The 72089-nt window shown below is 38.7% G+C and overlaps 6 protein-coding genes across 6 annotated transcripts in view; 5 read left to right on the forward strand and 1 right to left on the reverse strand.

Moving 5' to 3' along the window:
* Positions 1-1209: 1209 nt before the first annotated feature.
* LOC144630763 (protein phosphatase 1 regulatory subunit 3D-like) lies at positions 1210-1827 on the forward strand. Its single transcript, XM_078489133.1, has one exon. The coding sequence runs from the start codon at positions 1210-1212 to the stop codon at positions 1825-1827; it is 618 nt and encodes a 205-aa protein (XP_078345259.1).
* Positions 1828-14243: 12416 nt separating this feature from the next.
* Positions 14244-14867, forward strand: LOC144630764 (protein phosphatase 1 regulatory subunit 3D-like). Its single transcript, XM_078489134.1, is given in 1 exon segment — positions 14244-14867. A coding segment is annotated over 1 exon segment (624 nt).
* A 15737-nt stretch (positions 14868-30604) lies between these two features.
* Positions 30605-31226, forward strand: LOC144629810 (glycogen-binding subunit 76A-like). Its single transcript, XM_078488020.1, has one exon. It carries the CDS (start codon positions 30605-30607, stop codon positions 31220-31222), a length of 618 nt encoding a protein of 205 aa, XP_078344146.1. The 3' UTR covers positions 31223-31226.
* A 10758-nt stretch (positions 31227-41984) lies between these two features.
* On the forward strand, positions 41985-42602 carry LOC144630765 (protein phosphatase 1 regulatory subunit 3D-like). Its single transcript, XM_078489135.1, has one exon. The coding sequence runs from the start codon at positions 41985-41987 to the stop codon at positions 42600-42602; it is 618 nt and encodes a 205-aa protein (XP_078345261.1).
* A 10581-nt stretch (positions 42603-53183) lies between these two features.
* On the forward strand, positions 53184-53807 carry LOC144630766 (protein phosphatase 1 regulatory subunit 3C-like). Its single transcript, XM_078489136.1, has one exon. The coding sequence runs from the start codon at positions 53184-53186 to the stop codon at positions 53805-53807; it is 624 nt and encodes a 207-aa protein (XP_078345262.1).
* Positions 53808-63328: 9521 nt separating this feature from the next.
* Positions 63329-72089, reverse strand: part of LOC144630767 (uncharacterized) — a 10143-nt gene continuing 1382 nt past the window's right edge. The window contains exons 3-5 of the mRNA XM_078489137.1: positions 65162-65521; positions 64044-64419; positions 63329-63437 (exon numbers count right to left, since the gene is read on the reverse strand). Coding sequence (XP_078345263.1) covers positions 64067-64419; positions 65162-65521 — 713 coding nt within the window. The 3' untranslated portion in view covers positions 63329-63437; positions 64044-64066. The remainder of the gene's footprint in view (positions 63438-64043; positions 64420-65161; positions 65522-72089) is intronic.

Here is a 72089-nt window from a genome sequence, read left to right on the forward strand (position 1 = left end):
GTTATGCGCAGTAGTAATGCGCAGTGAAAAACAGGGGAATCACCCTTAAACCTCACGTTCCTCACGTTCCTCACGTTCCTCAAGGCGTTTAATGCTAGTCGCGAGAGCATTGGGTTCCACATGGCTGTTTTTGAAGATATAAAATAAAAGAAAGGCCATGCCTCAGTCAAAACCCTTTTTCACAGTACTGACCGACCATGTTTCACGCACGATTTCAACATGTGACGTCATGGACTGGTGGCGGTGGCGGTGTGGTTGTCGTTTGCTTTTATCCATATTAACCTTATCTTCACGACTATTAAATTCAATTGCGCCGATTTAAACGAGCATTTATAGAAAGGATACGAAAGTCAAAGCTTCGAAGTCTAACTGCATGATTTTCCCGACAATTTATTTATAAGTCGTGGTTTTGTGGTCTTTTGTTCTTCATGAATTGATTCACGGTTTTAACCTCTCAGTCCTAAATTGAACACTTATAAAAACCCATGACACTACACATGAGCAAAGGGCATTTAATTTGCCGCGCATGATGTAAAGTGTTCGAAAAGCCCGTTTGGAGAATATCTAGTATCATGTAAAGGTGAAATTTTTTTTTATGTGTTAGCAATGGAAAAAGATTTGAAACAATCGTGAGTAATTTTGGTAAAACTCCATGCATCTTTCTTTAAAAAATATCGTTAAATATTTTATTCCGTTGTCTAACTCCCGGAATTTTTATGAAAATTGGTTGTATTTTTACGTATTAAGGATATGCATATAATTTAGTGACCTCTTAGAACGCATATTTTTTGGAAATTATTATATTTCTTCGCGACTTTAGTTGGATAATTAACATTTGCTTGGACTTACTGAGAAGCGCTTCATCGAGTAGGCTTCCTGTATAGCTATTGATTTTAATGATAATAAGATAAGTACTGTTGTCATATTTTATAAGATAAATATTGGCTTATTATAAACACTTCTTCTTTCGCTGTCGCAAATTGAGTTGTCTATAAGCAGGAAAAAACAACCAGTTTGCATTTGAAATTATCCTTCCAATTTCCTCCTTTGAAGTACTTTAAACCTGCAGAAACGCAAATCGTTTATTTCCGAAACTTTCGTTTCATTCTCCATCTCAGACTCCGAAGATGACGTCATCCGTCCGAACACGCCCGAACAGCAGCATAACAGGCCGAAAGATGTTGATCATTATCCGAGGAGCTTGCAACAATGAAAACGGACGGACAGACCAGCTGCGAGGACGCTGGGCCAACCATTCCAACGTCCGCAAAGAAAAAAGTTTCTTTTGCAGACTTGGTTGGCCTGAAGCTGGTATTCGTTAAAACCATTACTCCATGCAGCAGCGAAGACAACTTATCTGGCGTCGTCGACTCTTGGAAAGACCAATGTGATACCTCTGGAAATTTGCCAGAAAGGCTAGTAAAATGCCTCCTACCGTGCTTCATTCATCCTTTAGAATCAAAGGACCGTTTCATGAAGCGTGTCTACAGCCAGAATGTTTGCCTCGAGAACATTGTCTGCAAAAACTTTGTTGTCACTGGGCTTATCCGAGTGACAAATTTATCTTTCAGCAAAGAGGTGACCGTTAGATTTACACTCGATGGTTGGAAAACGTGTCGAGACATTTGGGCAGATTACATGTCCACATGCTCGGATGGAAAAACAGAGAAGTTTAGCTTTCGTATCACAGTGCCTCACGACTTTGAAGTGAATCAGTACATAGAGTTCGCAATCTGCTTTCGCGTTTGGAACCAAGAGTTTTGGGACAATAACAACAGAAATAATTACCACGTGCAGTGTTTGGAAGTTTTGTCTGAACAGTTTTAGAGAAGCAGGGGTCGTTCCACAAACAAAATAAACTAAATTAGAATGCTACTGAGCGAGTGAAAGTGCACTGCAAGCCCTTCTCCCTAGCTGAAGAGTTCAGTAGATGTTTTCGATTGATTTATGGCCGGAAGACATATGAAATTGATAATGGTCAGACAAGAGACAGTTTTCAAAGCCCTGTCTACTGTACTTCAAAAGTAATTTCGACTGACATAACTTTAAAGATTTCCCCTTAGACAAATGTTAAAATATATCCTACAACAAATTTTTATTGAGTTCATTTTGTATGGACTTATGGATGTAGAAAGAACTTTTGAAATAAACTGAAATATAGGTTTATTTTTTAAAAATGCGAATCAGAATACTTGTGTTATTAACATTATATTATCAAAGGAATTATTATCATGACACATCTTGTTTGCCCAACTTCTTCATTACTGTTACCTGTCGCCGCTACTGTAATTACCGCGGCCAGAAAACAGATTCTTCACAGTTTGCAAAATCAGATTATATTATGTCAGCAAGCTACACTTAATTTCTTGCTGTCCAAACTAGTACACTCTGCGCTAAGAAATAAATTTCACAATACTTTTTCAATACTTCGTATAACAAAATATTTCGCAGCTAGAAACTAGCAGGAAATTAACGGACTGATAGTAATTGTAGTGTTTGGCAGCTGGGGTTAGGGTTAGTTGCAGTGTCTCTGGATTAGTGATACTTGTAGTTGAAGGAGAAGTCATGAGGGTAGTGATAGCTAAGTGGATTATAGTGACAGTAGTTAAAGGTGGTGCTAGTGGAAATACACGGTGAACTCGAAGTTTCAGTAGTGGAGGTAGTGGAAGTGGAAAAAATGATAGTTGTTGTAATGGATGTCACCTGGAGAAGTGTTGGAGGTATAGAGAAGTGATGAAGGTAGTGGTAAGTGGAATTAGTGATAGCTAGTGGCAGCTGCAGTTTTCTGAGCTGCGATGGACCTCGTGACAGTAAAAGAAGTGATAGTTAAAGTTGTTTGGGAAGAGGTAGAGTTGTTGATTGTGGAATAAGTGATAGCAGGTGCAATGAAAGGCAGTTGGAGTTAGGATTGGTTGTACTGGATAAGGCTGATAATGGTGCAGTAGTTGTAGTTGCACTGGTGCAGTAAGTGGTAGTGGAATAAGTGATAGTTATTAAAAAGACAGTGAATTTTTTTGTATTTGGTATCTGATACTTTTGGTTGTAGGAAAAGTGTTAAAGGTAGTACTAGTGGAATTAGTGGCAGCTAGTGGAAGTTGTAGTGACACTGGTTAAGTTATTGGTAGAGGTTGATTATAGCTGAGATGGCTTGGTGACAGTGAATTAAGTGATAGTTATAGTGAGGAAACAGCTGATTGTGAAAATTGTGAAAATTGCTGATTGTGGAATAAGTGATAGTAGCTGTAACTGATGGCAGTTTAGATTAGTGGTAGTGGATTAGGCTGATAAAGTTTCAGTAGTTGTAGTGCCACTGGTGAAGTAAGGTGCTGGTGGAACAAGTGAAAGTTGTCGAAAAGGTAGCAAAGCTGTTAGTAGTGGATCCATGTTGTTTTTATTTGTAGGAGAAGTGATAAAGAAAGTGGTAGTGGAATAAGTGATAGCTACTGGAAGTTGTAGTGACACTTTTAAGGTCATTAGTAGTGGTTAGGAAAGCTGAGATAGACATCGTGCCAGTGAGATAAGTGATAGTTAAAGTTGTAAGAAAAGAGATAGAGTTGTTGATTGTGGAATAAGTGATAGTAGTTGTAATTGATGGCTGTTGGTGTTAGGATTAGTGGTAGTGGATTAGGCGGATAATGGTCCATTAGTTGTAGTGGCACTAGTGAAGTAAATGACAGTGAAATAAGTGATAGTTGTAGAAATGTTATTGAAGTTGTTGGTAGTGGGTAAGTGATTCTTTAAGTTGTAAGAGAAGTGAAGAAGATAGTGGTAGTGGAATTAGTGACAGCTAGTGGAAGTTGTCAGACCCTGGTTAAGTTACTGGTAGGGATTAGTTACAGCTGGGATGAACCGTGACACGAGTAGAAGAGGTGATAGTTATAGTTGTTAGAGAAGAGATAGAGTTGTTGATTGTAGAATGAAAGACAGTAGTTGTAATGGATGGCGGTATGGGTAAGGATTAGTACTAGTGGTGGTGGATTAGGCTGATAATGGTCCAGTAGTTGTAGTTGCACTTGTGAAGTAAGTGGTAGTGGAATTAATACGTGACATCTGTAGAAAAGGCAGTGGAATTGTTGGCAGTTGGTCAATGATACTCTTTATAATAGTTGTTGGAGAAATGTTCAAGGTAGTGGCAGTGGAATACGTGAAAGCTAGTGGAAGTTCAATTTAGTGACTCTGGTGAAGTTATTGATAGTTTGTCAGTGTTCTGAGCTGAGATGGACTTTGTGACAGTTGAATAAGTGCTAGTTGTAGTTGTTAAGGAAGAGGTAGATTTGGTGATTGTGGTATAAGTGACAGTTATAGAGAAGGTGGTGGAGTAAGTGACAGTGGGACATTACTGGTAGCTGTAGTTTTAGGAAGAGCAGGTAAGGGTTGTCAGACACTGGTGGAGTTGGTGGAGTTACTGGTAGGGATAAGTTACAGCTGAGATGGACCGTGACAGTGGAAGAGTTGATAGTTAGAGTTGTAAGAGAAGAGATAGAGTTGTTGATTTTAAAATAAGTGACAGTAGGTGTAATGGATGGCAGCTAGTATGGGTGAGGATTAGTACTAGTGGTGGTGGATTAGGCTGATAATGGTCCAGTAGTTGTAGTTGGACTTGTGAAATTAGTGGTAGTGGAATTAATACGTGATAGCTGTAGAAAAGCCAGTGAAGGTTTTTGGCAGTGAGTCCATGATACTTTTGGTTGTTAAAGAAGTGTTGAAGGTAGTGGTACTTGAATAAGTGATAAGTAGTGGAAGTTCAGTGTAGTGAAACTGGTGAAGTTATTGGTAGTTTGTCAGTTATCTGAGCTGAGATGGACTTTGCGACAGTGGAATCAGTGACTGAGTTATAGTTGTAAGGGAAGAGGTAGATTTGGTGATTGTGGAATAAGTGACATTTATAGAGGAAGTGGTGGAGAAAGTGACAGTAGGATTAATTGCAGTTGTAGGAAGAGCATTTATGGGGAAGTGGTCATATAATAGGTGATAGTTGTAGGGCAGGAAGTGGAGTTAGTGGCAGTGGAATTAATGACAACTGTGTAAAGAGTGTTAGTAGAATTGGAATGATTGATAGTTGTACCTGTAACGAAGGAGTTGAAGGTAATGGTAAAGGAATTAGAAGCAGCTGTGTGAAAAGCGGTGGAGTTAGTTCCAGTGGAATTTGTGACAGTTGAATAGAAAATGGTCGAGCTGTTGGCAGTGAAATAAGTGATAACTGAACTTGTAGTTATAGTTGTAGAAAGAGCAGGTGGAGATTATATAATAGGTGATTAAGTTGTAGGGGAGGTAGTGAATTTAGTGCCAGTGGAATTAATGGTAGTTGTATAAAATTTGGTGGTTTTAGTGGAAGAGGTGGAAGTAGTGGTAGTGGAATTAGTTACAGCTGTAGGATACGTGGTGGAGTTAGTTCCAGTAGAATTTGTGACAGTCCTATAGAAAGTGGTGAAGTTGGTGGTAGTGCAATAAGTGGTAATTGTTCTTGAAGAGGGAGTGGTGAAGTATTTAATGTCATAGTGGAATAAGTGAGATTGTGGTACTTGTAGGAGAAATCGTGGAGTTAGCGCCACTATAGCAGTAAGGTGGTAGTGTAATTTGTTATATCTGTAGCTGTAGGGTACTTGGTGGAGGTAGAGATACAGAGATTAGTGATTGCTGAGTTTTAGGACAATTGATAAAGAAAGTGGTAATGGAACTAATAATGAGTTATCTTTGTTAGTGGTAGTGATAGTATAAGTGACAGTGGAAGTTGCAGTAGCACATGTGAAGTTGGTAGTAGTGGAATTGTTACCACTAGCTCCATTACTTCTCCTACAACAGCAACACCAATTTTACTGCCACAGACGCAGTGGGAGATCCAAAACAAAGAAACGTTTGACTGGTTGAAGTTGTTTTGTTTTTATTGTCGCATTCTTTTGCCATTAATCACTAATTTGATTATCACTATCTCCTCTACTGCACCTTCGAAACTCACTTATTTTTTTTACCGCCAACTCAGCCACTACCACTTTTAACTATCCATGCAGTATCAGTTATTCCATTATCGGTGACTTTATTGCTTCCCCTGGATCTCAGCTATCACTCATCCCAGTACCACTATAATCTCCATGCACCTCTTCCCCTACAACTGCAACTATCACCAATTTAAATATCTCTTGCTCTTACCTGAGCTATTTCACATGTAATCGCTAATTCCAACAGTTGCTCTTACCCTTCAACTTTCTCCACAATTGCAATTGTCATCAATTTTACTAACACAAATTCTATTACCTCTCCCGCAACTATCATTATTACTAATTGTACTGGCATTAACGCTACCACTTCCTCTACAACTATCACTTACAACTATCAATAACTCTACCCTTTTCCTTTTATTACCCTTTTTCTAAAACAATTATCTATTATTCTACCAACACTAACTTCTCCACTGATTAACAATTAACTCCCGGGGGGGGGGGGTACTCCCATATATGGGCTATATAGGTATGTGCCGCCCGATAGGGTATGGTTTTTGAGGTTCTCGGTCCTTAAATAGGGTATCATTTTTGGTCCTTTTGGCATTTTGTTCCTGGTGTGATCCTTAGATAGGGTACCTATATTCTATCAGCTTTAATAAACGCCCAGATAAACGAAAAAAAGGTATCTTAAAACTGAAATACCCGTTCAAGTATTAGTAATGCGATTTTATAAAGATTTGTGTTTGGCCGTGCGCGGTTAGCCGCTATTTAGGTCGTCACGGAACGCTTCTCCTTCCCTTGAATAGGGTGTCATTTTTCGGTTTGGGGCCTTAAAATGGGTATCAATTTTCGCTTTCTTTATCCTTAAATAGGGTAAGGGTTTAAGAACCTTGGCGGCACACCCCTATCCGAAATTTATGGGAGTACCCCCCCCCCCCGGGAATTAACTACTACCACAAATTTCCACTACCACAAGCTCCATCATTTCTCCAGCAACAACAACAACAGCAACAGCAACATCAGCAATTCAACTACCACAGACTGAGTGGGACATCCACAACAAAGAAGGGTCAAACCAGGCTGCTGATCAGTTTTTCTTTTATTGACGCATTCTGTTCATTTGTTGTTGTTGTTTTTCAATTTCTTCTTTTTTCGCATTCTGTTCATATGCATCAATCACTAATTCTGGTAGCACTAACTACTTTACTTCGCCTACAAATATCATTATTCTTTATTTCATTTGCTCCAACTCAACTACAGCCTCTTACAGCTACCCAATATCACTTGTTCTGACTTTACCGCTTCCCCTAAAATTCTACCATTGCTAATTCCACTGAGTACGAAAAACGCCACAACTGTCCTCAAAACTGCACGTATCTCCGAATTTCAACAATTTTTCTCGTACAGCTGTAACTATTACTTGCACTAATTTCACTACCGATCACTAATTCCATTACAACTGTTCAAACTTCTTTAACATTTTCGTACAACCACTAATTCCACCTCTTCACTACTATTTATTCCGCTGTCACTTGCTTCACCAGTGCCACTACAACTAAGACTACAACTAATTACATTACCAGTAACTGCACCTCTTAATAGGGGAACCTGATCCAACGCATCATCTTGGTGAATATCTGTTTGGGGGCCAGCTGTTTTGCCCTCAGATTTTCTTTAGCGCAATGTCACTTCGAACTTTCGTATTATGGAAAATATAATGCCTGTTGTTTTTGGAGAGGTAAAAATTAATCTTGTTTTGGGTACGGAAAAACGCCAGCTACGATTTTCGGAAGTGTAATAACAGTTCGCAAATTCGGGTAATGAGATTTCGTTCCCTAAAAGTTTCTACCACTTAAATATTCAGCTAGAAAATCCAATAGATTAAACTGTGTTAGTTTACACAAATATTCCTTTAAAAGGCCCTATAAGGCACGGAAAAAACTAACAACGACATTCCAAGTTTTTTGATTGAATTTCCGATTTGGGTGCCCCTGTCTTAACACCATTAATTTACCTATTAATTCATCAGTGTAACCACTCTGACTCACTAGTAATTGACAATACCACTAACTTCGCCGCTTTCCCTGCAAATGCGGTCTTAACTTATTTCACTAGCATTTACGCCACCACTTTACAAACAACTATCACTTATTCCACCACAGCTACCTCCCCCAGTAACACAACCACGGTAACTCAACGTCTCTCTTTATCGCAATCTCTAATTCTAACCATAGAGGGTAGTTGTACCAAGGCGGTGGTGGAGTTGCTGATAACGAAACTAAGTTAGTTGTAGTGGAGGAGTAAGTGCTTAAGGAATAAGTGTTTGATGGCAAAATAATGCGGCAATGAAAAAACAAAGTGAGTCCAACCAGTCAGGCTTGCCATTGCTTAGTTGTTTTGTATGTCCCAGGAATACTGTGGTAGTAAACATGATTTGCTTTAGTTGCAGGTGAAGCCATCAAATAGGTAGTGTAATTAATGATAGATGTAGATGTAAATGGTAGAGCCATGACTAATACTAATAATGATTAGTTGTAGTAGGGGTATTGGACTTACTGGTAGTGGTTTAATTGATAATTTCAGTTGAAAAGGAAAGAGGTGGAGTAATTGGCAGAGGAGTAGGTGATAGTTGGGAAAGTGGTGGAATTAGTGAGAATTGTTTTTGTAGAGGACGATTGGAATAAGTGGCGGTGTGATTAGTAAAAGTGGTAGTAGAAGTGTCAGTGTTGGACTTCGTGATAGCGGAAGTTGTGATCAATTGCAATTGTAGATGTAGTGTTGATGGATGGATGGAAGTAGTGGATTCAGTTTCAGATAAAGTGATAGTGAAATAAGTGATAGTTGTAGTTTACTGAGCTGTGGTGGATATAGCTTTATTGTAATACTTTATGAAACATTTCAAATCTGCATTTAGTTCATAAATAAATCAAGAAAAAAATCATGAATAACCAAACCTGGCGTAACCAAACGTTTTTGTATGAAACACTTTATAAACACTCAAGTATTCGAGAGCGGCGGGCCGGTGTAATACTCTGTACTAGTTGTGTTGTTGAAGTTTTTCTTGAATATGGGACAATACATTAAAAAAAATTGTTGGCAATATTTTATATTCAGAGGAGGTTAACTGGGGAGTTCGCACACTTCCTCAGAAATTTTCAGACATGAATTGCATTTTGCTACAAAAAAAATTTAACTGCAATGGACAGCAGTCAACGGAAGCTACAGTTTTAATTTCAGTGTACTCTCGATCACATTAAGACCTATTATTTTTATGTCGTTAGTGGTCGGACGATGTTGTGCAAGAATGTTTCCCTAAGTGGAGAATTGACACAAAGCCTTGGAGTTATAGAGGGACGAGAATTATTGCCACAAGAGAAGTTTTAAAGGCTTTGCATCTTTCGTCAAGGGACTTTGCAAGAACTCCCAACTCTCACAACTCGTCTTCCCGGCAGTGAAAATGTATCACTACAATCGGGATTTTTGTTGACAACTTCAGAACTCAGGCTTCTATAGGGCGTTTGATACAGTTTTATATCGGTTCAGCATATTTATTTCCACAAAAACGACCTCATTTATCCTTGTTTTCTGGGCAAGCATTACAATCGGCTGCCATATTGGATGTCGCAATGTTATGCGCAGTAGTAATGCGCAGTGAAAAACAGGGGAATCACCCTTAAACCTCACGTTCCTATAGTTCAAGGCGTTGTATGTTTGCTTCGAGAGCATTGGGCTCCACATGGCTGTTTTTGAAGAGATAAAATTAATGGAGACGCTATACGTCAGTAAAAAGCTTTCTTCACAGTACCGACGGACAAGGCCGTATTACAGATATTGAGATATTTTCATCAGACTTTTGCTTTTATCCATATTTACCTTATCTATACGACTATGTTTATAGAAAGGATACGAAAGTCGAAGATTCGAAGTCCAACTGCATGATTTTCTCGACAATTTATTTATAAGTCGTGGTTTTGTTCTCCATGAATTGATCGAGTCACGGTTTTGACCTCTCAGTCCTAAATTAAACACTTATGAAAACTCATGACACTGCACTTGAGCAAAATGCATTTAATTTGTCACGCATGCTGTAAATAGTTCGAAGAGCCCGTTTGGAGAATACCTAGTATCATCTGCAGCTGGGAGAAAGGTTTCTTTCTAGGTATTAGCAATTGAGGAAAAACGTTTAAAACAATTGTGATTTCGGCCGTAAAACTTAATGTTTCTATAAAAAAAATAATCGAAAAACATATATTTATGTTATTTCATTAACACCCGAAACTTTATAAAAAATTGGTTGGATTATTACGTATTAAGGATATGCATTTACTTTTAGTGACTTCTAAGGACTTGCATGTTGTTTTGGAATTATTATTTTTCTTCGCGACTTGAGTTGGATAATTATCGTTTACTCGGACCTAATGAAATGTAAGCGCTTTGTCGAGTAGGCTCCTTGTATAAATATTGATGAATATTACAATTGAAAATGTTAGTTTCCTGTTCCGGATACATTATAGTTAAAAGGGGTTCTTATTTCCAAACTCGGAGCGCAAATAAAAATTTAAAAGCGTGAGATATTTCGTGTGATATCATCCAGACTTCATCAGTCAAGGAGGTGTTTTTTTTTCAAGATGAATGTTAAGAAGTCATTTCAATGCCTCGGGGAGTTAAGATTCTGTCATAAATTGGAGCTAATTCAAAACCATTGTCTTTATTTAACAAAGGTTTTCTGAAGCCGGGTAAAATGAGGTAAAAAGCCGGGTAAAAAGAGGCCATTGAGATAAAACTCAGAAAACCTTTGTTCACATAATACGAGTCAGTTTCGACAACGAATCAGGGTCAGGATATCGTTCATTCTCGATGACTCCAGGCTAGTGTTGATCCGGCAGTTTAGACTTTCTGGGTAACCTGCAGCCACAAGATGGCAAGATTTATTCGACGCACGTGGTCAAAAAGATTGGAATTTTTAAATTTCCCACATTGACTTTTGCACAAGGCACAGAGCAGTCAAGTTTGTCCGCACTTCAAAATTTTCACCGTGCAAAACGACCTTCTAAGCGATCTTGAAAGCGTGCGTGTTCCAAGGTCGTTTTGCACGGTAGAAATTTTGAAGTGTGGACAAAGTGGACTCCTCTGCGCCCTGTGACTTCTGTTCATATTTTTCGTGTCGAGATCAGAAAAGAAAGTTGTTTATCAAAAAACATGTGGGGGTCACCGACCATTTAAGAGAGTATTTTAATCGCCCATACACATCGATTGATATCGCCAATCGATAACAGTCGAACTCACAATATTTGAATTATCGATTGACTGCGCCTGGGAATTCTTCGAACCTCGTTCCCAGGGCTTTTCCCTTCTACTTCCTTTTTTCCGCTGGCGGCCGTTCCCCTATGAAGAAAGGAAAAGCCCTGGGAACGAGATTGGTTCAAAGGCAAAACTTAAGATATGTATAAATTTGAACTTTCTCAAGCTTTATTCACAGTTCCGATGGACCCTGTTTAAAGGAGAAGTTCACTCCAGAATGGCCATTTATTTTCTTTACGCCAGTAAAAAGTTTACACAAAGATATGTTATTCACCAAAATTTCAGCCTCCAACGTGCGCTTTAACCCTACGAAATCTTTCCCAAAATTTGACAACTGAACGCCGCCATCTTGGAGCTGGTAATGTATGCGTGACGTCAAAGAGCTCAGCTTGAAGTTTGGCGGGGAAATTTAAATACTCGAAACTCCTTGTTTCTTCGTAGCGGATTTTGTTTGTCAAAATGCCTGTTTGTGCAGCTCCATTTTTCTCAAACAGAGCTCAAAAAAATTCAAAAAACAAGGAGTTTTGACAATAAAAATTTCCCCGCCAAACTTCAGGCTGAGCTCTTTGACGTCACGCATACATTATCAGCTCCAAGATGGCGGCGTTCAGTTGTCGAGTTTTGGGAAAGATTTCGTAGAGTTATAGCGAACGTTGGAGGCTGAAATTTTGGCGAATAACATATCTTTGTGTAAAATTTTTATTGGCGTAAAGAAAATAAATGGCCATTCTGGAGTGAACTTCTCCTTTAACGCACGATTTAAACATGTGACGTCATGGGCTAGTGGTGCTGTTGTTGTCGTTTGAAAATTTGCATTCGACTTTTGCTTTTATCCATATTTGCCTTATATACACGACTATTAAATGCAATTGCACCTATTTTAACGAGTATTTACAGGAAAGAAAAGAAAGTCGAATCTCCGAACTCCCACTGCACTATTTTCCAGACGATGAGTCTAGAAAGTCGTTGTTTCGATCTTCATGAATTGAGTCACGGTTTTGACCTTTCAGTCCCGAATTAAACACTTATAAAAACCCGTGACACTCGAGCAAATCGCATTTCTTGCGCATGCTGCTTAGTCTTCGCAAGCGCGTTTGGAGAATACTACGCCACATACCAACTCTAATGGAAGAACTCGGACTTAAATTCCAAAAGTACCAATAATTCCGCATATGAAGCTCAAGATGCCACAGCAAATGATGTTTTAGGGAACAACACCTAAACCTTGGATGAATTATTTCAAATCAAATTACATCAGAAGGAAAGAAATTTGGCTCAATTATATTGGATACCTAAGCTTCAAAAGACACCATATAAGGCACGATCAATTGCAGGTTCATATTCATGCACCACTACTAAGCTCTCTAAATTAATCACTGACTGCCTTAACTAGTTAAAAACCATTGTACTGCTTACTGTGAAACAATTCTGGAAAGATCGGGTCTTAACAGCATGTAGATCATCAACAACTCATTGGATGTACTTTGCACACTGCAGGAAAAAGAACTTCCGCAAAACAAGTTGAGTACGTGGGACTTTTCAACCCTCTATGCAAGCCTACCACACGCAGGAAAATCTACAGGAAAGAGTTTTAACCACCAGAGGAAAGGGCTTTATTGCAACCAACGACTATCACACTTTCTGGACAAATGATAAAAAGTCTACGAAGTACACTCACTTTTCTTGCAGCGATCTTTTCCTCGCTATTGACATTATTATCGACAACATCTACGTCCTCAGTTTTTCGGCAAGTTATTGGTATACCAATGGGCACTAATAGTGCAGCCTTATTGGCTGATCTTTTTGTCTACACTTTCGAGTACGATTTCATGCTCAGAGCTATGAAACAAGAAATGTCAAAGGCCGACGTATTCAGCAACACCTTTCGTTATCGACGGTTTATTAAACCTTAAAACAACGAGAATTTTGAAACTTGTATCAGCGATATTCTTTCGTCAGAATTGGAACTGAAGGACACATCGAAAAATATGACGCTACAGCAAGGGAGTTAAGATCGGCAGTTTATGGTTGGAAACCATCGACGTATCCTTTGCTTGTTTGTAGTCTTTATAAACCCTCAGTTCATGCACTGCTTCCTTTTACTTGGATGCAGGTGCGCGCGCTGCTCTCATGTTATATGCGCCCGCTTTGCTTTATTTTATTGGCGTGCATGTGCGCTTTATCGGTTTACATATATTTTGCTTTTTTTCCTTTTTATCATGTTTTGTCTGAAACTGTGCTCACATCGTGGGTGGCTGCTTCCAAAATGCTGTACAATTGGTATAGGATTTAATGTAGCCGAAACCAGTTAAGGAATTGTATGTATTTTAGGCATCCCACTGATAAACGGTTACGGCAATTAGATATTTACTGGAGCAACGAATTGTACAAATCTTCGTTGTTTTCCCTTTAGAATTGCATTATCTGCAGCTAGAGGAAAGTTCTCTTTATTGGAGTTGGCAACTGAGAAATCAGATTTAAAACAATCGTTAGTAATTTCCGAAAAGCTCCTTTTTTTAAAAAAAATCGTAAAACATATTATTCCTTTCTTTAACTACCGAAACTCATTGTTACGTATATATTAAGGATATGTATATACGTTTTGGAATTATCATCTTGCTAGATCTTCGCAGCCTAAAATAGATAATTACTATTTGCTGGAACCTTCTGAAAAGCGCTTCGTCGAGTAGGCTCCCTTTTAACATGAACATAAATATTGTTCTTAACATCAATAAGATAAATGTTGTTCTCATAATTCATAAGATAAATATTGGCTTATTATTAACATTTTTTATTCCGCCGTCGCCAATTGAATTATCTACAGGCAAGGAAAAAACAATTAGATTGCACATGAAATTAAATCGTTTATTTCCGAATATTTCGTTTCATTCCCCATGTCAGCTTCCGAATGTGACGTCATCCGTCAGAACTCGCCTAACAACATCAACACACGTTGAAAGGCTTGAATAATCCTGTTGATCGTTATCCGAGGAGCATGCAGCAATGAAAAAGGACGAACAGGCCAGCTGCAAGGACTCTGGGCCAACCAGCCCTCCTTCTAGGGTGAAAAGAGTTTCTTTTGCGGATCTGGTTGGCCTGAAGCTCGAATTCGTTAAAACCATTACTCCATGCAGCAGTGTAGACAACTTATCTGGCGAAGACGACTCTTGGAAAGACCACTGTGATACCTCTGGAAATTTGCCAGAAAGGCGAGTAAAATGCCTCCTACCGTGCTCCCTTTATCCTTTCGAATCAAAGGACCGTTTCATGAAGCGTGTCTACAGCCAGAATGTTTGCCTCGAGAACATTGTCTGCAAAAACTTTGTTGTCACTGGGCTTATCCGAGTGACAAATTTATCTTTCAGCAAAGAGGTGACCGTTAGATTTACACTCGATGGTTGGAAAACGTGTCGAGACATTTGATCGTGAGCAGATTACATGTCCACATGCTCGGATGGAAAAACAGAGAAGTTTAGCTTTCGTATCACAGTGCCTCACGACTTTGAAGTGAATCAGTACATAGAGTTTGCAATCTGCTTTCGCGTTTGGAACCAAGAGTTTTGGGACAATAACAACAGAAATAATTACCACGTGCAGTGTTTGGAAGTCTTGTCTGAACAGTTTTAGAGAAGCAGGGGTCGTTCCAAAAACAAAATGAACTAAATTAGAATGCTACTGAGCGAGTGAAAGTGCACTGCAAGCCCTTCTCCCTAGCTGAAGAGTTCAGTAGATGTTTTCGATTGATTTATGGAAGACATATATATTGAAATTGATAATGGTCACACAAGAGACAGTTTTCAAAGCCCTGTCTACTGTACTTCAAAAGTAATTTCGACTGACATAACTTTAAAGATTTCCCCTTAGACAAATGTTAAAATATATCCTACAACAAATTTTTATTGAGTTCCTTTTGTATGGACTTATGGATGTAGAAAGAATGGTTGAAATTAACTGAAATATAAGATTATTTTTTAATAATTCGAATCAGAATACATGTGTTATTTACGTTACATTATCAAAGAAATCGTGCATGGTATCATGACACGTCTTATTTGCCCAACTTCTTCATTACTGTTGCCTGTTGCTCCTACTGTAATTGCCGTTTTCAATACACCGTGGCCATGAAGAGCGAGCTTTAATTTATTTGCATTAAATTCCCTGCTTTCTAAACTACACCCAGCGCTAAGAAATTAATTACATGACATTCGACTTCGAATTATAAAATATTTTGCAGTTAGAAACTAGCAGGAAATTAACCGACTGATAGAAATTGTAGTGCATGGCAGTTGGAGTAATTGTTAATCATAGTAGGTTAGTGATACTTGTAGTTGTAGAAAAAGTGATGAGGGTATTGGTAGTGGATTAAAGTGACAATGGTAGTTGTAGTGAAAGGCGGCGGTAGTGGAATCACACGGCAACGGTTGTAGTTGAAGTGGCAGTAGTGTAGTTAGTGTAAGTGGAATAAGTGATGGTACTTACAACGGATGTCACCTCTAGTTAGGATTAGTGGTAGTGGAGAAGTGTAGGTGATGTAGGAGAAGTGATGAAGGTAGTGGTAGTGGTGATAGCAAATGGCAGTTGCAGTTTTCTGAACTGCGATGGACCTCATGACAGTGGAATAGTTGATAGTTACAGTTGTTAAGAAAGAGGAAGAGTTGCTGATTGTGGAATAGGTAACAGCAGTTGCAATAGATAGTAGTTGGGGTAAGGATTTGTGGTACTGGATATAACGCTTAAAATGGTGCAGTAGTTGTAGTTGCACTGGTGCAGTAGGTGGTTGTGGAATAAGTGACAGTTATTAAAAAGGCAGTAAAGTTGTTGGTGGGTAGTGTTGAAGGTAGTGGTAATGGAATTAGTGACAGCTAGTAGAAGTTGTAGTAACACTGGTGAAGTTATTGGTATAAGGTTAGTTATAGCTGAGATGGCTTGGTGATAGTGGAATAGGTGATAGTTATAGTTGTAGTTGTAAGGAAAGAGACAGAGTTGTTGATTGTGGAAAAGAGATAGTAGTTGTTATTGATGGCAGTTGGTGTTAGGATTAGTGGTAGTGGATTAGGCTCATTAAATGGTTCAGTAGTTGTAGTGGCACTAGTGAAGTAAGTGGTAGTGTTATAAGTGACAGTTGTAGAACTGATTGTGAAGTTGTTGGTAGTTGGCTAATGATACTTTTTGTTGTATGGGAAGTGATGAATTAAAAGGTAGTGGTAGTGGAATTGGTGATAGCTAATGGAAGTTGTAGTGATATTGGCGAGGTTATTTGTAGAGGTTAGTTATAGATGAGATAGACAATGACAGTGGAATAACTGATAGTTACAGGTTAAAAGTAAGACATAGAGTTGTTGCCGGATTTTGGAAAAAGTGATTAATCGTTTTTATTGATGGCAGTTGTTGTTAGGATTAGTGGTAGTGGCATGGTAGTTGTAGTGGCAGTAGTGAATTGAGTATTAAAGGAACATGTGGTTGTTGTAGGAAATGTAGTCAAGTTGTTAGTAGTGGGTAAGTGGTACTTTTAGTTGTAGCAGAAGTGATAAAGGCAGTGGTAGTGGAATCTATAGCTAGCTTTAGAATTAGCTAGTAGAATTAGCTAGTGGAAGTTGTAGTGAGACTGTTATAGGTAATGATAATGGTTAGTTATAGCTGATATGGACTACGTGACATTGGAAAAAGTGATAGTTTAAGTTGTAACAGAAAAGGTAGAGTTGTTGATTGTGGAATAAGTGACTTGTAGTTGTTATTGATGGCAGGTGGTGGTAAGATTAGTAGCAAAAGAATTGGCTGATAGTGGTTCAGCAGGTGTAGTGGCACTAGTGAAGTAAGTGGAGTTGAAGTGGAAAAAGTGATAGTTGTAGAAAAGTTAATGAAGCTGATACTTTTAGTTGTGAGAGAAGTGATGAAGAATGTGGTAGTGGACTTAGTGACTGCAGCTAGTGGAAGTTGTAGTGACATTGGTGAAGTCATTGGAAGAGGTTAGTTATAGCTGAGATGGCTTGGGACAGTGGAATAGGTGATAGTTATAGCTGAAAGGGAATAAAGAGATGGAGTTGTTGATTGTGGACTAGGTGATGGTAGTTGTAATTGATGGCAGTTGGAGTGAGGATTGGTGGTAGTGGGTTAGGCTGACAGTAGTTCAGTAGTTGTAGTGGCAATGGTGAATTAAAGTGGTGGTGAAACAAGTGATAGTTATAGAAAAGGGAGTGAAACTGTTGGTAGTGGGCAGCGTGGGACCATGATCTTTATAGTTGTAGGAGAAGTGATGAAGATAGTGGTAGTGGTAGTGGAAAAAGTGAAAGCTACTGAAAGTTGTAGTGACACTTGTAAGGTTATAAGTAGTGGTTAGGTAAGCTGAAGTGTTAAGAGAATTTGAATGACTGATAGTTGTACCTGTAGCAGAAGAGGTGAAGGTAATTAGAAGCAGCTGTGTGATAAGTGGTGGAGTTAGTTCCAGTGGAATTTGTGACAGTTGTATAGAAATGGTGGTGTTCGAAGTAGTGGAATAAGTGAAAGTTGAACTTGTAGTTGTACTTATAGGAAGAGCAGGTTAAGGTAAGTCGTTAGATGATAAATGGTAGTTGTTGGGGAGGTAGTGCCAGTGGAATTAATGGTAGTTGTATATAAGTGGTGATAGTTTTAGTGGAAGAGGTGGAAGTATTGGTAGTGAAATAAGTTACAGCTGTAGGGTAGGTGGTGGAGTTAGCTTCAGTACAATTTGTGACAGTCGTATAGAAAGTGGGGGAGCTGGTGGTAGTGCATTAAGTGATAATTGTTCTTGTAGAGGGAGTGGTGAAGTATTTAATGTCATGGTAAAATAGTGAAATAAGTAATTGTGGTACTTGTACGTAGGAGAAATCGTGGAGTGAGTGTCACTATAGCAGTAGGGTGGTATTGTAGTAATTCGTCATACCACTAACTCCTCTACTGCACCTTCGAAACTCACTTATTAATATTTCTTTACCGCCAACCCAACCACTACCACTTTAAAAATGGCTTACCACTTTCAGTTGTTTCATTATCGCTGGCTTTATAACTTCCCCTGAATCTCAGCTATCACTAATCCCAGTACCACTATAAACTCCATGCAACTCTTCCCCTGCAGCTATCACCAATTTAAATAACACTTTCCCGTACCTCATCTATTTCACATGTAATCACTAATTCCAACCATTGCTCTTACTCTTCAACTTTCCCCACAACTGCAATTATCATCAATTTTACTAACACAAATTCTACAACTTCTCCCACAACTATCCCTATTACTAATTGCACTGGCACCAATGCTACCCCTTCCTTTACAACTATCACTTACAACTATCAATAACTCTACCCTTTTCCTTTTATTACCCTTTTTCTAAAACAATTATCTATTATTCTACCAACACTAACTTCTCCACTTCTCCGCCTTGAACTAGAGGAACGTGGGTAATGCATCCATGTTAGATCCACCAAGCGTCCCGAACATCTAATTTACATAACATTACTTGACAGACATGCGTGTTATCAATTACACCAGGTTACCCATGTTTTACCCTGTTTACCCACAATTACCCCAAGTTACCCATGATTTTCCCTGTTTACCCACAATTACCCCAAGTTACCCACGGTTTACCCTGTTTACCCACAATTACCCCAAGTTACTCATGTTTTACCCTGTTTACCCTCTTTTACCGCAAGTCACCCATGATTTTCCCTGTTTACCCTCATTTACTCCAAGTTACCCACGTTTTACCCTGTTTACCCTCATTTACCCCAAGTTACCCACGTTTTACCCTGTTTACCCTCATTTACCCCAATTTACCCATGTTTTACCCTGTTTACCCTCATTTACCCCAATTTGCCCACGCTTTACCCTGTTTACCCTCATTTACCCCAAGTTACCCATGTTTTACCCTGTTTACCCTCATTTACCCCAAGTTACCCATGTTTTACCCTGTTTACCCTCATTTACCCCAATTTACCCACATTTTACCCTATTTACCCTCATTTACCCCAAGGTACCCACATTTGACCCTGTTTACCCTCATTTACCCCAAGTTACCTACATTTCACCCTGTTTACCCTCATTTACCCCAAGTTACCCACGTTTTACTCTGTTTACCCTCATTTACCCCAAGTTACCCACGTTTTACCCTGTTCACCCTCATTTACCCCAAGTTACCCACGCCTTACCCTGTTTACCCTCATTTACCCCAAATTACCTGCATTTCACCCTGTTTACCCTCATTTACCCAAATTTACCCACATTTTACCCTGTTTACCCTCATTTACCCCAAGGTACGCACATTTGACCCTGTTTACCCTCATTTACCCCAAGTTACCTACATTTCACTCTGTTTACCCTCATTTACCCCAATTTACCCACGTTTTACCCTGTTTACCTTCGTTTACCTCAAGATACCCACGTTTCACCCTGTTTGCCCTCATTTAACCCAAGTTACCCACGTTTCACCCTGTTTACCCTCATTTACCCAAAGCTACCCACGTTTCACCCTGTTTACCCTCATTTACCCCAAGTTGCCCACGTCTTACCCTGTTTATCATCATTTACCCCAAGTTGCCCACGCTTTACCCTGTTTACCCTCATTTAACCCAAGTTACCCACGTTTCACCCTGTTTGCCCTCATTTACCCCAAGTTGCCCACGTCTTACCCTGTTTATCATCATTTACCCCAAGTTACCTGCGTTTCACCCTGTTTACCCTCATTTAACCCAAGTTACCCACGTTTCACCCTGTTTACCTTCATTTTCCCCATGTTACCCGCGTTTCACCCTGTTTACCCTCATTTAACCCAAGTTACCCACGTTCAACCCTGTTTACCCTCACTTACCCCAAGTTACCAACGTTTCACCCTGTTTATCCTCATTTTCCCCAAGTTACCCACGTTTCACCCTGTTTACCCTCATTTACTCCAAGCTACCAACGTTTCACCCTGTTTACTCTCATTTACTCCAAAGCTACAATTCAGGTACACAGGCCAGGTAATAATCGCCTTCTGATTGTGTCGTTATTTTTTTTTCTTCCTACGTGTCTGGTACGCTCACCGCCTTTTCCAGCTTTAGTCCGTTTAAAGATAACAAGTTTACTTAGCTCATTTTTTACGATCAGAGGTATCTTTAGTGTATCCCTTTTAAATAATATTCATTGTATTAAATGGAACTGATGACGTCTTGTAATCAAAGGGCCCTTGGTGCCAGCTTATTCGTGTAATGGCCAATTGTATTGTTTATTTCACTCCAAAACAAAGCTTTAGAAGCTTTTAGGCATTTATAAACACGAGTTTTTCCAGTTTAAGGTAACTTAAATTTTGCTTTAAAAATAAGCTAAAAAGATTATCGATTTATCAGGCACACTGGCAACCAGTCACGTAAGTCACGCAAATGCTGGAGCTTGCCGGTGATCCCTTTGCGTTTTAATAATTTCCCCGATTCCAAAAATAAACTCAAAACGCTTGAATGACAAGCAATAAATAATTCATTTCTCGTTAACAGTTAATAACTCCTGGAGGACATCAACAAAGTGAACGGCCAAAACTTGTTGCCATTTTCTTTGTTTTTCGGCCTATTGGGTGTGTATGCCTAAATGGCAGGATAAATGGCTAATGCCGCGGCCGGGGGGGGGGGGTGGGGGCGAACTTGGAAATTGATTTCGCGCTGTTTCAACCTTCGTGTCAAACATCGCTACTATCCTCCTTTTTCAACTTGTCCACTGTTTGCGACTTTTTTCTTAAGTTTATTTATAGACCATAGTATTCTACTTCAGAAAGGAAAAACGGTGACGGCAAACAAATGGAGAAAGGCGTGTCGCATGTGCATAGCCGTTTTTTTTTTTGCTTGTTGTGCCTTTGCCGTTGCTTAATGGGACGTACAAGGAATGAAAGTATTATAAGTGATAAATTTTTTGCACTAAAAATGACTAATATAATTGGGTTTCTCACGTTACCGCGTTGTAAAGTAGCTATTGTAAAAGAATATGCAAACCGCACTTATGGGAATCACATTTTATTGATCTGTTTTCAAATTATAATACATGTTGACGATGACTCCCTTTATTTCAAAACAGGAATGCCTTTCTCTAACACTAAAGGAAGAAATGTACTAAAAATTAAGCAATTAATTCAATGATGATGCCTCAGCGACAAGGCGATGACAAATCACGTACCCATTTTATGCACCTTGGGGTAATTGTGGGTAAACAGGGTAAAACATGGGTAACTTGGGGTAAATGAGGGTAAACAAGGTAAAACATGGGTAACTTGGGGTAAATGAGGGTAAACAGGGTAAAACATGGGTAACTTGGGGTAATTGTGGGTAAACAGGGTAAAACATGGGTAACCTGGTGTAAATGATAACACGCATGTCTGTCAATTAATGTTATGTAAATTAGATGTTCGGGACGCTTGGTGGATCTAACATGGATGCTTTACCGGAACGTGAGGTTTAAGGGTGATTCCCCTGTTTTTCACTGCGCATTACTACTGCGCATAACATTGCGACATCCAATATGGCAGCCGATTGTAAAGCTTGCCCAGAAAACAAGGATAAATGAGGTCGTTTTTGTGGAAATAAATATGCTGAACCGATATATACTAGTTATGCAACGCTTTCGAGTGGTATACTATGGAATATCCCACGAGAACCTTTTATTTTCTCGGTATACACACGAGCCTTTAGGCGAGTGTGTATACGAAGAAAATACAAGTGACAAGTGGGATATTCCATAGTATACCACGAGAAAGTGTTGTGTAACTATTTTATACCATGCCATAGAAAATACGCTTACTAAATTTCATCGAGAATAAGATCGCAGCGCACGATGGGAAGGTTGGGTTGAATACCGTCGAATATACAACGGCTTTCCTGTATTCTGATTGGCTGTATTTTCTATGGCATGGTATAAAAAACTGTATCAAACGCCCTATAGAAGCCTGAGTTCCGAAGTTGTTGACAAAAATCCCGATTGTAGCGATACATTTTCACTGCCGGGAAGATGAGTTGTGAGAGTTGGGAGTTCTTGCAAAGTCCCTTGACGAAAGATGCAAAGCCTTTAAAACTTCTCTTGTGGCAATAATTCTCGTCCCTCTCTTACTCCAAGGCTTTGTGTCAATTCTCCACTTAGGGAAACCTTCTTGCACAACATCGTCCGACCACTTACGACATAAAAATAATAGGTCTTAATGTGATCGAGAGTACACTGAAATTAAAACTGTAGCTTCCGTTGACTGCTGTCCATATTGCAGTTAAATTTTTTTTGTAGCAAAATGCAATTCATGTCTGAAAATTTCTGAGGAAGTGTGCGAACTCCCCAGTTAACCTCCTCTGAATATAAAATATTGCCAACAATTTTTTTTAATGTATTGTCCCATATTCAAGAAAAACTTCAACACACAACTAGTACAGAGTATTACCCCGACCCGCCGTTTCGCTCTCGAATACTTGAGTGTTTATAAAGTGTTTCATACAAAAACGTTTGGTTGCGCCAGGTTTGGTTATTGATGAGTTTTTTAATTGATTTATTTATAAACTTAATGCAGACTTAAAATGTTTCATAAAGTATTACAATAAAGCTATATCCACCACAGCTCAGTAAACTACAACTATCACTTATTTCACTACCACTAGATCTATAGACCTAATCCAGTTTGAGAAAGAGGCTTGTTTGATCAATTCCAAGGATTCTGACTTCATATATTTTTAATTCTCTTTTTACATTTCTTTTGCATTAATAGTTATATGTTTAGTTAGTGTATTATTTAATGGCAGGTCCACACCAGCCTTTATGGTTGCCTTACGAGACCTGCCTCAAAAAACTATGTATGTATGTATGTATGTATGTATGTATGCATGCATGCATGCATGCATGCATGCATGCATGCATGCATGTATGTATGTATGTATGTATGTATGTATGTATGTATGTATGTATGTATGTATGTATGTATGTATGTATGTATGTATGTATGTATGTATGTATGTATGTATGTATGTATGTATGTATGTATCTGAAACTGAATCCACTACCTCCATCCATCCATCAACACTACATCTACAATTGCAATTGATCACAAATTCCGCTATCACGAAGTCCAACACTGACACTTCTACTACCACTTTTACTAATCAAACCACCACTTATTCCAATCGTCCTCTACAAAAACAATTCTCACTAATTCCACCACTTTCCCAACTATCACCTACTCCTCTGCCAATTACTCCACCTCTTTCCTTTTCAACTGAAATTATCAATTTAACCACTACCAGTAAGTCCAATACCCCTACTACAACTAATCATTATTAGTATTAGTCATGGCTCTACCATTTACATCTACATCTATCATTAATTACACTACCTATTTGATGGCTTCACCTGCAACTAAAGCAAATCATGTTTACTACCACAGTATTCCTGGGACATACAAAACAACTAAGCAATGGCAAGCCTGACTGGTTGGACTCACTTTGTTTTTTCATTGCCGCATTCTTTTGCCATCAAACACTTATTCCTTAAGCACTTACTCCTCCACTACATCTAACTTAGTTTCGTTACCAGCAACTCCACCACCGCCTTGCTACAACTACCCTCTATGGTTAGAATTAGAGATTGCGATAAAGAGAGACGTTGAGTTACCGTGGTTGTGTTACTGGGGGAGGTAGCTGTGGTGGAATAAGTGATAGTTGTTTGTAAAGTGGTGGCGTAAATGCTAGTGAAATAAGTTAAGACCGCATTTGCAGGGAAAGCGGCGAAGTTAGTGGTATTGTCAATTACTAGTGAGTCAGAGTGGTTACACTGATGAATTGATAGGTAAATTAATGGTGTTAAGACAGGGGCACCCAAATCGGAAATTCAATCAAAAAACTTGGAATGTCGTTGTTAGTTTTTTCCGTGCCTTATAGGGCCTTTTAAAGGAATATTTGTGTAAACTAACACAGTTTAATCTTTTGGATTTTCTAGCTGAATATTTAAGTGGTAGAAACTTTTAGGGAACGAAATCTCACTACCCGAATTTGCGAGCTGTTATTACACTTTCGAAAATCGTAGCTGGCGTTTTTCCGTACCCAAAACAAGATTAATTTTTACCTCTCCAAAAACAACAGGCATTATATTTTCCATAATACGAAAGTTCGAAGTGACATTGCGCTAAAGAAAATCTGAGGGCAAAACAGCTGGCCCCCCGAACAGATATTCACCAAGATGATGCGTTGGATCAGGTGCCCCTATTAAGAGGTGCAGACTGCAACTAATTACATTACCGGTAACTCCACCGCTTAATAGGGGCACCCAACGCATCATTTCGGTGAATATCTATTAGGAAGGCCAGCTGTTATTCCTTAGATTTTCTTTAGCGCAAATTCACCTCGAACTTTTGTGATATGGAACATATACAGCCTTTTGTTTATAGAGAGGCAAAAATCTTGTTTTAGGTACGGGTAAACGCCAGCTACGATTTTCGGAAGGGTAATATATATAACAGCTAGCAAATTCGGGTAATGAGATTTCGTTCCCTAAAAGTTTCTACCACTTCAATATTCAGCTAGAAAAACGGAAAATATTTAACTGTGTTAGTTTACATAAATATTCCTTTAAAAGGCCCTAAAAGGCAAGGAAAACAGCACAACGACATTCCAAGACTTTTGACTGAATTTCCTCTTTGGGTGCCCCTGTTGAATTGAGTGATTAGTGAGAATTGTTGTTGTAGAGGAGGATTGGAGTAGGTGGTGGTGTGATTAGTAAAAGTGGTAGTAGAAGTGTCAGTGTTGGACTTCGTGATAGTGGAATTTGTGATCAATTGCAATTGTAGATGTAGTTTTGGTGGATGGATGGAAGTAGCGGATTAAGTTTCTTGATTAAGTGGTAGTGACATAAGTGATAGTTGTAGTTTGTTGAGCTCTGGTGGATATAGCTTTATTGTAATACTTCATGAAACATTTCAAATCTGCATTTAGTTCATAAATAAATCAAGAAAAAAATCATGAATAACCAAACCTGGCGTAACCAAACGTTTTTGTATGAAACACTTTACTAAACACTCAAGTATTAGAGAGCGAAACGGCAGGCCGGGGTAATATTCTGTACTAGGTGTGTGTTGAAATTTTTCTTGAATATGTGACAATGCATTGAAAGAAATTTTTTGCTAATATTGTATATTTAGAGGAGATTAACTGGGGAGCTTACCCACTTTCTCAGAATTTTTCTCACTTGAATTGCATTTTGCTACAAAAAAATTTAACTGCAATGGACAGCTGTCAACGGAAGCTACTGTTTTAGTTTCAGTGTACTGTCGATCATATCAAGGCCTATGTAATGTCGTTATTGGTCGGACGATGTTATGCAAGAAGATTTCCCTAAGTGGGCAATCGACACAAAGCAGTTGTGCAAGAAAGGGACGGGAATTATTGCCACAAGAGGAGTTTTAAAGGCTTTTCATCCTTTGTCAAGGATCTTCGCAATTAAGGACTCCCAACTCTCACAATTCGTCTTCCCGGCAGTGAAAATGTATCGCTACAATCGGGAATTTTGTCAACAACTTCGGATCTCAAGCTTCTTCTAGGCGTTTAATACAGTTTTACATCGGTTCAGCATTTATTTTTCCTCCAGAAACGACTTTGTTAATCCTGGTTTACTGGGCAAGCTATACAATCGGCTGCCATATTAGATGTCACAATGTTATGCGCAGTAGGAATGCGCAGTGCAAAACAGGGGAATCACCCTTAAACCTCACGTTCCTCTCGTTAAAGGCGTTTTATGCTAGTCGCGAGAGCATTGGGCTCCACATGGCTGTTTTTTAAGAGATAAAATAAATTAAAAGAAACGCCATACTTAGTAAAAGCTTTCTTCACAGTACCGTCGAACGAGGCCGTATTACAGATATTGATTTTGCCACGAGAGCATCCTATCATATAGTTTTTTTTTAGTTTTATTATGGTAATTGCAGAATTATCACAACGAAAGAATAAGCTATTTCAATAAGCATTTAAGGATGCCCTGGGGGCAAAATCAATATGGTTGCCGTATCTGTAATACGGCCTTTGTTTCACGCACGCTTTAACATGTGACGTCATGGACGGGTGTTGGTGTCGTTTCCGTTTGAAATCAGACTTTTGCTTGTATCGATATTTACCTTATCTAAACGACTATAAAATTCAGTTGCGCCAATTTTAACGGGTATTTATAAAAAGAATACCAAATTCGAAGCTTCGAAGTCCAATTGCATGATTTTCTCGACAATTTATTTAAGAGTCGTGGTTTTGTTCTCCATGAATTAAGTCACGGTTTTGACCTCTCAGTGCTAAATTAAGCACTTATGAAAACTCATGACACTGCACTTGAGCAAAAGGCATTTAACGATGCCCGATGAAATGATTATAATACCTAGAATCATCTGCAGCTGGGAGAAAGTTGTCTTTCTAGGAATTAGCAACTGAAGAAAAACATTTAAAACAACTGTGATTTCGGCCGTAAAGCTTAATGTTTCTTTAAAAAAATTCGAAAAACATATATTTATGTTATTTAATTAACACCCGAAACTTTATAAAAGTTGGCTGGATTATTACGTAATATATAGATTTAGGCAAGCCTAAAAGCGAAGCTCCCCTTTATTTATTTATTTATTTATTTATTTATTGTTTTGTTTGAGTAACAATGTTTTCATTTTGATAAATATGCGGTCAAAGCTTTAATGTATACGCTGGCCCATAGGTGCAAGATAAATATAAATCCATCATAATCTCGACAAAAACGCTTGAAAAATGTAAACACTGTAGACTGCTGTAGTTTTATACGTGACATATCGGTTGTGTCGCCGCGGAGAGCCGCGGATCGGAAAGCGCGCCAAAAACAGTCGTTTCGGTTTAAGACCTTTTAAAAATCCCGGATGACTATGGCCGCCATGTTGCACGACGTACGTCGTACGCGCCCGCGAACCGTGCCGCTAGCCATGATGACCATGAAAACTCAAATTCATGGTTCTGTTAATTTTCTATGGGTATGGGGCTCTGCTCTGCAGCCCTGCGGGCCGCTGGGAGCTCCGCTATTAAGGATATGCATTTACTTTTAGTGACTTCTAAGGACTTGCATGTTGTTTTGGAATTATTATTTTTCTTCGCGAGTTGAGTTGGATAATTATCGTTTTACTCGGACCTACTGAAAAGCGCTTTGTCGAGTAAGCTCCCTGTATAAATATCGTCCTTTATGTTAATAAGATGAATACTGTTCTCATAATTTATAAGATAAATATTGGCTTATAATTAACAATTTTTTATCTCGCCGTGGCTAATTGAATTGTCCTTAAGCAGTTATTCAGTTTTAAGAGTTTCAAGCTGTTCAAAATTTTCTTTGGAGGGAGAGTTACTACAGTTTTCCTCGCATGTCCAAAGCAGATTTTCTGTCTTTGAGATCTTCTCTCTTTTCTTGCGAGCTCTTGTTTACTGTATTGTAGAGAAAATTGCCTTATTCTATACTTAATTAAGTCCCACAGTACCCTTTTGTCGTTGACTGCGCTAAATTCATCCAGCCATTCTGGTACGCTTTCGGTCAATAATGTCACAAAATCTGCCTCCTCGGCTAGACTAGCGTTGAATTTCCAAAAGGAAGGTCCATACTTCTGTTTACCAATACTACTAAAGTGCAGCAATATCGCAGAATGGTCAGAGTTTATCGAGGAAATAATATCGGATTTTTCGATGTCCTCTTGACAGACATCGCTTATTAGCGAATAATCAAGTCTTCTTTGAATAATGGGTTTCTTCTGTCGCTAGGTGAACCGTTTGACTTCCGGGTTTCTTATTCGCCAAATATCTACTAAGTCGAAATCAAGACAAAGATCCTCTATATATTTGACTGATGCTTTCTTTGACGGATTACCTCCGGAACAGTCCCAGGCCGGATCTAATGTAACATTTAAGTCACCTCCTACGATTATTCTGTTTTTCTTAACAGTAGCTTTTTCTTCGATATTTTTGTTTAACTTTTCGTAAAAATAGCATTGGTCTTGGACACTATTTGGGGCATAGATGTTTACAAACAAAAACGAAGAGCCTTGAATCTCAGTTTCGATCATAACGAAACGCCCATCATCATCTGAACTAACAGAATTCAGATTAAAATCCAATTCATCTCTTACAAGGATCGCGACACCGCAACTGTGATTAGAACCATGTGAGAAGTAAAGTTCACCTTGCCACTGTGTCTTCCAGATAAGATTAATCGCTTACAGACATCGATTGACATCGCCAGTCGATAACAGTCGAACTCACAAAGATCTGAATAATCTATTGACTGCGTCTGGGAATTGTTCCAACCTCGTTCCCAGGGCTTTTCCCTTCTTCTTCCGTTGTCCGCTGGCGGCCGTCCCACTACGAAGAAGGGAAAAGCCCTGGTAACGAGGTTGGAATTGTTCAACGCTATACCTCAGTAAATGTATAAACTTGAACTTTCTAAAGCTTTAATCACAGTTCCGATGGACCCTGTTTAACGCACGATTTAAACATGTGACGTCATGGGCTGGTGGCGCTCTTGTTGTCGTTTGCCTTATCTACACGACTATTAAATGCAATTGCGCCGATTTTAACGAGTTTTTATTAAGGAAAGAAGAGAGAGTCGCAACTCCGAAGTCCCACTGCACTATTTTCCAGACGACGAAACAAGAAAGTCGTTGTTTCAATCTCCATGAATTGAGTCACGGATTTGACCTTTCAGTCCTGAATTAAACACTTATAAAAACCCGTGACACTCGAGCAAATCGCATTTCTTGCGCATGCTGCTTAGTGTTCGCCGAAGCGTGTTTGGAGAATACTACATACGAACTCTAATGGAAGAACTCAGACTTAAATTCTAAAAGTACCAATAATTCCGCATATGAAGCTCAAGATGCCACAGCAGATGAGGTTTTACGGAACAACGCCTCAACCTTGGATGAATCATTTCCAATCAAATTACATCAGAAGGAGAGAAATTTGCCTCAATTATATTGGATACCTAAGCTTCAGAAGACACCATATAAGGCACGATTTGTTGCAGGTTCATATTCATGCACCACTACTTAGCTCTCTTAATTCATCACTGACTGCCTTAACTAGTTAAAACCCATTGTACTGCTTACTGTAAAACAATTCTGGAATGAACGGGTCTTAACAGCATGTGAATCATCAACAACACATTGGATGTACTTCGCACATTACAGGAAAAACAACTTCCGCTAAACGAGTAAAGTACGTGGGACTTTTCAACCCTTTTAACAAGCCTAACACACGCCAAGCTAAAACTTCAACTGAATGTATGATCTACAGGAAAGAGTTTTTACCACCAAAAGACAGGGCTTCATTGCGACCAACATCTATCACACTTTCTGGACAAATGATAAGAAGGCGTTTATATGTCATAATTGGTGAAATATGCAAGGATTTGCACATCCAAGTTGGACTTCAATACACAGACTCCGAAGTCTTCCTTCGCAGCTTCAAAAGCAAGGCAAGGCAATAGGCTTCTTTTGACATATTAAAATTCAGGTTGGTAGCAAGGCCTAGAGGACACAAACAAAAGAAATGAATAAACGTGCTTGTAAAATTTCTCTTGTTTGTGTCCTCTAGGCCTCGCTACCAAGCTGAATTTTAATATATCGAAAAAAAGCTTAGTGGTATAGAATTTAATGTAGCCGAAACCAACTGTGGAATTGCATGCACTTTAGATATCCCAGTGATGAATGGCTTCCGCAATTAGATATTTACAGGAGCAACAATTGTGTTCGTGGTCCGTCCCGTTAGAATTGTATCATCTGTAGTTGGGGAAAAGTTTTCTTAATTGGAGTTGGCAACTGAGAAAACAGATTTGAAACATGCAATTGTAAGTAATTTCTGTAAAGCTTCATGTTTAACTGAAAAAAATCGTAAAACATATTATTCCGTTCTTTAACTGCCGAAACTTTATGAGAATTGTCAGACTGTTACGTATATATTAAGGATGGGCATATACGTTTTGGAATTATTATCCTTCTTCGCAGCCGGCTTAAAATAGATAATAACTATTTGCTGGGACCTACTGAAAAGCGCTTCGGCGAGTAGGCTCCCTTTAAACATGTATGTAAATAATGTTCTATAACATTAATAAGATAAATATTGTTCTCATAAGTTATAAGATAAATATTGGCTTATAATAAAAAAATTTTTATTCCGCCGTACCTAATCGAATTATCTATAAACCAAGGAAAAAACAATCAGTTTGCACTTGAAATTAAATCGTTTATTTCCGAATATTTCGTTTCATTCCCTATGTCAGCTTCCGAATGTGACGTCATCCGTCAGAACTCGCCTAAACAACATCAGCACAGGTTGAAAGGCTTCAGTAATCCTGTTGATCGTTATCCGAGAAGGATGCAGCAATGAAAAAAGATGGACAGGCCAGCTGCGAGGACTCTGGGCCAACCAGTCCTCCGTCCAGAGTGAAAAGAGTTTCTTTTGCGGACCTGGTTGGCCTGAAGCTCGAATTCGTTAAAACCATTACTCCATGCAGCAGTGAAGACAACTTATCTAGCGTCGTCGACTCTTGGAAAGATCACTATGATACCTTTGGAAATTTGCCAGAAAGGCGAGTAAAATGCCTCCTACCGTGCTTCATTCATCCTTTAGAATCAACAGACCATTTCATGAAGCGGGTGTACAGCCAGAATGTTTGCCTTGAGAACATTGTTTGCAAAAACTTTGTTGTCACTGGGCTTATCCGGGTGTCAAATTTATCTTACAGAAAGGAGGTGACCGTGAGATATACACTCGATGGTTGGAAGACGTGCCGGGACATTTGGGCGGACTACATGTCCACATGCTCGGATGGAAAAACAGAGAACTTTAGCTTTCGTATCACAGTGCCTCATGACTTTGAAGTGAATCAATACATAGAGTTTGCAATCCGCTTTCGCGTTTGGAACCAAGAGTTTTGGGACAATAACAACAGAAATAATTACCACGTGCAGTGTTTGGAAGTCTTGTCTGAACAGTTTTAGAGAAGCAGGGGTCGTTCCACAAACAAAATAAACTAAATTAGAATGCTACTGAGCGATTGAAAGTGCACTGCAAGCCCTTCTCCCTAGCTGAAGAGTTCAGTAGATGTTTTCGATTGTTTTATGGAAGACATATTGAAATTGATAATGGTCACACAAGAGACAGTTTTCAAAGCCCTGTCTACTGTACTTCAAAAGTAATTTCGACTGACATAACTTTAAAGATTTCCCCTTAGACAAATGTTAAAATATATCCTACAACAAATTTTTATTGAGTTCCTTTTGTATGGACTTATGGATGTAGAAAGAACGTTTGAAATAAACTGAAATATAAGATTATTTTTTAATAATTCGAATCAGAATACACGTGTTGTTTACGTTACATTATCAAAGAAATCGTGCATGGTATCATGACACATCTTATTTGCCCAACTTCTTCATTACTGTTGCCTGTTGCTTCTTCTGTAATTGCCGTTTTCAATACACCGTGGCCAAAAAAAACAGAGTCTTCACAGTTCACAAACTGAGATGAAATGAAGAGCGAGCTTTGCATAATTCCCTGCTTTCCAAACTACACCCTGCGCTAAGAAATTAATTACATGACATTCGACTTCGAATTATAAAATATTTTGCAGTTAAAAACTAGCAGGAAATTAACCGACTGATAGAAATTGTAGTGCATGGCAGTTGGAGTAATTGTTAATCATAGTAGGTTAGTGATACTTGTAGTTGTAGAAAAAGTGATGAGGGTATTGGTAGTGGATTAAAGTGACAGTGGTGGTTGTAGTGAAAGGCGGTGGTAGTGGAATCACACGGCAACAGTTGCGTAGTCGAAGTGGCAGTAGTGTAGTTAGTGTAAGTGGAATAAGTGATGGTACTTACAACGGATGTCACCTCTAGTAAGGATTAGTGGTAGTGGAGAAGTGTAGGTGATGTAGGAGAAGTGATGAAGGTAGTGGTAGTGGTGATAGCAAGTGGCAGCTGCAGTTTTCTGAACTGCGATGGACCTTATGACAGTGGAATAGTTGATAGTTACAGTTGTTAAGAAAGAGGAAGAGTTGCTGATTGTGGAATAGGTAACAGCAGTTGCAATAGATAGTAGTTGGGGTAAGGATTTGTGGTACTGGATATAAGGCTTAAAATGGTGCAGTAGTTGTAGTTGCACTGGTGCAGTAGGTGGTTGTGGAATAAGTGACAGTTATTAAAAAGGCAGTAAAGTTGTTGGTGGGTAGTGTTGAAGGTAGTGGTAATGGAATTAGTGACAGCTAGTAGAATTTGTAGTGACACTGGTGAAGTTATTGGTATAAGGTTAGTTATAGCTGAGATGGCTTGGTGATAGTGGAGTAGGTGATAGTTATAGTTGTGAGGTAAGAGATAGAGTTGTTGATTGTGGAAAAAGTGATAGTAGTTGTTATTGATGGCAGTTGGTGTTAGGATAAGTGGTAGTGGATTAGGCTCATTAAATGGTTCAGTAGTTGTAGTGGCACTAGTGAAGTAAGTGGTAGTGTTATAAGTGACAGTTGTAGAACAGATTGTGAAGTTGTTGGTAGTTGGTTAATGATACTTTTTGTTGTATGGGAAGTGATGAATAAAAAGGTATTGGTAGTGGAATTGGTGATAGCTAATGGAAGTTGTAGTGATATTGGTGAGGTTATTTGTAGAGGTTAGTTATAGATGAGATAGACAATGACAGTGGAATAACTGATAGTTACAGGTTAAAAGTAAGACATAGAGTTGTTGCCGGATTTTGGAAAAAGTGATTAATCGTTTTTATTGATGGCAGTTGTTGTTAGGATTAGTGGTAGTGGCATGGTAGTTGTAGTGGCACTAGTGAATTAAATATTAATGGAACATGTGGTTGTTGTAGGAAAGCTAGTCCAGTTGTTAGTTGTAGGTAAGTGGTACTTTTAGTTGTAGCAGAAGTGATAAAGGCAGTGGTAGTGGAATCTATAGCTATCTTTAGAATTAGCTAGTAGAATTAGCTAGTGGAAGTTGTAGTGAGACTGTTATAGGTAATGATAATGGTTAGTTATAGCTGATATGGACTACGTGACATTGGAAAAAGTGATAGTTTAAGTTGTAACAGAAAAGGTAGAGTTGTTGATTGTGGAATAAGTGACTTGTAGTTGTTATTGATGGCAGGTGGTGGTAAGATTAGTAGCAAAAGAATTGGCTGATAGTGGTTCAGCAGGTGTAGTGGCACTAGTGAAGTAAGTGGAGTTGAAGTGGAAAAAGTGATAGTTGTAGAAAAGTTAATGAAACTGATACTTTTAGTTGTGAGAGAAGTGATGAAGAATGTGGTAGTGGACTTAGTGACTGCAGCTAGTGGAAGTTGTAGTGACATTGGTGAAGTCATTGGAAGAGGTTAGTTATAGCTGAGATGGCTTGGGACAGTGGAATAGGTGATAGTTATAGCTGAAAGGGAATAAAGAGATGGAGTTGTTGATTGTGGACTAGGTGATGGTAGTTGTAATTGATGGCAGTTGGAGTGAGGATTGGTGGTAGTGGGTTAGGCTGACAGTAGTTCAGTAGTTGTAGTGGCAATGGTGAATTAAAGTGGTGGTGAAACAAGTGATAGTTGTAGAAAAGGGAGTGAAACTGTTGGTAGTGAGCAGCGTGGGACCATGATCTTTATAGTTGTAGGAGAAGTGATGAAGATAGTGGTAGTGGAAAAAGTGAAAGCTACTGGAAGTTGTAGTGACACTTGTAAGGTTATAAGTAGTGGTTAGGTAAGCTGAAGTGTTAAGAGAATTTGAATGACTGATAGTTGTACCTGTAGCAGAAGAGGTGAAGGTAATTAGAAGCAGCTGTGTGATAAGTGGTGGAGTTAGTTCCAGTGGAATTTGTGACAGTTGTATAGAAATGGTGGTGTTCGAAGTAGTGGAATAAGTGAAAGTTTGAACTTGTAGTTGTACTTATAGGAAGAGCAGGTTAAGGTAAGTCGTTAGATGATAAATGGTAGTTGTTGGGGAGGTAGTGCCAGTGGAATTAATGGTAGTTGTATATAAGTGGTGATAGTTTTAGTGGAAGAGGTGGAAGTATTGGTAGTGAAATAAGTTACAGCTGTAGGGTAGGTGGTGGAGTTAGCTTCAGTACAATTTGTGACAGTCGTATAGAAAGTGGGGGAGCTGGTGGTAGTGCATTAAGTGATAATTGTTCTTGTAGAGGGAGTGGTGAAGTATTTAATGTAATAGTAAAATAGTGAAATAAGTGATTGTGGTACTTGTACGTAGGAGAAATCGTGGAGTGAGTGTCACTATAGCAGTAGGGTGGTATTGTAGTAATTCGTCATACCTGTAGCTTTAGGGCACATGGTGGAGGTAGAGGTACAGAGTTTAGTGATTGCTGGGTTTAGGAGAATTAATAAAGAAAGTGGTAATGGAACTAATGATAAGTTATCTTTGTAGTAGCAGTGCATGGTGGAGTTAGTGGTAGTGATAATATATAAGTGACTAGTCGCAGTAGCACATGTGAAGTTGGTAGAAGTGGAATTGTTACCACTTGCTTTATCATTTTTCCTACAACAGCAATACCAATTTGACTATACCACATACGCAGTGGGAGATCTAAAACAAAGAAAAGTTTGACTGGTTGAAGTTGTTTTGTTTTTATTGTCGCATTCTTTTGCTATAAATAACTAATTTGGTTACCACTAACTCCTCTACTGCACCTTCGAAACTCACTTATTAATATTTCTTTACCACCAACCCAACCACTACCACTTTAAAAATGGCTTACCACTTTCAGTTGTTTCATTATCGCTGACTTTATCACTTCCCCTGAATCTCAGCTATCACTCATCCCAGTACCACTATAATCTCCATGCACCTCTTCCCCTACAACTGCAACTATCACCAATTTAAATATCTCTTGCTCTTACCTCATCTATTTCACATGTAATCACTAATTCCAACCATTGCTCTTACTCTTCAACTTTCCCCACAACTGCAATTATGATCAATTTTACTAACACGAATTCTACTACTTCTCCCACAACTATCCCTATTACTAATTGCACTGGCACCAACGCTACCACTTCCTTTACAACTAATCACTTACGACTATCAATTCTATTTTACCCTTTTCCGTTTTTTACTCTCTTTCTAAAACAATCATCTGTTATTCTACCAACACTAACTTCACCACTGCCACTACTACAATTAACCACTACCACAAATTTCCACTACCACAAGCTCCATCATATTTAAGCAACAACAACAACAGCAGCAACCGCAATTCGACTAGCACAGACTGAGTGGGACATCCACAACAAAGAAGAATCAAACCTCACTGGTGAAACATTTTTTTCTTATTGTCGCATTTTGTTCATGTGTTGTTGTTGTTGTTGTTGTTTTTTTTAATTTATTAATTTTCGCATTCTGTTAATATGTATCAATCACTAATTGCGGTAGCACTAACTATTGTACTTTAATTTACTACACCTACAAACATCATCAATTTTTATTTCACTTGCTCCAACTCGACCACAGCCTCTTACAACTACCAAATATCACTTGTTCCACAATTACTGACTTTATCGCTTCCGCTAAAACTCTGCCATCGTAAATTCCAGTACCACAATCTCCACAACTGTCCCTACAATTGCAAGTATCTCCGAATTTCAACAATTTTTCTCGTACAGCTTTAACTATTACTTGCACTAATTTCACTACCGATCAATAATTCCATTACAACTGTTCAAACTTCTTTAACATTTTCGTACACCTCTTAATAGGGGCACCTGATCCAACGCATCATCTTGGTGAATATCTGTTCGGGGGGCCAGCTGTTTTGCCCTCAGATTTTCTTTAGCGCAATGTCACTTCGAACTTTCGTATTATGGAAAATATAATGCCTGTTGTTTTTGGAGAGGTAAAAATTAATCTTGTTTTGGGTACGGAAAAACACCAGCTACGATTTTCGGAAGTGTAATAACAGCTCGCAAATTCGGGTAATGAGATTTCGTTCCCTAAAAGTTTCTACCACTTAAATATTCAGCTAGAAAATCCAAAAGATTAAACTGTGTTAGTTTACACAAATATTCCTTTAAAAGGCCCTATAAGGCACGGAAAAAACTAACAACGACATTCCAAGTTTTTTGATTGAATTTCCGATTTGGGTGCTCCTGTCTTAACACCATTAATTTACCTATTAATTCATCAGTGTAACCACTCTGACTCACTAGTAATTGACAATACCACTAACTTCGCCGCTTTCCCTGCAAATGCGGTCTTAACTTATTTCACTAGCATTTACGCCACCACTTTACAAACAACTGTCACTTATTCCGCCACAGCTACCTTCCCCAGTAACACAACCACGGTAACTCAACGTCTCTCTTTATCGCAATCTCTAATTCTAATCATAGAGGGTAGTTGTAGCAAGGCGGTGGTGGAGTTGCTGGTAACGAAACTAAGTTAGTTGTAGTGGAGTAGTAAGTGCTTAAGGAATAAGTGTTTGATGGCAAAAGAATGCGGCAATGAAAAAACAAAGTGAGTCCAACCAGTCAGGCTTGCCATTGCTTAGTTGTTTTGTATGTCCCAGGAATACTGTGGTAGTAAACATGATTTGCTTTAGTTGCAGGTGAAGCCATCAAATAGGTAGTGTAATTAATGATAGATGTAGATGTAAATGGTAGAGCCATGACTAATACTAATAATGATTAGTTGTAGTAGGGGTATTGGACTTACTGGTAGTGGTTTAATTGATAATTTCAGTTGAAAAGGAAAGAGGTGGAGTAATTGGCAGAGGAGTAGGTGATAGTTGGAAACGTGGTGGAATTAGTGAGAATCGTTTTTGTAGAGGACCATTGGAATAAGTGGTGGTGTGATTAGTAAAAGTGGTAGTAGAAGCGTCAGTGTTGGACTTCGTGATAGCGGAATTTGTGATCAATTGCAATTGTAGATGTAGTGTTGATGGATGGATGGAAGTAGTGGATTTAGTTTCAGATAAAGTGGTAGCGAAATAAGTGATAGTTGTAGTTTACTGAGCTGTGGTGGATATAGCTTTATTGTAATACTTTATGAAACATTTTAAGTCTGCATTAAGTTTATAAATAAATCAATTTAAAAACTCATCAATAACCAAACCTGGCGCAACCAAACGTTTTTGTATGAAACACTTTATAAACACTCAAGTATTCGAGAGCGAAACGGCGGGTCGGGGTAATACTCTGTACTAGTTGTGTGTTGAAGTTTTTCTTGAATATGGGACAATACATTAAAAAAAATTGTTGGCAATATTTTATATTCAGAGGAGGTTAACTGGGGAGTTCGCACACTTCCTCAGAAATTTTCAAACATGAATTGCATTTTGCTACAAAAAAAATTTAACTGCAATGGACAGCAGTCAACGGAAGCTACAGTTTTAAATTCCGTGTACACTCGATCACATTAAGACCTTTTTCCTGACGTTAGCGGTCGGACGATGATGTGCAAGAAGCTTTAAGGTTTCCCTTAGTGGAGAATTGACACAAAGCAGTTGAGCAAGAGAGGGACGGGAATTATTGCCACAAGAGGAGTTTTAAAGGCTTTGCATCCTTTGTTAAGGGACTTTGCAAGGACTCTTAACTCTCACGACTCGTCTTCCCGGCAGTGAAAATATATCGCTACAATCGGGATTTTTGTCGACAACTTCGGAACTCAAGATTCTATTAGGCGTTTGATACAGTTTTATATCGGTTCAGCATATTTATTTCTACAAAAACGACCTCGTTTATCCTTGTTTTCTGGGCTTTACAATCGGCTGCCATATTGGATGTCTCAATGTTATGCGCAGTAGAAATGCGCAGTGCAAAACAGGGGAATCACCCTTAAATCTCACGTTCCTCTAGTTCAAGGCGTTGTGTACTTGTTTCGAGAGCATTGGGCTCCATATGGCTGTTTTTGAAGAGATAAAATGAAAGAAACGCTATACCTCAATGAAAAGCTTTCTTCACAGAACCGACGGACAAGGCCGTATTACAGATATTGATTTTGCCCCCAGAGCATCCTATAATATATATTTATTCTTTTACTATGGTTATTGCAAAATTATCAAAAACAAAAGAATAAATCATTTCAATAAGCGTTTTAGGATGCCCTGGGGGCAAATTCAATATGGTCGCCGTATCTGTAATTTGGCCTATGTTTCACGCACGGTGGTGTCGTTGTCGTTTGAAAATTTTCATCAGACTTTTGCTTTTATCCATATTTACCTTATCTACACGACTATATTTATAGAAAGGATATGAAAGTCGAAGATTCGAAGTCCAACTGCATGATTTTCTCGACAATCTATTTATAAGTCGTGTTTTGTTCTCCATGAATTGAGTCACAGTTTTGACCTCTCAGTTCTAAATTAAACACTTATGAAAATTCATGACACTGCACTTGAGCAAAAGGCATTTAATTTGTCACGCGTGCTGTAAATAGTTCGAAAAGCCCGTTTGGAGTATACCTAGCATCATCTGCAGCTGAGAGAATGTTGTCTTTATAGTTATTAGCAACCGAGGAAAAACATTTAAAACAATAATTTACTCGGACCTACTGAAAAGTGCTTTGTCGAGTTGGCTCCCTGTATAAATATCGTCCTTAATTTTAATACGATGAATATTGTTCTCATAATTTATAAGATAAATATTGGCTTATTATTAACAATTTTTATTTCGCCGAATACCGGTATTCTGGAAGGTCATGGGTTCGACTCCCGTTGAGGAACTCGGAAAATCTTTTTTCCGAGTATTTGAATTGCAACCAGTTCTCCACTTATTTTCAGGTTACTACTTAACCCTGATCTGGTAAAAAAAAAACGTTGTTCCCGTCCCCCGTCAAATTTCACGTAATACGAGTAAGTTTCGACAACAAATCACTATCGTACTTTCACGATGACTCCAGGCTAGTGTTGATCCGGCGGTTTAGACTTTCTGGGTAACCTAACAGCCACAAGGTAACAAGATTATTCGACGCACGTGGTTAAAAAGATGGGAATTTTTAAATTTCCCACATTGACTTTTGCACAGGGCACAGAGGAGTCAAGTTTGTCCGCACTTTAAAATTTCTACCGTGCAAAACGACCTTCTAAGCGTTCTTGTAAGCGTACGTGATCCAAGGTCGTATTGCACGGTAAAAATTTCGAAGTACGGACAAACTTGGCTCCTCTGTGCCCTGTGACTTTTGTTCATATTTTTCGTGTCGAGTTCAGAAAGGAAAGTTGTTTATCAAAAAACATGTGGGGATCACCGACCATTTACGAGAGTATATTAATCGCCTATAGATATCGATTGATATCGGCAATCGATAACAGTGGAACTCACAAAGATCTGAATTATCGATGGACTTCGCCTGGGAATTGTTCCAACCTCGTTCCCAGGGCTTTTCCTTTCTTCTCCCTTTTTCCGCTGGCGGCCGTCCCCCACGAAGAAGAGAAAAGCCCTGGGAACGAGGTTGAAATTGTTCAACGCCTTACCTCAGTATATGTATAAACTTTAACTTTCTAAAGCTATATTCACAGTTCCGATGGACCCTGTTTAACGCACGATTAAAACATGTGACGTCATAGGCTAGTAGCGCTTTTGTTGTCGTTTGAAAATTTGCATTCGACTTTTGCTTTTATCCATATTTGCCTTATCTACACGACTATTTAATCCAATTGCGCCGGTTTTAACGAGTATTTACAAGAAAGAAAAGAAAGTGGAGACTCCGAACTCCCACTGCACTATTTTCCAGACGACGAGACTATGAAGTCGTTGTTTCAATCTCCATGAGTTGAGTCACGGTTTTGACCTCTCGGTCCTGAATTAAACACTTATAAAAACCCGTGACACTCGAGCAAATCGCATTTCTCGCGCATGCTGCTTAGTCTTCGCAAGCGCGTTTGGAGAATACTACATACGACCCTTAATGGAAAAACTCGGACTTAAATTCTAAAAGTACCAATAATTCCGCATAGGAAGCTCAAGACGCCACAGCAGATGAGGTTTTACGGAACAACACCTAAACCTTGGATGAACTATTTCCAATCAAATTACATCAGAAGGAGAGATATTTGCCTCAATTATATTGGATACATAACCTTCACAAGACACCATATAAGGCACGATTTATTGCAGGTTCATATTCATACACCACTACTAAGATCTCTAAATAATCACTGACTGCCTTAACATGGTAAAAACCATTGTACTGTCTACTGTAAAACAATTCTGGAAAGAACAGGTCTTAACAGCATGTGGATCATAAACAACTCATTGGCTGTACTTTGCACATTGCAGGAAAAACAACTTCCGCTGAACAATGTAAGTACGTGAGACTTCTCAACCCTCTATACAAGCCTAGTAAACGCAGGAAAATCTGCAGGAAAGAGTTTTTACCACCTGTCCAGAGGAAAGGGATTCATTGCAACCAACCACTATCACACCTTCTGGACAAATGATAGGAAGTCTACGTAAAAAGTAAACTTACTTTTCTTGCAGAGAACTTTGCCTCGCTATTGAAAAACTCAGTTTTTCGGCAAGTTATTGGTATACCAATGGGCACTAACAGTGCAGCCTTATTGACTGAACTTTTTCTCCACACTTTCGAGTACGATTTCATGCTCAGAGCTATGAAACAAGACATGTCAAAGGCCGACGCATTCAGCAACACCTTTTGTTATATCGACGGTTTATTCAACCTTAACAACGAGAATTTTGGAACTTGTTTCAGCGATATTTACCCGTCAGAATTGTAACTGAAAAACACATCAAAAAATATGACGCTACAGCAAGGGAGTTTAGATCGGCAGTTTATGGTTGGAAACCATCGACGTATCCTTTGCTTGTTCGTAGTCTTTATATACCCTCAGTTCACGCACTGCTTCCTTTTACTTGCATTGGATGCATGTGCGCGCGCTGCTCACATGTTATATGCGCCCGCTTTGCTTAATTTATTTGACGTGCATGTGCACTTAATTGGTTTACATTAATTTTGCGTTTTTTCTTATTATCATGTTTTGTCTGTAACTGTGCTCACATCGTGGGTGGCTCCTTCTTAAATGCTCTACAATTTGCATTGGATTCAATGGAGCCGAAACCAATTGTGGAAATGCACGTATTTTAGGCATCCTACTGATGAACGGTTATGGCAATTAGATATTTTCAGGAGCAACAATTGAGTTTGTGGTCTGTCCCGTTGGAATTGCATTATCTGCAGCTAGAGGAAAGTTCTCTTTATTGGAGTTGGCAACTGAGAAATCAGATTTAAAACAATCGTAAGTTATTTCCGAAAAGCTTCCTCTTTAAAAAAAAAATGGTAAAACATATTTTTCCGTTCTTTAATTACCGAAACTTCTTAAAAACTAAAGTATCGGATTGTTACGTATATATAAGGATACGCATATACGTTTTGGAATTATCATCTTCCTAGATCTTCGCAGCCTAAAATAGATAATTACTATTTGCTGGGACCTTCTGAAAAGCGCTTCGTCGAGTAGACTCCCTTTTAACATGTATATAAATATTGTTCTTAACATTAATAAGATAAATATTGTTCTCATAATTTATAAGACAAATATTGGCTTATTATTAACATTTTTTATTCCGCCGTCGCTAATCGAATTATCTATAAGCAAGGAAAAAACAATCAGTTTGCACTTGAAATGAAATCGTTTAATTCCGAATATTTCGTTTCATTCCCCATGTCAGCTTCCGAATGTGACGTCATCCGTCAGACGGCTCGCCTTAACAACATCAACACAGACTGAAAGGCTTGAGTAATCCTGTTGATCGTTATCCGAGGAGGGTGCAGCAATGAAAAAGGACGGACAGGCCAGCTGCGAGGACTCTGGGCCAACCAGCCCTCCGTCCAGGGTGAAAAGAGTTTCTTTTGCGGACCTGGTTGGCCTGAAGCTCGAATTCGTTAAAACCATTACTCCTTGCAGCAGTGAAGACAGCTTATCTGGCGTCGTCGACTCTTGGAACGACCACTGTGATACCGCTGGAAATTTGCCAGAAAGGCGAGTGAAATGCCTCCTACCGTGCTTCGTTCACCCTTTAGAATCAACAGATCGTTTCATGAAGCGTGTTTACAGCCAGAATGTTTGCCTCGAGAACATTGTCTGCAAAAACTTTGTTGTCACTGGGCTTATTCGAGTGACAAATTTATCATTCAGCAAAGAGGTGACCTTGAGATTTACACTCGATGGCTGGAAGACATGTCGAGACATTTGGGCAGATTACATGTCCACATGCTTGGATGGAAAAACAGAGAAGTTTACCTTTCGTATCACAGTGCCTCATGACTTTGAAGTGAATCAGTACATAGTGTTCGCAATCCGCTATCGCGTTTCGAACCAAGAGTTTTGGGACAATAACAACAGAAATAATTACCACGTGCAGTGTTTGGAAGTCTTGTCTGAACAGTGTTAGAGAAGCAAAGGTCGTTCCACAAGCAGAAAGAACTGAAGAAGAGCAGAGTGCTACTGTGCAAGTGAAAGAACACTGTAATTCCTATTCTCTAACTGAGGGAAAGACCCTTTCAACTGACGAGACATTGAAATTGATAATGACTTAGAGACATAGGACACATAAGAGACTGTTTGAAAGCTATGTCTAGGTACACTTAACATTAAAAGTAATTTCAATATAACTTTAAAGATTTCCCCTTAGACATGTCAAATGCAATTCACATCCTACGACTCATTTCGTCAAGTCCCTTTTGTATGGACATAATTACTGAAAGAAAAAGACTTAATAGAAACTGTAATGTAAGTTTTTTTAAGTAATGCGAGTCAGAATACTTTTGTTAACTACATTACATTATCAAGGAACTCATGCATGGTATCATGTCACATCTCGTTTGGCTACCTTCTTCATTACTGTTGCCTGTAACTGCTACTGCAATTGCCGTTTTCAATACACCGTGACCAAAAAACAGAGTCTTCACAGTATACAACCTGAATGAAATGAAGAGCGAGCTTCACATAATTCCTTGCTCTCCAAACTACACCCTGCGCTAAGAAATTAATCAACATGACAATCGCCTTCGAATTATAAAGAATTTTGCAGTTAGAAACTAGCAGGAAATTAACCGACTGACAGAAATTGTAGTGCATGGCAGTTGGATTAAGTGTTAATCATAGTAAGTTAGGGATACTTGTAGTTGTAAAAGAAGTGATGACGGTGGTGGTAAAAGATTTAACCGACAGTGTTAGTTGTAGTGAAAGGCGGTGGTAGTGGAATCACACGGCAACGGTTGTAGTTAAAGTGGCAGAAGTGTAGTTAGTGTAAGTGCAATAAGTGATAGTACTTACAATGGATGTCACCTATAGTTAGGATTAGTGGTAGTGGAGAAGTGTAGGTGATGCAGGAGAAGTGATGAAGGTAGTGGTAGTGGTGATAGCTAGTGGTAGCTGCAGTTTTCTGAACTGCGATGGACCTCGTGACAGTGGAATAGTTGATTGTTACAGTTGTTAAGGAAGAGGAAGAATTTTTGATTGTGGAATAAGTAACAGAGTTGCAATGGATGGTAGTTAGGGAAAGGATTTGTGGTATTGGATATAAGGCTTAAAATGGTGCAGTAGTTGTAGTTGCACTGGTGCAGTAGGCGGTTGTGGAATAAGTGACAGTTATTAAAAAGGCAGTGAAGTTGTTGGTGGGTAATGTTGAAGGTAGTGGTAATGGAATTAGTGACAGCTAGTGGAAGTTGTAGTGACACTGGTGAAGTTATTGGTATAAGGTTAGTTATAGCTGAGATGGCTTGGTGATAGTGGAATAGATGATAGTTATAGTTGTAAGGAAAGAGACAGTTGTTGATTGTGGAAAAGTGATAGTAGTTGTTATTAATGGCAGTTGGTATTAGGATAAGTGGTAGTGGATAAGGCTGAAAATGGTTCAGTAGTTGTAGTGGCACTAGCTCAGATAGTTACAGTATAAAGGGAAGATATAGAGTTGTTGATTGTGGAATAAGTGATTGCAGTTGTTTATGATGGCAGTTGGTGTTAAGATTAGTGGTAGTGGCATGGTAGTTGCCGTGGCACTAGTGAATTAAATATTAATGGAACATGTGGTTGTTGTAGGAAAGGTAGTCAAGTTGTTAGTTGTAGGTAAGTGGTACTTTTAGTTGTAGCAGAAGTGATAAAGGCAGTGGTAGTGGAATCTATAGCTAGCTTTAGAATTAGCTAGTAGAATTAGCTAGTGGAAGTTGTAGTGAGACTGTTAAAGGTAATGATAATGGTTAGTTATAGCTGATATGGACTACGTGACATTGGAAAAAGTGATAGTTAAAGTTATAACAGAAAAGGTAGAGTTGTTGATTGTGGAATAAGTGACTTGTAGTTTTAGTGGCAAAAGAATTGGCTGATTGTGGTTCAGCAGGTGTAGTGGCACTAGTGAAGTAAGTGGAGTTAAAGTGGAAAAAGTGATAGTTGTAGAAAAGTTAATGAAGCTGCTACCTTTAGTTGTGAGAGAAGTGATGAAGAATGTGGTAGTGGACTTAGTGACAGCTAGTGGTAGTTGTAGTGACATTGGTGAAGTCATTGGAAGAGGTTAGTTATAGCTGAGATGGCTTGGGACAGTGGAATTGGTGATAGTTATAGCTGAATGGGAATAAAGAGATGGAGTTGTTGATTGTGGACTAGGTGATGGTAGTTGTAATTGATGGCAGTTGGAGTGAGGATTGGTGGTAGTGGGTTAGGCTGACAGTAGTTCAGTAGTTGTAGTGGCAATGGTGAAATAAAGTGGTGGTGGAACAAGTGATAGTTGTAGAAAAGGGAGTGAAACTGTTGGTAGTGGGATCGTGGGACCATGATCCTTATAGTTGTAGGAGAAGTGATGAAGATAGTGGTAGTAGAAAAAGTGAAAAGCTACTGGAAGTTGTAGTGACACTTGTAAGGTTATAAGTAGTGGTTAGGTAAGCTGAAGTGTTAAGAGAATTTGAATGACTGATAGTTGTACCTGTAGCAGAAGAGGTGAAGGTAATTAGAAGCAGCTGTGTGATAAGTGGTGGAGTTAGTTCCAGTGGAATTTGTGACAGTTGTATAGAAATGGTGGTGTTCGAAGTAGTGGAATAAGTGAAAGTTGAACTTGTAGTTGTACTTATAGGAAGAGCAGGTTAAGGTTAGTCGTTAGATGATAAATGGTAGTTGTTGGGGAGGTAGTGCCAGTGGAATTAATGGTAGTTGTATATAAGTGGTGATAGTTTTAGTGGAAGAGGTGGAAGTATTGGTAGTGAAATAAGTTACAGCTGTAGGGTAGGTGGTGGAGTTAGCTTCAGTACAATTTGTGACAGTCGTATAGAAAGTGGGGGAGCTGGTGGTAGTGCATTAAGTGATAATTGTTCTTGTAGAGGGAGTGGTGAAGTATTTAATGTCATAGTAAAATAGTGAAATAAGTGATTGTGGTACTTGTAGGAGAAATCGTGGAGTGAGTGTCACTATAGCAGTAGGGTGGTATTGTAGTAATTTGTCATACCTGTAGCTTTAGGGCACATGGTGGAGGTAGAGGTACAGAGTTTAGTGATTGCTGGGTTTAGGAGAATTAATAAAGAAAGTGGTAATGGAACTTATGATAAGTTATCTTTGTAGTAGCAGTGCATGGTGGAGTTAGTGGTGGTGATAGTATATAAGTGACTAGTCGCAGTAGCACATGTGAAGTTGGTAGAAGTGGAATTGTTACCACTTGCTTTATCATTTTTCCTACAACAGCAATACCAATTTGACTATACCACATACGCAGTGGGAGATCTAAAACAAAGAAAAGTTTGACTGGTTGAAGTTGTTTTGTTTTTATTGTCGCATTCTTTTGCCATAAATAACTAATTTGGTTAGCACTAACTCCTCTACTGCACCTTCGAAACTCACTTATTAATATTTCTTTACCGCCAACCCAACCACTACCACTTTAAAAATGGCTTACCACTTTCAGTTGTTTCATTATCGCTGACTTTATCACTTCCCCTGAATCTCAGCTATCACTAATCCCAGTACCACTATAAACTCCATGCAACTCTTCCCCTGCAACTATCACCAATTTAAATAACACTTTTTCTTATATTACCTCATCTATTTCACATGTAATCACTAATTCCAACCATTGCTTTTACTCTTCAACTTTCCCCACAACTGCAATTATCATCAATTTTACTAACACAAATTCTACTACTTCTCCCACAACTATCCCTATTACTAATTGCACTGGCACCAATGCTACCACTTCCTTTACAACTATCACTTACAACTAATCACTTACGACTATCAATTCTATTTTAGAACCTTTTCCGTTTTTTATTCTACCAACACTAACTTCACCACTGCCACTACTACAATTAACCACTACCACAAATTTCCACTACCACAAGCTCCATCATATTTAAGCAACAACAACAACAGCAGCAACCGCAATTCGACTAGCACAGACTGAGTGGGACATCCACAACAAAGAAGAATCAAACCTCACTGGTGAAACATTTTTTTCTTATTGTCGCATTTTGTTCATGTGTTGTTGTTGTTGTTTTTTTTTTTAATTTATTAATTTTTGCATTCTGTTAATATGTATCAATCACTAATTGCGGTAGCACTAACTACTGTACTTTACTACACCTACAAACATCATCAATTTTTATTTCACTTGCTCCAACTCGACCACAGCCTCTTACAACTACCAAATATCACTTGTTCCACAATTACTGACTTTACCGCTTCCGCTAAAACTCTGCCATCGCAAATTCCAGTACCACAATCTCCACAACTGTCCCTACAATTGCAAGTATCTCCGAATTTCAACAATTTTTCTCGTACAGCTTTAACTATTACTTGCACTAATTTCACTACCGATCACTAATTCCATTACAACTGTTCAAACTTCTTTAACATTTTCGTACAACCACTAATTCCACCTCTTCACTTCTATTTATTCCGCTGTCACTTGCTTCACCAGTGCCACTACAACTAAGACTACAACTAATTACATTACCAGTAACTGCACCTCTTAATAGGGGCACCTGATCCAACGCATCATCTTGGTGAATATCTGTTCGGGGGGCCAGCTGTTTTGCCCTCAGATTTTCTTTAGCGCAATGTCACTTCGAACTTTCGTATTATGGAAAATATAATGCCTGTTGTTTTTGGAGAGGTAAAAATTAATCTTGTTTTGGGTACGGAAAAACGCCAGCTACGATTTTCGGAAGTGTAATAACAGCTCGCAAATTCGGGTAGTGAGATTTCGTTCCCTAAAAGTTTCTACCACTTAAATATTCAGCTAGAAAATCCAAAAGATTAAACTGTGTTAGTTTACACAAATATTCCTTTAAAAGGCCCTATAAGGCACGGAAAAAACTAACAACGACATTCCAAGTTTTTTGATTGAATTTCCGATTTGGGTGCCCCTGTCTTAACACCATTAATTTACCTATCAATTCATCAGTGTAACCACTCTGACTCACTAGTAATTGACAATACCACTAACTTCGCCGCTTTCCCTGCAAATGCGGTCTTAACTTATTTCACTAGCATTTACGCCACCACTTTACAAACAACTATCACTTATTCCACCACAGCTACCTCCCCCAGTAACACAACCACGGTAACTCAACGTCTCTATTTATCGCAATCTCTAATTCTAATCATAGAGGGTAGTTGTAGCAAGGCGGTGGTGGAGTTGCTGGTAACGAAACTAAGTTAGTTGTAGTGGAGGAGTAAGTGCTTAAGGAATAAGTGTTTGATGGCAAAAGAATGCGGCAATGAAAAAACAAAGTGAGTCCAACCAGTCAGGCTTGCCATTGCTTAGTTGTTTTGTTATCCAAGGAATTAATACTGTGGCAGTAAACATGATTTGCTTTAGTTGCAGGTGAAGCCATCAAATAGGTAGTGTAATTAATGATAGATGTAGATGTAAATGGTAGAGCCATGACTAATACTAATAATGATTAGTTGTAGTAGGGGTATTGGACTTACTGGTAGTGGTTTAATTGATAATTTCAGTTGAAAAGGAAAGAGGTGGAGTAATTGGCAGAGGAGTAGGTGATAGTTGGGAAAGTGGTGGAATTAGTGAGAATTGTTTTTGTAGAGGACGATTGGAATAAGTGGTGGTGTGATTAGTAAAAGTGGTAGTAGAAGTGTCAGTGTTGGACTTCGTGATAGCGGAATTTGTGATCAATTGCAATTGTAGATGTAGTGTTGATGGATGGATGGAAGTAGTGGATTCAGTTTCAGATAAAGTGGTAGTGAAATAAGTGATAGTTGTAGTTTACTGAGCTGTGGTGGATATAGCTTTATTGTAATACTTTATGAAACATTTTAAGTCTGCATTTAGTTCATAAATAAATCAATTAAAAAACTCATCAATAACCAAACCTGGCGTAACCAAACGTTTTTGTATGAAACACTTTATAAACACTCAAGTTTTCGAGAGCGAAACGGCGGGCCGGGGTAATACTCTGTACTAGTTGTGTGTTGAAGTTTTTCTTGAATATGGGACAATACATTAAAAAAAATTGTTGGCAATATTTTATATTCAGAGGAGGTTAACTGGGGGATTGGCACACTTCCTCAGAAATTTTCAAACATGAATTGCATTTTGCTACAAAAAAAGTTTAACTGCAATGGACAGCAGTCAACGGAAGCTACAGTTTTACTTTCAGTGTACTCTCGATCACATTAAGACCTATTTTATGTCGTTAGTGGTCGGACGATGTTGTGCAAGAAGGTTTCCCTAAGTGGAGAATTGACACAAAGCCTTGGAGCAAGAGAGGGACGAGAATTATTGCCACAAGAGAAGTTTTAAAGGCTTTGCATCTTTCGTCAAGGGACTTTGCAAGAACTTCCAACTCTCACAACTCGTCTTCCCGGCAGTGAAAATGTATCGCTACAATCGGGATTTTTGTCAACAACTTCGGAACTCAGGCTTCTATAGGGCGTTTGATACAGTTTTATATCGGTTCAGCATATTTATTTCCACAAAAACGACCTCATTTATCCTTGTTTGCTGGGCAAGCTTTACAATCGGCTGCCATATTGGATGTCGCAATGTTATGCGCAGAAGAAATGCGCAGTGAAAAACAGGGGAATCACCCTTAAACCTCACGTTCCTCTAGTTCAAGGCGTTGTATGTTTGCTTCGAGAGCATTGGGCTCCACATGGCTGTTTTTGAAGAGATAAAATTAATGGAGACGCTATACGTCAGTAAAAAGCTTTCTCCACAGACATGCAGTACCGACGGACAAGACCGTATTACAGATATTGAGGGTTGTCGTTTGAAAATTTTCATCAGACTTTTGCTTTTATCCATATTTACCTTATCTATACGACTATGTTTATAGAAAGGATACGAAAGTCGAAGATTCGAAGTCCAATCTCGACAATTTATTTATAAGTCGTGGTTTTGTTCTCCATGAATTGATCGAGTCACGGTTTTGACCTCTCAGTCCTAAATTAAACACTTATGAAAACTCATGACACTGCACTTGAGCAAAATGCATTTAATTTGTCACGCATGCTGTAAAGAGTTCGAAGAGCCCGTTTGGAGAATACCTAGTATCATCTGCAGCTGGGAGAAAGTTGTCTTTCTAGGTATTAGCAACTGAGGAAAAACATTTAAAACAATTGTGATTTCGGCCGTAAAACATAATGTTTCTTTAAAAAAATAATCGAAAAACATATATTTATGTTATTTCATTAACACCCGAAACTTTATAAAAAATTGGTTGGATTATTACGTATTAAGGATATGCATTTACTTTTAGTGACTTCTAAGGACTTGCATGTTGTTTTGGAATTATTATTTTTCTTCGCTACTTGAGTTGGATAATTATCGTTTACTCGGACCTAATGAAATGTAAGCGCTTTGTCGAGTAGGCTCCTTGTATAAATATTGATGAATATTACAATTGAAAATGTTAGTTTCCTGCTCCGGATACATTATAGTTAAAAGGGGTTCTTATTTCCAAACTCGGAGCGCAAATAAAAATTTAAAAGCGTGAGATATTTCGTTTGATATCATCCAGACTTCATCAGTCAAGGAGGTGTTTTTTTTTTCAAGATGAATGTTAAGAAGTCATTTCAATGCCTCGGGGAGTTAAGATTCTGTCATAAATTGGAGCTAATTCAAAACCATTGTCTCTATTTAACAAAGGTTTTCTGAAGCCGGGTAAAATGAGGTAAAAAGCCGGGTAAAAAGAGGCCATTGAGATAAAACTCAGAAAACCTTTGTTCACGTAATACGAGTCAGTTTCGACAACGAATCAGGGTCAGGATATCGTTCTTTCTCAATGACTCCAGGCTAGTGTTGATCCGGCGGTTTAGACTTTCTGGGTAACCTGCAGCCACAAGATGGCAAGATTTATTCGATGCACGTGGTAAAAAATATTGGAATTTTTAAATTTCCCACATTGACTTTTGCACAAGGCACAGAGGAGTCAAGTTTGTCCACACTTCAAAATTTTCACCGTGCAAAACGACCTTCTAAGCGATCTTGTAAGCGTGCGTGATCCAAGGTCGTTTTGCACAGTAGAAATTTTGAAGTGTGGACAAACTGGACTCCTCTGTGCCCTGTGACTTCTGTTCATATTTTTCGTGTCGAGATCAGAAAAGAAAGTTGTTTATCAAAAAACATGTGGGGGTCACCGACCATTTAAGAGAGTATTTTAATCGCCCATACACATCGTTGATATCGCCAATCGATAACAGTCGAACTCACAACATTTGAATTATCGATTGACTGCGCCTGGGAATTGTTCCAACCTCGTTCCCAGGGCTTTTCCCTTCTACTTCCTTTTTTCCGCTGGCGGCCGTCCCCCTATGAAGAAGGAAAAAGCCCTGGGAACGAGATTGGAATTGTTCAAAGGAAAAACTTAAGATATGTATAAATTTGAACTTTCTCAAGCTTTATTCACAGTTCCGATGGACCCTGTTTAACGCACGATTTAAACATGTGACGTCATGGGCCAGTGGCGCTCTTGTTGTCGTTTGAAAAATTTGCATTCGACTTTTGCTTTTGTCCATATTTGCTTTATCTACACGACTATTAAATGCAATTGCACCGATTTTAACGAGTATTTACAGGAAAGAAAAGAAAGTCGAAACTCCGAAGTCCCACTGCATGATTGTCCAAATGACGCGACTAGAAAGTCGTTGTTTCAATCTCCATGAATTGAGTCACGGTTTTGACCTCTTGGTCCTGAATTAAACACTTATAAAAACCCGTGACACTCAACAAATCGCATTTCTCGCGCATGCTGCTTGTATGTTTAGAGAATACTACATACGAACTCTAATGGAAGAACTCGGACTTAGAAGTACCAATAATTCCGCATATATGAAGCTCAAGATGCCACAGCAGATGAGGTTTTACGAAACAACGCCTCAACCTTGGATGAATTATTTCAAATCAAATTACATCAAAAGGAGAGAAATTTGCCTCAATTATATTGGATACCTTAGCTTCACAAGGCACCATAAAAGTCACGATATATTGCAGGTTCATATTCATTTACCATTACTAAGCTCTCTAAATTAATCACTGACTGCCTTAAATAGTTAAAAACCATTGTACTGCGTACTGTAAAACAATTCTGGAAAGAGCATGTCTTAACAGCATGTGAATCATCAACAACTCATCGGATGTATTTGCACATTGCAGGAAAAAAACAACTTCCGCTAAACAAGATAAGTACGTGGGACTTTTCAACCCTCTATACGAGCCTACCACACGTCAAGCTTAAACTACAACTGCATGATCTAAAGGAAAGAGTTTTTACCACCAGATGAAAAGGCTTCATTGCAACCAACAACTATCACACCTTCTGGATCAATGATAAGAAGTCTATATATGCGAAGTACACTCACTTTTCTTGCAGAGAACTCTGCCTCAACCTTACCAACGAGAATTTTGGAACTTGTATCAGCGATATTTACCGGCGTCAGAATTGGAACTGAAGAACACATCGAAAAAAGACGCTGCAGCAAGGGAGTAAAGATCGGCAGTTTAAAAATCGACGTATCCTTTACTTGTTTGTAGTCTTTATATCGTCATAGACCCAGATCAGTTCATGCACTGCTTCCTTTTACTTGGATACAGGTGCGCGCGCTGCTCTCATGTTAAATGCGCCCGCTTTGCTTAAGTTATTTGACGTGCATGTGCGTTTAATTGGTTAACATTTATTTTGTTGTTTTTTTTCTCTTATCTTGGGATGATCATGTTTTAATTTGTCTGTACCTGTGCTCACATCGTGGGTGGCTCCTTCTAAAATGCTCTTTGGGTTGGCAATTGGTATAGGAAATAATGTAGCCGAAACCAATTGTGGAATTGCACGTATTTTAGGCATCCCAGTGATGAACGGTTACGGCAATTAGATATTTACAGGAGCAACAATTCTACATGTGTTCGTTGTCTTTCCCTTTAGAATTGTATTATCTGCAGCTAGAGGAAAGTTCTCTTTATTGGAGTTGACAACTGAGAAATCAGGTAAAAATCAATCGTTTAATAGTAATTTCCGAAAAGCTTCCTCTTTTTTTAAAAAAAATCGTAAAACATATTATTCCGTTCTTTAACTACCGACACTTCTTAAATATTGTCGGATTGTTACGTATATATTAAGGATATGCACATACGTTTTGGAATTATCATCTTCCTAGATCTTCGCAGCCTAAAATAGATAATTACTATTTGCTGGGACCTACTGAAAAGCGCTTCGTCGAGTAGGCTCCCTTTTAAAATGAACATAAATATTGTTCTTAACATCAATAAGATAAATGTTGTTCTCATAATTCATAAGATAAATATTGGCTTATTATTAACATTTTTTTATTCCGCCGTCGCCAATTGAATTATCTACAGGCAAGGAAAAAACAATTAGATTGCACTTGAAATTAAATCGTTTACTTCCGAATATTTCGTTTCATTCCCCATGTCAGCTTCCGAATGTGACGTCATCCGTCACAACTCGCCTAAACAACATCAGCACAGGTTGAAAGGCTTGAGTTACCCTGTTCATCGTTATCCGAGGAGCATGCAGCAATGAAAAAGGACGAACAGGCCAGCTGCGAGGACTCTGGGCCAACCAGTCCTCCGTCCAGGGTGAAAAGAGTTTCTTTTGCGGACTTGGTTGGCCTGAAGCTCGAATTCGTTAAAACCATAACTCCATGCAGCAGTGTAGACAACTTATCTGGCGAAGACGACCCTTGGAATTCGAAAGACCACTGTGATACCTTTGGAAATTTGCCAGAAAGGCGAGTAAAATGCCTCCTACCGTGCTTCCTTCATCCTTTCGAATCAAAAGACCGTTTCATGAAGCGTGTCTACAGCCAGAACGTTTGCCTCGAATACATTTTCTGCAAAAACTTTGTTGTCACTGGGCTTATCCGGGTGACAAATTTATCATTCAACAAAGAGGTGACCGTGAGAGTTACACTCGATGGCTGGGAGACGTGTCGGGACATTTGGGCGGATTACATGTCCACATGCTCGGATGGAAAAACAGAGAAGTTTAGCTTTCGTATCACAGTGCCTCACGACTTTGAAGTGAATCAGTGCATAGAGTTCGCAATTCGCTATCGCGTTTGGAACCAAGAGTTTTGGGACAATAACAACAGAAATAATTACCACGTGCAGTGTTTGGAAGTCTTGTCTGAACAGTGTTAGAGAAGCACAGGTCGTTCCACAAACAGAATAAACTAAAGTAGAATGCTACTGAGCGAATGAAAGTGCACTGCAAGCCCTGCTCTCTAGCTGAGAAGTCAGGCAGTAGATGTTTTCGATTGATTTATGGAAGACATATTGAAATTGATAATAATCACACAAGAGACAGTTTTCAAAGCCCTGTCTAGAGGGGGGGGGTGGGGGGTTTTTTTAGGACCCCCCTTCTAGGTACACTGAACTTCAGTAGTAATTTCGACGGACATCACTCTTAAGATTTCCCCTTAGACGAATGTTAAAATATATCCTACAACAAATTCTTATTGAGTTCCTTTTGTATGGACTTATGGATGTAGAAAGAACTTTTGAAATAAACTGAAATATAAGATTATTTTTTAATAATTCGAATCAGAATACATGTGTTATTTACATTACATTATCAAAGAAATCGTGCATGGTATCATGACACATCTCGTTTACCCAACTTCTTCATTACTGTTCTCTGTCGCTGCTACTGTAACTGCCGTTTTCACTAAACCACGGTCAAAAAACAGAGTCATCACAGTTTGCAAAATTAGATGAAATTAAGAGCGAGCTGCGCATAATTTCCTGCTGTCCAAACTAGTACACTCTCACTAAGAATCTAATAATTTTTGTATTCTTCGTATTAAAATATTTGAGCAGGAAATTAAAGGACTGATAGTAATTGTAGTGTTTGGCAGCTGGGGTTAGGGTTAGTGGCAGTGGCAGTGGGGGTTAGTGATACTTTTAGTTGAAGGAGAAGTAATGAGGGTAGTGGTAGCTAAGTGGATTATAGTGACAGTGGCAGTTGTAGTGAAGGGCGATGGTAGTGGAAATACACGGTGAAGTCGAAGTTTCAGTATTGGAGGTAGTGGAAGTAGATCAAATGACAGTTGTTGCAATGGATGTCACCTGGTCAGTTAGGATTAGTGGTAGTATAGAAGTGTTGGGGGAGTTAGTGGTTAGTGGAATTAGTAATAGTTAGTGGTAGCTGCAGTTTTCTGAGCTGCGATGGACCTCGTGCGTGACAGTGGAAGAAGTGATAGTTACAGTTGTATGAGTCTTGTTTGGGAAGAGGTAGAGTTGTTGATTGTGGAATAAGTGATAGCAGTTGCAATGAATGGCAGTTGGAGTTAGGATTAGTGGTAGTGTATTAGGCTGATAGTGTTTCAATGGTTGCAGTTTCACACTGGTTTCACACTGGTACAGTAGGTGGTGGTGGAATATGTGATAGTTATTAAAAAGGCAGTGAAGTTGTTGGTATTTGGTTATTGATACTTTTAGTTGCAGGAGAAAGTGATGAAGGTAGTGATAGTGGAATGAAAGATAACTAGTGAAAGTTGTAGTGCCACTGGTAAAGATTATGTTAGTGGTTAGTCACAGCTGAGATGGACTTCAGTGAAATAGGTGATTGTTATAATTATAAGGGAAGAGATAGAATTGTTGATTGTGGAATAAGTGATAGTAGTTGTTATTGATGGCAGGTCGTGTAAGGATTAGTGTTGGTGAATTAGGCTGACTATGGTCCAGAAGTTGTAGTGACACTAGTATAGTGAAGTAAGTGATAGTCAAATAAGTGACAGTTGTAGAAAAGGTAGTGCAGTTTTTGGTAGTGAGTTAGTGATACTTTTAGTTGTAGGAAAAGTGATAAAGGTAGTGGTGGTGGAATTAGTTATAGCTAGTGGAAATTGTAGTGTCACTGGTGGAGTTGTTTGTAGTGCTTAGTTAAAGCTGAGATGGACTTCATGACAGTGGAATGAGTTATAGTTATAGTTGTAAGGGAAGAGGCAGCTGCAGTGACACTGGTGAAGGTTTTGGTGAAGTTGTAGTTGAGATGCAGTTCTTGGCAGTGGAATAAGTGATAGCTATAGTTGTAAGGGAAGTGATAGAGTTGTTTATTGTGTAATAATTATGTGTAGTAGTTGTAATTGATAGTAGTTGGTGTTAGGATGGCACTAGTGAAGTAATTTGTATTGAAATTGCATAAGTGGTTATTCGTAAAAAGGTTAATTATTGAAGTTGTTGTCAGTGGGCAGTTAAAGCTGAGGTGGACTAGTGACAGTAGAATAAGTGATAGTTAGAGTTGGTGAAATGTAGGAGATAGGTAGAGTTGGTGATTGTGGAATAAGTGTCAGTTGTAGAGGAAGTGGAGTTAGTGACAGTGGGATTAATGAAAGTTGTAGTTGTAGCTAGGAAGATCAGTGAGGGTTAGTGGTAATATAATAGTTGTAGGGGAGGAAGTGAAGTGAAGTTAATGCCAGTGGAATTGATGATAGCAGGAGTTAGTGCCAATGTAACATGTACAGTTGCGTAGAAAGTGGTGAAGTTGGTAGTAGTGGCATCACTGATAGTCGAACTTGTAGAGGGAGTAGTAAAGTTAGTGGAAGTCGAATAAAAGGCAGTTGTACTTGAAGGGGAAGAAGTATTGGTTTTGCCATTATGGTAGTTTTAGTTCTAGGGGAGTATTGGAGTTAAGGTGGTAGTGGAATTCGTTACAGCTGAAGTTGTAGGAGATGTGGGGGGCGAAGAGGTACAGGAATTAGTGATGGCCGAGTTTTGAGGGAAGTGATAAAGTTAGTGGTAATGGAATAATGTTGTAGTGGTAGTGGTGGAGTTCGTGGTAGCGTTATAAGTGACAGCGGTAGTTGTAGTGTCACAGGTGAGGTTAGAAGTAGTGGAATTACTACCACTAACTCCATGGTCATTTTCCTACACCAGCAACAACAGTTGACTACCACAGACGCAGTGGGAGATCAAAAACAACGAAAAGTTTCGCTTCACTGGTTAGAGAAATTTTGTTTTCATTGTGGCAATATTGATCCTTTTAAAATCCATCACTAATCATTCAGTTAGCACTAATCCCTCTACTGCACCTTCAAAAGTAACTTATTTCACTGTTGCCAACTCCACTACTGCCACTAATAACTAACCAGTATAATTTGTTCCATTCTCACTGACTTTATCGCACCCCTAACACTCAGCTATCACTATTCCCAGTACCACTAACTCCATGCACCACTTCCCCTACAACTGCAACTATCATCAATTACAATATTCCTTCCTCTCACCTAAGCTATTCACATGTTATCACTAATTCAATTTTTCTAATTCACTTTCCCCACAACTGCAATTATCGCTAGTTTTACTACCACAAATTCCATTACCTCTCCCACAACTACATCTATTACTATTTTCACTGGCAACGACTCTACCACTTCCCCTACAACTGTCACTTAATTTTTTTTAAATTACTCCACCATTTTCCTTTACACTAAAACTATCACTTATCCACTCTACCTCTACCTTTACCACTGCCACTACAATTAACCACTATCACTAATTCCCACCGTACCACAAACTCTGTCATTTCTCCAGCAACAGCAGCAACAAAAATAACAGCAGCAGCAGCAAACTCAGTGGGACATTCAAAACAAAGAAGAGTCAAACCTGACTGGTGGAGGTAAGTTTGTTATTTATTGTTGCATTCGGTTTATTTTTTTAAATTTACTTATTTATTTGTCGCATTCTGCCCATATATGTCAATCACTAATTCTGGTAGCTCGTACTTCTCTACTGCACCTACACAAATCACCATTTTGTATTTCACTTCCTCCAACTCCACAGCCGCCTCTTACAACTAACCATTATCACGTGTTCCATTACTTCTGACTTTATCGCTTCCTTTAAAACTCTGCTATAGCTTATTACAGTATTAATAGCTGCACCACTTTCCCTTCAACTGCAGCTATCACCAATTTTATCATTATCTTCCCTTCAGCTCCAACCATTACTGGCACTAATATTAGTCCACTTCTTCCCCTACTATCACTTACTAGCTCCTCTGCCGATTACTCCACCTTTTCCTTTTCAACTGAAACTATCATTTAAACCACTACCAGTAAGTCCAACACCCCTACTACAACTTATCATTATTAGTTATGGCACTACCATTTACTTCATCACCTCACCTACAACTACATTTATTATTGATTCCACTGCTACTTAATTTATGGCTTAATAATACACAATAGAATTATCTTACATTGCGCAGATATCAATAGAACATTTTCACCTGCGCATTACAATTTTGAGAACTGCTTAAAATAGTTCCTTCACCTACAACTAAATCATTATTGCACTACAACAGCTTCCCTGTCAAATCTTTACTGGTTGAAATCACTTGGTTTTTATTGCCATAAACACCTTCACGACATCAACCAAACATCACTGACCTATTCCTCTACCATCGACTCCACTACTGCCGCTACATCTACCCTCTATCAGTGAATTTAGAGAAAGTTTTAAGTTGTATATAGTGGCAATGGTAAAGTCAGTGGTAAGACATAAAGAGATAGTTTACTTCATAAGAGAAAGGGCTCGAGTAATTGATAGGAAAGAGTGCGTGATAGTTGTAGGGGAAGTGGTGATGTTAATTAAGTGCCAGTGGCATTGGTAATAGTTGTAGTTGTGGAAAAGGTAATGGAGTTTGAGCTATTCAAATTAGTGATAGTTGCAAATTTAGGTGGTTGTGTTTGTAGTAGTAGTGGTGGTGTTAGTGACAGATCAGTTCAAGGGGAAGTTGATATTTATATTGGTGATAGTTGCAATTGAAGGGGAAGTGGTGTAGTTAGTGGAACTGAAATTAGTGATAGCAGAGTTTTAGGGAAGCAGTCTGTAAAGTCAGTGACAATAAAACATGTGATACTGGTTAGTTTTAAGTGGTAGTGGTGGAGTTGGTAGTGAAATAAGTTATTTTTGAACTTACAGTAGATAAGTTATTGTTAACGAATCAGAAATGGGTGGAAAAAATGCGATAATAAAAAACAAAGTGATCAACCAGTTTTCTTTGTTTTGGATGTCCTATTGAGTCTATGGCAGTTTAACTGTTGTTTTTATAGGAGAATTAATGCATTTTGTGGTAGCTGAATTGTGGAATGAACGATAAATTAGTTGCAATGGAAAGGGATGAATCAATTGGTGGTAGAATAAGTCAAATAGTTGTAGGGGAAGTGTTAGAGTTAGTGCCAGAGGAATTACTAATAACTGTGGCTGCGCGAGAGGTGATGGAATTTGTGGTAGTGAAATGATCGGTGAAAATCGCAGTTGTAGAGAAAGTGAGTTTGTGGTACTGGAATGCGTGGTAACATGTGTGATGGCTGAGTTTAAGGAAAATGCTTTTAAACTGTGAAAATAGCCGGGTTTTAGTAAAATAAGTGATAGTTATAGTTATAGTTATAAAGGAATACGTTGAGTTACTTTGGTAGTGGAACTGGTGGAGGTAGTTGTGGTAGAATAAGTGACAGTTATATAACTGAAGTGGTTGCGTTAGTGCTAGTGGTATTAGTTTTAGTAGTAGAAAAATTGGTGGGGTTAGTGGAAGTTTCAGTAATAAGTGATGATGGTTACATTGTAGTTTCACCGATGAATTGCTAAGTAAGTGGTAATTTAATGAGTGATAGTTTAAAAGTTCTTAAGAAAGAGGTGCAGAAGCTGGTAATGGAATAAGCTGTAGTGGTACTGGTGGAGCTAGTGGAAGCAGAATAAGTGGTAGTTGCAGGAAAAGTGGTGGAGTTAGTGGTTGTAAAAAGGTGATGTAGTTGTAGAAGAATTTTAAATTAGTGATGTTTGCGGTAATTGTAGAGGAAGTGTTTGAGTGGGTGATGGTGTAATAAGTAAAAGTGGTAGAAGAAGAGGCAGTGTTGGAGTAAGTGGTATTGAAATTTGTGATCAGTTGTATTTGTAGATGTATTTGTGATGGATGGAAGTAGTGAATAAGTGGTAGTGAAATTAGTAGTAGTTAACGTTGTAGTTGATGTGAAATACAGTAAAAACCCGCGAGTAAGAACCTAACATTAAAGAACCTGTTAGGCTAAAATTTGCAAATTAGATACCATTTTTATAAGAACCTATTTAGCCTAAAATTTGGAAACAGGTTCTTAATTTCTAAAATTAATTAAATATGTTAACTTTTGGGAAAATATGATATGATTATTGCTTCATTTTTACATAAACACTATGTGGTATGCAAATTTAATAAAAGACAAGAAGCTTGAGAAGCTTAAAATCGGGCGCTTAATAATTAGCTATCTGTTTTGACTTGAAAGGCAGGTTACAGGACAGTAAAATATCACTGGAAAAACAGTCACTTAAACCTATTCAGGCCGGGGGGGGGGGGGTGGGGCTTTTGAGGCCCGCGCTGACTTTGGACGCTTATAACTTTTTCAAGATTCAACCAAACGCTGCCAAACTTTGCGCGTTTATCTAAAATTTATCTCGCAATAATTTGGTAGGATTAGTTATTGTGCCAGTAACTTGTAACCATGGCAACGTCATTTTGACAGGCTTGTTTTTCCAAATTTGAATTTTTCGTGTTTCTATTTGATAATGAAAATCTGGAATGTTTTCAAGAGTGCTCTTGCGAGGGGGTCAACTGTTTGGAGGTGTTTCCATTTTTTTCTATTCAGGTAGAACCCCACCTTAAGTTTTGTTCTTGTGAGAAAACAACAGAAGTCAAAGGTTGCGTGATATAACCAAGCATGGATTTTAATTCTCCCTCCCTTTCCATCTCCTTAGCCTTTCACTCCCACCTGTCCCTCCCTTTCTACTCTCATTCAATTTAATGTTTGTTTACATTTCCTAACCAATTCAGTATCGTACTAATCTGTGCCAAGCAATCAGATAATAACAGAAATTTGCCTTAATTTTGATCTCCCATACCAAGACCTTAGAGTATAAACCGCTAATAAAACAAAACACACTTGATAATAATTCTCTGAGGTTATACACCTTGCAGTATTAACGTACTAACGAACTTGATAACAAACCCCATGTCGTACTAAGGATTTTTACTGATCAACATAGGAAATAAGTTCACAATGGTTTGTTCCCAAAACGTTTTTTACTGTACAGAGGGTCTGTATATTGACCTGTAACTTGTATACCGTATTGAAAAATTCAGAACGAGCCGACTTCTGCCCGCTACCATGATATCATGTTGAAAAATTAGCTCGTTCGAAACCGTAGCAAAATCGTTAGAGACAGACAAGATACAGCCGTTTACTGGCAGTCTTTGAAAATCCTGAATTTCGTCAAAATGAGCCAAAATAAAGTTTTAAAATTTCCTTTATCCATATGGTTCTTATCTTTTTATTCAATTCTATGAACTGCTTTTATGCAGTACTGTCCACAAAGATTTCAATTTCCTCAAAGTTTCGGGACAAATGGATACAAAATATTTCGTGCAGAATGTAATTTGATTAAGCGAATGTTTTCACGTCTATAAATACTTCAAGCAGTGAATGAAAAACCGTTTTGTTTTCATCGATGAGAACCACTTTCAAATAGTTAATGCATAAAAAATAACAATCAGATCAGAATACAATAATTATTAATGTAAGGTCTCGCTATTATGTCTCGGCAAAGATACTTCTTTTTTGCAAGTTCAAATGTATGCAAATTTCGTGTGAAATGTAATTCGATTCCATTGTCTTGTTTACAAACTCTTTCTTAAGAAAGTTGTATTTTCGTGAATAAAACCCATTGGCCTGTTTTGTTTTCCTGATCATGTTTGTCTGTGATTTTTACAAAACATGTGGTCTTTTTTTTCGGAACTTTAAGTTGTACAAAAATTCCTATTTTGAACACAGATGTCACTTCCGGAATTTCTCATCTAAAATTCAATTGGTATTTAATTATAATTATTCGAAGTTTTCATTTTCAAGTCATCTTTTCATTCGATAGCTTTACTGATCTCGTAAAAAATTCCATTCAAGTTCACACCAATACTGTACATTGCCAATGTTTTGCTGACGTCTTGAGAAGTGTCTTACTAACGTCACTAGTCAAATGTAAAATATATTCAAATCATGTTGTGCAAACATTCTACTCTTTGTGACAGGCGACTTTGACGCCCAACTGTGCGGAAATGAAAATCGACATACTTCTTGCTAAATATATAAAAAAAAATAGTTTTAAAGTGGAGTCCGCCTCAAAAAAATGTACCGCCAGATCACACTGCTATTTGTAGAAACCAGCAAAGCGTCTAGTTTCAAAGTTTCCCACAAAAACATTGCGTGACATGAATGACGTTACCCCTTTTATTTACAAAAATAGCTTCAACTGGTCAAAGCAACTACAGTTTCACAATGGTGATTATTAGTACTTTACCCCTTAAGCTTTTTTCTCTGTCCTCCCGCCGAAGCAAAGAAGAGAACCAGATTGCAGATTAGCCCAAAAGTCGACCTACAACGATTTACTGTCAAAACTGAAATGAACCCGATTGGCCCAGGCTATCCCCGTCATTTTTAGCCGACAGGAGACTATCGTCTAGGACGCCCAAAGGGTAAACTATAAATCGGCCACGCCCGATTAAAAAAGGCTGAATACCACCAAAATCTCTATAACAACATTGAAATTTGTTCTTCAGAAAGTAAGAACCTATTAAGAACCTAATTAGCCTAAATTTGTGTTAAAACCCTTTATGTAAGAACCTGTTTAGGCTAACCTGAAAAACAATAGGTTCTTACTCGCGGGTTTTTTACTGTACATCAAGGAACATTTCACATCTGTTTGTAGCTCATCCAATGCAAATCAAGAAGATAGTCATGAATAGTTTCCAATTTGACGTAGCCAAACGCCGTTGTATGAAAGAATAAAGTACTAGATAGCATAATGGCAGTTTACTGGTCTGCACTAGCCGTGTTTTGAAGTTTGAATACAAGACAATGCATTCAAAGAAATTCGTTGGCAATATTTTAAATTAAGAGGAGATAAACTGGGGAGCTCGCTTACTTCCTCAGAAATCTTCCGAATTGACTTACATTTTGCTACAAAAATGAAACTTTAATAGAATGGACAGCAGTCAACGGAAGCTGTTGTTTAAGTTTCAGTGTACTGTCGATCATATTAAGACCTATGTTCTGTCGTTCGTGGTCGGACGATGTTGTGCAAGAGGGTTTCCCTTAGTGGAGAATTGACACAAAGCAGCTGAGCAAGAACGGGACAGGAATTATTGTTACAAGAGGAGTTGTACAGACTTTTCATCCTTCGTCAAGAGACCCTCGCAAGGACTGCCAACTCAACAACTCGTCCTCCAGGCAGTGAATATCTATCACTAAAATCGAATTTTTTCTCAACAACTTCGGACCTCAAGCTTCTCTTAGCGGACCACTTCTTTTTCAAGGCATTTGATACACTTTTACAGTCTTAGATCGGTTCAGCATTTTTATTTCAACAAAAACGACCTTGTTTATCCTTGGTTACTGGGAAAGCGATAAAATCCGCCGCCATTTTGGATGTCACAAATTATGCGCAGTAGGACACCGGGAATGCATAGTACAAAACAGGGGAATCACCCTACTGCGTTTGTCATGTCGTTATATCTCTTTAGTATTCAGCACGTGCAGTAACTCTATACTGGTCGCGAGAGAGTTGGGCTCCCCCTGACTGTACTTGAAGAGATTTTAATAGGCATGCAATAAAATAAAAGGAGACAACACGATTTTGCTCACACATTTAATTTATTGGATACATTTTTCCTAACCCATCACCGCCTCAGTGACTGATACTATAACTTCTGGAAATGCCGATTTTAGGATACCTTTGCATTGCCTCTTTCTGTTAAAAGATAAAAGAAACAAATAATGTTTCAGTAGATTTGTAATACTTTTAACAGATATTGTTTAACGGCATTGCTAAGGGTGTTTTTCAGAGGGAAATGGAAATTGATTTCAACTCCCTACTCGCATAAAGAGCTTTTCAACTCATCAATATGACCAATATAATATAAGCTTATCATCAAAAAGAAGAGGTGTTCGCTGGAAAAGAACAGAATTGTTTACCTTCCAAATACTGTCGTTGACGATTGAGGATTGTAGCTTTTTTAGGCACGTTTTGACCAAAAATTCGGACTCTGGCGAAGTTCGATTTTTGAGCACAGGCAGAATGTTCATTTTCGATTGTCAGCTTTGAGCCTTTTTCTGTGGGGGGAGGTACAGAATAGGGACAAGGGAGAAATGGCCAAACAAAATTAGGGAGGAGGGAGAAATTATGGCTAAAAAATAGGGAGGAGGGAGAAATTTTGGGTCAAAAAGTAGGGAGGAGGGAGACATTGGCGCAAAAAGTAGGGAGGAGGGAGATTTACCCTCCTGTCCCTCCCCCTCTTTTCATTTTCAGAAAACCGATTTTCTTTTTGTTCAGTAGCTTACTTAAACCTCATCGTACCTGTGTTGTCTGATGTGAGGATACTACATAACCCTGATCTGGTAAAAGAACTCGTTGCTCCCGTCTTCGTTGTCAAATTTCACGTAATACGAGCTCAGCTTCGACGACGACCCAGGCTCTGGATCTTGTACTTTCTCGATGACACCAGGGTTGTATCGATGACTCTCCGGCCCAGCACCAATAACACGCGTATTAGGCTGCAACTGAGTACTGGAAGGGAGCACGTCCAGAACAAGAGCTTGCTCAGCTTCAGACTCGGAGTAGTCAAGGTTGTCTCCGTCATCAAAGTGAATGTATAGACGAGAGTCGGCAGCGTTGACGACGAAGCCACAGTAGTATAAACCATTGGTCCAACGGGCGAACACACGGGCACCAACTGTGTTATGAAGGTGGACAATTTGATTATATTACTTCATGCCTTATCTCAACTTCCGGTCGGTTTGGATCTACTAAGGCACTCCCTCTCCCCCCACGCTCACATGGTTAAGCCCTTCTCTTGTAATAACCCCTTAGAAAAAGAACCTCGTCTTGAGTTCCAAAAAGGTATCATCGCATGGCAATTATTTGTAGTATCTGTATTTTTTAAGGTTTTTCCTAGCCACAGCATTTACTTACTTTTTGTTAATATTTTAATTTATCTAAACATAACACACTCTCCCCAGTTTCATCTTCTTAATACATACGCGAGCTAAGTCCCCTCCCCCCCCCCCCCTTCTCAGGAGGACAATGTTAAAGCCCGGGCCAAACGAGGATAAGATTTGATGAGAGTTGATTCTCATGAGAGTTTACGTCAACTCTCATTGACTATCATCAGCCCGGGCCAAACGAGAGAAAACTCTCATCGACTCTCATGAAAAATTTGAACACATTCAAAGTCGATGATCGAGAGCGCACGAGAGTCGATGAGAGTGCATGAGAGATCCCTGCATGCAATACTAGAGTGAGAGTTTGAACTCTTAACAACTCTCATACTCTTTTGGCCCGGGCTTAAGCGATTATTGAGGTCCCTTTGAACAATATAATGCTTCAAATTTTCAATTTTAAAATACGTTTTATGACATATCTTTTGCTAAATCAATGCAGGTATTTTCCCCTTGTTCTGAAAAAAACGTACCTACCTTCCAGAGGACTCGTGTGATCAGGAAACATTCGAAGATCTTTAGGTTTGTACCATTCTACATCGCCATCATCAAACAGTACTTTACATCCGCGATTCTCCTGCTGATTTGACCTTACCTTCTCAATAACATAGCCGATGAAGTACTTAGCGGATCCTTTCCACGTGGCTATCACGTGCTGTCCAAGAGGACATCTCTTGGTAGCCTTATCAGCAATAACCGCTGACACGTCATCGACACTGTGAGTGATCTCGTCTCCATCGTCAAACTTTATTTTAATCTTTGTGTCGGACGGAAACGCTTCAACTTTCCCAGGATAGTAATCGTTGTTTGACCAGCGTGCTATGATTCGATCGCCAACTAGAAGAACGTTTGATATTGTAGTCAAAGTTATTATTACTTAAAGAAGCTAGGTCATTTTAAATTAAACCCCTAAAGAAGACCAATTTGGGCAAGGCTCAAACTTTATCTAACCCCTTAAAGACACAAGAAAGCCAAAAATAGAATAGAATTTTTTTCTATATCTTCGCGTGCAACCCAAATCAAGACCCTGACGGATGAAAAAATTGGTGTTTGCGTGGAACACCTTAAGGGAGACCAAACATCCGGACCTTACCACCCTAAGCGAGACGACCAACATCCCCGTCTCTTTTATATGGGAGTCCTTCAACTTCGAAATATTTGGAAATGTGATGAAACAATGTCTTAAGTGTTTAATACATCTTCTCAATTAAGGTGATTCCCTAGTATTGCATTGCGCATCCTTACTGCGCTGAATTTTACGCGCAATTTGCGCGCGCACATAAACAAAATGGCGGCTTTTTTCTATGCGGCTTGGCTCGCTAGAGAGATAAATCATCGTTTTCTCGTAAACGAGTTCGGTGAACTATCATTTTTTTCTCTTAGTTCGGAAGTAGCGATCAATTTCTTTCTATAAAATGAATACAGATCAATTTCTATGGCAGAATAATACATTATCACCAAATACGTGTACTTTGCCAGAACTCGCAAAGGAAATATAAGGATTTATATGGTAAATACAATGTCTTCCTGCTCCTAAACGAATACGGTGACCCCCCTTTTTTATTTCAAAATTTAACTTCCCTTGAGGTAAACAACCAACTGGCAAAGCTTGGTGTGAATCTATGAGCAGTTCTATTTCTAGGGAATTACCTTAAAGGGAATACCAAGGAGTTGACGGATAAATGAATTCGCAAAAATCTGCGCTAGTTTAAACGAGAAATCGAACGACCATCATGGCAATGAAATTCTTTGTTTTAACTTGATGAATTATTTTATTATTTCCCTCAGTAAACTTGTTTTAAAGTAATTTTACATCTCTTCAATGCATAACCAGATCTTTTATTATGTCCATTTTCAGCTTAATCACATGTATTATTCATTAGGTTAACAACGAAATTCACCTCAAAGACCTTAAAAGCCGTCTCACAGACCTTTAGCTTTAAAATATTTTTATTTTTCACAAAATATCCCATTAACTTGATAAAATGATTTATAAAGCACTTGGTAAAAGGGAGGAACCATGTACAGATCCAGTAGTTCTAAAAGGCAACTAAAAGGCGGAGGGAGCGAAGAAGGAAAGAAGTGTTTCATCACATTTCCAAAATGCCAGGGGAGGGGGGAACGTTGAATACAAAGCACAGCCGACTATTTTTTATCTAAACCATCGCCGCGGTTATGTATTTCCTTGTTTGCAAAAACTCATTACAATTCATTTAGAAAATACAAAAGAAATTAATGTCTAATGTGTGTCTTTCTATCTGATAAAGACACGGTTAAACTTTACGTCCAATTTTCTAGTCCAAAATAACCCCAGATCTAAATATTTGTGCAAGAATGAGTTGATCTACCCCAGAAGATTTTGAAGCCGCTCAATAAATTCGCAGTTCGTGTTTTAAACACTGCTGCTCATTCATTTATTAAACATTTCTTGATTCTATGCACTATTTATGACTAAAAACGGGTATTTTTTCTTAAAAAGACGAAACTGGATTTGAGGTGATCCTTTTTTGCTCATTCTGATCTCGTCAGGCCCAAGTTACAATTCAACGGTGCCCATTCCTGTTCCCGGATGGTGTGAGGATATTTTGGGAGTGGTGTGTTGCCCAAGAACAACATAATATGTCTTCAACGATGTGAACACTACTTGTGACTTACCCGTGGGGGTGGAGGGGGGCTTATACACAAATATAAATTTTACTTTTAGTATTTTGGTATCTTTTAGGGGTCAAAAAGAGCTTGAGTAATGCCCAGTTTGGTCTAACTCTCTTTTAGGGGTTCTTTTCAAAATTTCCGACGAGCATCCCAGACTCTATTATATGGAAGTCCCTCTCGGGTGACTTACCTTTAAAAGCGGCAGGAACAGCGCGCGGCAACAAAACCAAGATGAAACAAGAAAGGATTCTCATTTTCGTTCGAGTTGAATGCTGCTCACTAAAACAAACAAAACAAAATTAATAGTATAAAATGGCACTTACTAACCAAACCAATATTTGTGCAGTAATCCCTGCACAAGAGGCGCGGTGGCCGAATTAATGGTTAGCACGCTGGACTCCGGATCAAGCGGTCCGGGTTCGAGCCTTGGCCGGGCTCATGGTGTTGTGTTCTTAAGCAAGACACGTCACTGAGTTCTACCGTGGTTTTTCATAATGTAAATGAGAAACAACATTGAGAAAGAGCGAAATAAGTGCATAAATTTCGGAGGCATGCTACGATCGTTTTATGATAGCAGTTCCAAAAAGAGAAACTCCTTTACTGAGCTGGAACCTTTTCTTCCCAGACTCGTTGCTTCTATGCTCTACAACATGACTGTAACTAGCCTAAAGTAAGTAGCCTTTCAGAGCCTAAGAAAAACAAATTAACTAAAAGCAAATTTGACAACGGCAATCATTATAAGTATGCCCCCCTTTACGTTTCTTTGATTTTATTTTAAAAAAGGAGTGTTTGTTAAGTGTATGTTATATAGTAAAAAACCCAAGGTGTGTGTTCTGTTCGCGCGGTTTGCAAAAGTATCACCGAGGCTATCTCCTTAGTTAGCGTGGCCGCTTTATTTTCAAGTTAGCTGATAAGATGGACTTACCTTTAAGGATATCGGAGCTGCGATACAAGCTGAAGCAAAATGATCAACTCACTGGCGTGAAAACAAGAGCGCCTTTTTGCCAATTATGCTGTGGTATCTGCTCTAGCAAGGTCTCACATAAATAGCTCGCAACTCTCCGACAGAACAATAGAACAATCAACAGAAACAATGCCCATAGCCTCCCCCAAACAATAGCAAGTTTCTCAATTGATGACCAATTGAATTACAAGCTAACGAGATCTGCAGCATTACTGGCCGATTAGATAGATGTGCTAATTGTGACTAATTTGTTTTTCAGTCGTTCTCAACTCCAGCTGCATACACGAAAGAACCCCGCGCAATTTTGCGTGTATTCGCGCGGTTTTATGACGTCGAAGATGGCGCGATTTGTTGTAAAAGTAGCAAGATTTTCCCATATCATAGATCTACGTGGATCACCGTCTTCGTCTCCGATTATGGTTCCTGTTAATTATGATTATTAATCTGTAAAAGACAAATAAAAAGGTTAGATGTGTTGATTGGAAAAAAGCTCTTTCTTTTCAACTTTTTTGGAAATGACAATGGCTGTATTACCCTGGCACTATAGGTTGTTTTCTTCTTTCTTCTACTTAAGCGAAAACGCCGTTAAGTAATTATTCGTCTGAGGCGTACGCATAATAATACGTCACGGAATCGGAGCCACTATACAAGCTGAAGCAAAAAACTGATCAAAAAATGGCTCTCAAAATAAGAGAGAGTATTTGTAAATTAGAGCCTGGGCATTAGCAGTTCTCGCAAGGTCCCACATTCATTGAATGGCTCACTTCCCTTCGAGGAAACATTAGAACAAACAACAGAAAAAATGCCCCTAGACCTCAATACAAAAGCAAAAGCCTTTTCTAGAGGACCATCAGATGAATTACAAGATCTGCCAGTTATATTAAAAAAAAAACAATCCGAATAATGATTATTAGTATATACCAAATAAGTGAATAGTGCTTTTCGCGCGCGCTGATTGGTTAACTCGGAGGTGATTAGCAAAGTACTATTCACCTCCAAGCAGCTAAAGGGAAACAAACTGCCTTCGCGCGTCGCTTTGGTTACCGAAAGTGATGTTTTAGTCCGCTAGTTATTCAACTTGGGTGGTATATACTAAAACACCTTCACTTCGGTGAATAATTTTTAATTAAAGACAAATAATAAGATTAAATGTGTTGATTGTAAAAAAGCTCGTCAGTTATGGCTCCTTTGTCAACTTTACCATTGTATCATAGGTTTTCTTCCTTCTTGCCATAGTTAGGTCTTTCTTCTTCCAAAGCGGAAAAGCCGCCAATTATTGTTCGTCTGATACGTACGCATAATAATACGTCTAGACATACAACACAGACGTGATTATTGCCATTGTTCGCAGTTCTGGAGACCTTGAACATATCTTGTATAGACGTTCTTATTTCATATTGTACGTCGAAGACAAAGGCGTTGGGTTAGACATGTTGGCATATTGGTCGACTGGCCAACGCCTGGGGAGGGGTACTCCCATAAATTTCGGATAGGGTGCCGCGAAGGTTCTTAAACTCTGACCCTATTTAAGGATAAAGAAAGCGAAAAATGATACCCTTTTTTTTGATACCGAAAAATGACACCCTATTTAAGGGGAGGTACCAAATTAAAGCTAAGGGCCTAGTGTTTTATATGCAACTTGTTTCCAGCCGCGAAAATGGAGCTTAAAGGAGAGGTGTGGGTGGGGATAACTTTAAAACATTCAGGTCGGTATATTATAACAAGGCCCATATCTCCCACCCCGTTACACCAAACTTTACTAAACTTGGAGGGATTAAACAATCGATCATACTCTTTAACATAAGATGCTTTTTAATTAATTAACTGTCACCATAGAGATGGTTGCTAAGGCCTATTTAATAAAACAATGACACTTCAAATCCTGAGTTTCAGAATGGAAGTTAAATGGTCACGCTTTTAATAAAAGTTAATAGCGCAATAAAAGCTATAATTAGAAGAAATGTACAAACTTAACTTCTCTCCGAGTTAAAAATCCCTCAGTTAGCAAATGCTTTCTTGCATTTTAAGACATTTAGTACCTTAGCAACCATTTGTTTACATGTAGACTTTTGAACAGCTGGGACGTAAAAGTAGTACGATGAGCTGAAATATAGCAGTATTTCAAAAATTATTGCTGTTTGGGTGATTAGTGGTCATAATTAAAATTAAAAACACAGTTATATCTTACCTTTAAATGTTAAAATTAAATTTTCGGCAACCTTTCTGTTGCCTTCCTCAGAATGAAATTACTAAAAGAAAAAATTCAAAAGTTTAAAACTTCTGACGGTCCCTAAGGGATACAATTAGTGGCAAATACGCTTTAGGGAAAGGCTGACGTTCATTAACAGCTTCGGTGTTTACAGTGGAATGCAAAGATTTTAAAAATAAGCTTTTGTTTTGGCTGCACACGCCTCGTTCCAGTATTTCTACGTAGTTTGGATGAATGTCATGTCCAGTGTTCTCCGAATGCTGTTTTATGGCATACTTGATTGTTTACTTGATTTTTAACCTTGTAATTAGTTTTATTTGAGGACCTCCCTGAAAACGACGTTATGTGAGGGAAACCTCACATTATTGCCTCGAGTGCCAGGTTAGTGCTCTGCCCCTCGAGAGTTCCAGGATCGTTTACTTTCACAAATGTATACCAAAGGACACGATTCGCATTCCACTCTAAAAACGATGCCGGTAACTTGGTTCTCATGTGGCTGTTCCTTGGGTTTTCTGAGCACATCACCAAAATCAGCGAATTCGCTGATTTTGTAAACAATCGCACGATTAAAAGTAAAACGAGAGCATGATCTTCAAAACTCATTTTTCATGGGTGACTGTCGAGTATAGTAAAATGTTATATTGTATATTATAAACAGAGAATTAAGATTGCAAAAGTTCCCAATGTTTTTTTTTTTTTACACTATTCTGTATCTGTGGTTTCTGTGGTTGGTACGTATACTAATTATCAATACTATTATTATGTAATTGTCTAATGAGATTATTGGTGATTATATTTGAATAAGATAACACACAACCTCGTTCCCAGGGTCTCTCTCTCCCCGCTCCCCAGAGCTCTGCTCTCGCTCTGGGGGGAGGGGAGAGAGAGACCCTGGAAACGAGGTTGGATAACACAATTTTTGCAGCATCAATCGTGCATGCTATTTCCACAATGTTCAAATATCATTTCCTTGACTGTGTGTTTCGTTTCGAGGGTTTCGAGTGCCTTTGCTGTTGTTTATAAGCTTTGAATATCTCGTTTGTACAATGTAGCGACTTGAACCATATTGCCCGCTGCACAGTGGCTCTACTGAACTAAATATTCCTAAAAAAAAACGTGCTCGATCAGTCAATGGTAGTAAACCAAACTCAGTGAGGTAAATTCCTTTGCCACGTTATGTTAATGGCAATCTGTGTGTCTTTAACGGTAAGACATGTATAGAAATCATTTGAAACCTGTGCAAATCAGGAAAGATGAAGTGTTTAGAGTAATGGAAGGATGTTAGAGCGAAGGTCCTAAGGGAGGATATCTCAAGAGGTGCTATTGGCCATGTACAAATAAAGACCACGCGACAAGAGCTGATAGAAAAAAAGTAAAACTCTCCTCTTAACCAGCAGCACACGAGGAAGTGACAAATGAGCCCGTGCAAAAGCGCGTCTGTCAATCTAGTATCTTGGTAACAGATCCTGACAAATGCCACCCTCGACACCCTCGCCAAACTGAAGCTGTAAACGTTTACAAATGTACCAAAATCAAAAGCCGCGGAGACAGGAGGCAGGGGTGTAATTCTCAAGGCAGAC

The sequence above is a fragment of the Oculina patagonica genome, chromosome 11 (genome assembly GCF_052425735.1).
Source record: "Oculina patagonica isolate OP01 chromosome 11, crgOcupat, whole genome shotgun sequence".
NCBI lineage: Eukaryota > Metazoa > Cnidaria > Anthozoa > Scleractinia > Oculinidae > Oculina > Oculina patagonica.

Coding starts and splice junctions, on each gene's coding strand:
- LOC144630765 (XM_078489135.1), top strand. CDS start 41,985: ATGAAAAAGGACGGACAGGCCAGCTGCGAGGACTCTGGGCCAACCAGC.
- LOC144629810 (XM_078488020.1), top strand. CDS start 30,605: ATGAAAAAAGATGGACAGGCCAGCTGCGAGGACTCTGGGCCAACCAGT.
- LOC144630763 (XM_078489133.1), top strand. CDS start 1,210: ATGAAAACGGACGGACAGACCAGCTGCGAGGACGCTGGGCCAACCATT.
- LOC144630766 (XM_078489136.1), top strand. CDS start 53,184: ATGAAAAAGGACGAACAGGCCAGCTGCGAGGACTCTGGGCCAACCAGT.